The sequence below is a fragment of the Cibotium barometz genome, chromosome 31, assembly GCF_041138505.1.
Source record: "Cibotium barometz isolate CiBa-2024 chromosome 31, ASM4113850v1, whole genome shotgun sequence".
NCBI lineage: Eukaryota > Viridiplantae > Streptophyta > Polypodiopsida > Cyatheales > Cibotiaceae > Cibotium > Cibotium barometz.
Window position 1 is genome coordinate 33036285 of NC_141076.1, and position 72089 is coordinate 33108373.

Here is a 72089-nt window from a genome sequence, read left to right on the forward strand (position 1 = left end):
AGGAAAGTAGTATTCCGATTGGAATGGAAATCCTCAAGTTATTCAAAAGAAATGGGTTCGAAAGGATTTACTAGCTGCACAAGGTTATTATCAAGGCAATACAGCAGTATGGGATACCCAAGCTCCACCCAAGACCTAATACTGCATGTACCTTCAGAAAGAACTAGAAAGAACCACCAGCAGGACCGATTCCCAGTTAAATCAAGAGATAAAAAGGACAAAAGTGGGTTTGGAAGCAACAGCCTGTTCAACCAAGTGAATAGAAAAGTGCGACATTTTCAATTATCGTCACCAAGGAAAAAAGGTTAAACAAAGTTGTGGAGGAAGGAAAGGAAAACGTGCATTCACATGCACAAGAAACAAACCAGGTTCCACAGGATTCAGTGGATGCACTTTTCAATTACATAGAGGGAAAAATTAGAAGCTCCCACTCTGAATTGAAGCAGTTAAGACAACAGATTCCCACAAGCTCCAAAGTACCACCTTGGCTTCTATGGAAATAAACTAGAGAAGATTGCAAGAGGTATCCATTCCCTAGTAAATGGGTACGAGGTAAACAAGCATCACTTTCATGCCATGAAACATGTTCATTTGTTTCATGTGTATTCATTTCTTCTCTAAATGTATAAATTGTGGCTTTGTGTGTGAGCATATAGGCAACTATAAGGTATCAAAAACTTGCATGAATTAAGGATCATATAATTTCGCGTCATGAACTAGTTTAGGAAGTTTCACATCATGAAACGAATAAAGATGGTTCACGTCGTGAACTAGTTTAGGAAGTTTCACATCATGAAACGAACAAAGATGGTTCACGTCATGCACAGTCTTAGTACTTCACGCCATGAAACATTTCAAAATGGTTCTTGTCGTGAACCGCCCTACTATTTCATGACATGAAACGGCCATAAACTAAGGACGAATCGTGCATTGACACATGGTTTGCTCATTAAGGTTAGTTGCCAGGACCAGCGGCTACATCATAAAAGCGTCTTCTTTCTTTTTTTGTGCATTTTCTTTCGTTGTTCTTGCTCGCGTGTTCTACGTTCTTCATTTACGCTCATGACAACAGTCTTGCATTCAAACTCATCGCCATTGACATTGCTTGTGATCCTTGCTCCTAGGTAGGAGCTTTCCCCGATTGTTTCTTTTCTTGTTCTTTTCCTTTCTTTTCTCATCATGTATAAAATATGTCTTCATATGAACATCATGATGTCTATAGTTTTCGTATCAACATCATGTTATCTTCACATGAACTTGTATATAGTCTGTTTAGAAACTGTGTGGGTATCTTCACCCTTAGTTCCTTATAATGGTGAGGGTTCCCCTAAACCCGTGAAATGGCAATATGCTATTTCACGAAATTCCATTGCATCACCCTTTGATGTTTAGGACTACCACTGCATTAATCACACCTTAAGACATGTTACACACTCACTAAAAACATCATAAATAAAACTCTGACATTCATGGTTTCATTACTTGAACTTTCACAGGTTAACACTTGAACTTGAACTTTCACATGTTAACACTTTCACGAGTTAACACCCAAACTTGAACTTTCATGTGTTAACACTTTCACGGGTTAACACTTTCACGTGTTAAATTTTCACATCTTAAGCCTCATACCTGCACTTTCACGGCTCAAGACTTTCACGTGGTAACACTGTTTGCCGACCAACACTCATCTATCTGCTACTACTCACGCCACTAACATACTTCTCATCAAACTCACACACACACATACACACAACACCCACCAAAAAAAAAAGAGAGAGAAAAAAAAGAGGAAGACCATGAGAGCTCCTACCAGTCATTATGATGACTGATGATCTTTCCAATGTTACAGATGGCTTCCTTCATTACACCCAAAGCAGAAGTTGAGGAGACTCCAGCTGTGACTCAAACTAGCACCACAGGATCACCCGTGGATTGGAACAAGAGAGGACCTCATGGCACCAAGCGCAGTTACCTTGGGCTATATGCACAAAATTTCCAAGGGTTAGTGATTAGCAAAGAGTTCAAACTGAACATGGGAAGATCACACTCTAGTACCACAACCCTAAATGCTTACACATACTGGAGGATACAGAAGTCAAATGGAAGCTAGAGAGAGTAGGACTTGGAAGAATGTCTGAATGCCTCCCCTGCACAATCAACATAGACTTATGTGCAGAGTACCTTAAATCTTATGATAAAGCCACCAAGAGGAGATGGGTCACAAAGGTAGATGGCACAATAGAATAGGTCCTCCTCTCCGAAGAGTTGATACGTGAGGCTCTGCAGCTACTGCCACCGATAAAAATACACATTCACAATATTAAAAAGATGTCCATGGAAGCAATGCTCAAAAGGAATTCTTACAACTCAAATGGGATAGAATATGAGAATATACATGATGAATTCACTGAGAAAACATGCCAAGCAATGTCTATGATTATGTAGGTCAAGCCAATCGATAGATATAACAGGGTTCCTCACAACCGAATAGCCAAAGTGCATGAAGAAAAAGAAGAAGAACAGGCTTGGTATATCCATAGAGAGATGGAGAACTACTTAAAGTCACACCAATCAAAGGTGTGCAACTCCTACTTGCTAACCCAAGTACTTAGTTATGCAACTGACCTTTCAATTCTTGTTGAAAAAATGTCGAAAGAACAAGTCCAACAAGCTGCAGTGCTACTCGAGCCACAAAGCATCACTCCTGAAGAGTTGCAAGAAGGCCGAGCATTATTAAAGGAGACAAAGGAGATCATGCAGGAGATGAAGAAGGGGCAACGCAAAAAGAAAGATAGAAATATGAGGGGGATATTACTAGCAGTTGCTGAGGAATCCCAACGTTTGGAGACAGAATTCATAGGACATTGCATCATATCAACATGTGCTGAAGCAATAAGAGGCAAGGGGAGTAAGCGTGTTTGAGATACCAGCTAGTACTGCTTTAGAATTGCCTCTACAAACACCCCCTCCAAGCCCAGCACACATGGCATTCAAAAACCTCTCCCCACTCTGTGATTCTGTTCTCTCCACCGATCCACAAACTTCCACAGAGGTTGGTGCAGGAAAGGTTCCAGTAGAAGCGGTGCCACAAGACGCCGTGGATAAAGAGGCCGCATCCGTACAACCGGAGGCTCTAGAGGAAGGTCAAGAAGCTAAGAAAAAGAAGCGTGTTGACAAACTTGAGAGCTCAAGCACGAGATAAATACTAGACGGTGAAGGCCCCATCACTACGGATTCATTTTTGCATAACATCGATGCCGACCGCTTCCTACAGGAAACAATGGAAGGTCTTGATAGCTTGCTACAATTGCTATTTCAAAGATTAGAAGGGCTAGCCTCTACAAGCGCTTCCCTTTGGGAGCAAGAAGATTGAGTTTGGCAATGTGTTGGGACATCATAGCATAGCGGAGACTACACTCCAACCCACACACTTTGTCAATCCGTGAATGCAACCCGGTTAGCGCATAGAGGCTATCCCGAATGGGAGAAGATTAGTTAACCACACACTAATGACTTCTAATCCTACTCAATCCTTCTTCAACAATCAAGCAATCAATCGTTGATTCCTTCTCAATCTAACATAATCAACGCATCAAGATTAGGCTACACTTAAGCACAAAAATGCAACTTATGCAAAGAATCTAACATGCAAAGAGCTATCACACAAGCCTCAACTACACATCATTTCATGCACAAGCTTCATCACATGCACTCTACAATTCACAAATCAGATTTTAGCATCAAAACATCATTACAAAATCTAGATTAGCAAGTGTGTAGACCGCAACCTCAAATCATTGAATACTTAGAGAATAGAGAGTACAAGATTGAAGCAAGAATGGAGATGGAGAGCCTTGGGAGAGCACATGAGAAGGAGCTATGGAGCAAGCTCTCTCTATGAGCCTCTCAACCAAATGACCAAAGAGTCCCTTTAGCTCTCAAATGAGCCACTTTTTATACAAAAACTCTAAAACTCCCAAAAGTTCCCATGTGGGATTATTGTCAAGCCCTCTCCCACATTCATCTACAACTTGGAACTCTTTACAAGAGCCCTAAGTGTCTTTTTTGTTGCATCCATGCATTGATCTTCATTCGTCATGCAACACTCCCCCCTTCCTATTTTGCGCACGTCCTCGAGCGCGGTAGGAGCACGAGCTGCAAAAAAAATAATGGACACAAGTAAAGCCTTTATTGAAAAAAAGAAAAGAAAAGAAGAAAAGAAAAAACATCAATGACAATTCCACATGTGAGCATACAAGTGAAAGGCTGATTAGAGTTTTAAAGAGTACTAAAATAGGTGAGTAAAGACTAGTCAAATTGAGACTAAGTGGTAGATAGTGCTATGCAAAGGCAAGTGTGCTTGCACACCACAGGTTATGACCGCAGTCTCAATGTCCTACAAGTATTTAAGTTATTCCTAAGTGGCAAACCTACTCCTAAATATGAGCAAAGGTGATTGGAACTCTTTTTTTTTTTTGATGTGTGTGTAGAAGGTGATAAAGATTAAGGTTCCATCCCAATGAGACCCAAGCAATGGCCAAGAGACCTCCGCCAAGAGAATCTAAAAGTCGCTAAGTATCTCAAGGGCGACAGACCCTTTTTCTTTCTTTTATGACATAAGGAGTACCCCATGAAGATGAGGGCATCGGTCTCGAGGGCCCATAGTGTACCCCAGAGTCCTACCAACATCTATCAAGGCGATAGATTCCTTGAAGGTCTTTTTCTGAAGTTTTTAGACGTCATGTCTCAATTCACTTTGTATATATATATTTTTAGGGTATATTTTCATAAATTTTTTATTAATCCTAGCACCTAGCTCATATCTAAGAGGTAGCTACCACTAGGGATAACTAATATACCTTGAAAGCATAAGAACTTGGCATACTCTAGTGGTATATATCCTACACTGTCTTTAGATAGAAATATCTTTTACTAAGTCCTCTAAGAATCTAGAATTCACTCACCATATTTTAACAACTAATCAAAAATGTAAACCAGCTAACATTGTGTGAACATGCAAACCATATATCCAAAAGATAAAAGCACATAAAGAACAAAAGATTAAGATTTGAATACACCTATTGTAGTGCCCGTTGATGTTGTTCGTTTGCATTGATGCATTGCTGATTTTGTGCAGATTGCTCCTCCTCGGTCTTTGTAGGCGTAGCATGTCTCCCCCCTTCCTAATTTGTGTGTACGGTAGGTGGACTATTGGGGCGTGTTTGATGCTCTTGTTTAGCGGAGATCTCTGCAAAATTTTTATTAACAAACAAGGAAAGAAAAGAAAGGAATAAAATTTGCTATTGGTGCAATCACCGAATATAGCCGAGGGGGAAAAACCCAGTGGGAGAAAAGTGCCCTTGCTTGTCGATCTTATTGTGGAGTCGCTGAGCTTACCCTTGCGCTGGTGGTGGATCCGTGTCCACTTCTGCTGGAAAGATGGTGTCAATTTCCTCAGGATGCAGGGACAACCCTTCACAAAAACCGGCCTCTGGAGAAGGTGGTAGAGGAAGGAGTGCTTCCTCACTAAAATATGGCATTGGTTCTATGGGAAGGTTAAGCAGACAATTTCGATTTTGGAACTGCGCAATATAGGTACTCATATTGATCCAGCATTGACATGTTGAGGCTTGGGGAAGGAGGGCTTGCAAGATCGGTGGTTGCAAGTCATTTAAGCTTGTATCCCTCCATTGTTGTGCTTGAACCTCCTCAGGTAATCTACGTTGATTTGGTCCTCTCTCTGGTATTCTCACATTAAGAAGATTATGGCATTGGGGTGTAATTCCCACAATTTGCTTCATTAAGCCCGTGCCATATCGTCTAAAGTAAGAGCGGCATATCCAACAAATATGTGAAGCTTCTCCTAATATGAGTCGTGCACACTCTTGACAATGTGGAAATGGGTGATGCTGTTGATAGAATAACGTGACAAAGTGATGCCCACAACAATTTTCACCTAAGGGAGAGTAGAAGTACCTAGAATGAGTTTGAAACGGAGGAGCACTATAACCCCCGCGATGATCAGGTCGAGTACTATCAGGGTCAATGCATGGTGGACATGTATCTCGCCAAATATCCATCTGGAGTTATCTGGACGTAGAACAATGAAATTTAGAACACTCATATCCATCATTACAATTCCAATCAAAAACAAGATTATCTCAAAAAGAACACATCTTCTAAAGGCATAAGGAACTACATTATTCAAACATTGATCTACCAAAGAGCTTCAATTGTAGTGTTAATGCCTTATCTTTGGTTTTAGGTATATCCTTTTTAAGAGGTGGGAATTTTAGCAATTGTCTTGGAATTTGAGCAAGATAAGAGGATTTAGGTATTGAAATGCTAGAATCTATGCTCAAATGAGACTCATTTGGACTTGTCTTAGGTACACAAGTTGATGGTGGAATGGTGTAACAAGGAGAAATTGGGACAACCGGTGTTTCAATACATGTTTTAGGAAGATCAACACAAGTAGATTTGTAGGTGCTATCACAGCCACCTATCCTATCTTGAAGAGTTTGTGTTGATTTCTTTTGCACCCACTGATATGGAAAATCAAGGGTGGCTTTTGGAATCTTTCTGAAACACTCTTTTACCCCTAGCAAACCATGGCATTTTGGAAGCCAAATTGCTGTTGCACCCTCATAATAGCCTTGTGCTTTAAGAATATGTTTTGGGACCCATCGAGTAACAATCCGAGGTTTAGGCTTGGAAATGATGTGCTTTTTAGGAGGCTTCGTAACTGGACTAGATGGTACAAGTTTGTACGCATCTTTGGGTAGCCAAATTGATAATTCCTTCTTGCCTGGCCTTCTTTGAGCAGCAACTAGAGTAGTTGGAACATGCCAGCCATGGCCCTCACTTGAGTACTCATCAATTATCCACATCATTTGTTTTGGAGCTTCAAGAGCAGATTTTGAGAGTGGGTTGTGTAAGGTAGAAACATTACCCTTTTGACACGATAAAGCTCGTGGAGTAGCAGATCCCAAGATGCAATCAAAATCAATTTGCAACTTGTATTGTCTATTCTTCCAATCTAATGAGCAATTGGTAGCACTTAACCACGATCTACCGAGAACAGCCTCTACTACTGCCTTGGACTTACTTGCCACATAAAAGGGCACTGACATCTGGTGATCTTGAATGGACATCATAATGACACATTTTCCCTCTATAGGGTTATCTTCCCCTGAGAAGCTTCGTAGGTCCACAGGAATGTGTACAAGTGTGGGTTGACCCAAGGCTATCCATGTGTCAAACGAGAGAACATTATAATCTGCACCAGAGTCAATTAAGGCAGAGACAAAGTAGGTAGTCTCATGAAGATGAAGGCACACTTGAATATTGAATGGATCGACATATGGTTCATCAGTAGCCAACTGTATGGCCAACATAGAAGCTTTGTGACGCTCCTTGGCTTTTGCAACTCTAGCTTTAGCCTCCTCTTGAGCCTGACGTTTAAGTAGGTCAAGTGCTTCTTTCCGTGTTTGTGCAGCATGCATCTGTTGAAGCATGGCTTCAGTTAATGGTTCATTGTATTTCTTGAGACGACTTCCATTAATGAAGTTAGGCATTTGCTCACCTTCTAGTGTCTCTAAACGCACTGCACCACTTGGAGTAAGCTCATTAATCACAAACGGTCCTAGGCCACGTTTCTTGAGCTTTCTCTTATGCTTCTTAAGTGTGTACAAGAGCACCAGGTCTCCTTTTTTGAATCGTCCAGTTGTTACATTTCTATCATACCATTGCTTCTGTCTCCTCTTCTCGGCATACATCCCCATTACAGCCAATAAGCGGGTCTCATCAAGCTTTTCCAATTCATCAATGCGTTGTGAAAGCTCATGACCAGTCCAATCCAGTTGTTTAGCTACTCGTAGAGTAGGTACAAGAAATTCAATGGGAAGAATTGCGTCTAGCCCAAAAGCAAGCTCAAATGGGGTTGTGCCCACAGATGTTTTATAGGCTGTCCTATATGCCCAAAGAACTGAGTGCAACTTTTGCTCCCAATCAGTCCTATGTCCCTCAACAATCTTTGTGAGTGCTGTGCAGAGAATCTTGTTAGTACTCTCAGCTTGTCCATTGGTCTGGGGATGATAGGGTGCAGAACGCTTGTGAATTACCATAAATTCTTGAAGAAAAAATTCTATGACCTCATTTACAAAGTGCACACCTTGATCACTAACGATCTCAATAGGTAAGCCATAGCGTGTAAACACGTACTCATACAAGAACTTGGCTGTGGTTCTGGCATCATTTTTGACTGTAGCCTTTGCCTCTACCCATTTGGTCAAATAGTCCGTTGCGACTATAATATATTCAGCATGCGTGTGACGAGCTGGAGGTTTAATGGGACCGACAAAATCAATACCCCATTTTGCAAAAGCACGTGTGCTTAACATAGGCCGCAATGGCATATTGTCCTTTGTGATGGGAGGTTTGGTCCTTTGACAATCGTCACAACGTTTTACATATTCTTCGGCATCCATTTGTAAGGTCGGCCACCAAAGCCCAGACCACCTAATCAACTTAGCTGTGGTATTGCCCGAAAGTGTCCACCCCCAACACCTGCATGTGCATGAGTTAAGATTTTCAAGTAGTCAGCTTCACATACACACATGCGTAAGTTGCCATCCTTGCCCCTCTTGTAGAGTTGGCCCTCTATCAGCATATAGTTTGCCGCTTCAACTTTAATAGCATGCTTTCGATGTTTAGGAATTTTTTGATCCGTATGACCATGCTGAAGATAGTCCACAATATACTTACTCCAACTTGGTGTAGTTGAAATTTGGAATAATGTGACATTATGAATTGGCTGTTGAATTTGACATGAAGCACAGTTACGAACAAATGTTTCAGCATCCGCATGCATGGTAGGCCACCATTTCCCATCTTGAGATATACATCGCACACAAGTAGCAGCTGATGCATGGATTCCACCGATACCCGCATGTGCCCATTCCAAGATCTCCTCATATTGGTCAGGGTTAGGTATAAGCCTCAACACTCCATCATTACCCTGACGATATAATCTCCCTGAGATTAACTTGAATGGTCGCCATAGGTCCACATTAGGACCCGCTAGTTATATCTGTCCACTTGTCAAAATTTCTAAAATGGATTTAGACCATCTAGGAGCTGTCTCTACAAGGAAAAGTGTTGAATCTAACATATCATCATCCACACCCACAGGAGCTTCGCCAGAGGTGATTCGAGACAAATGATCTACGCTAAGATGAGTTGTTCCTTTTCGAACTGCCACTTCAAAATCAAACTCAAGAAGGATGATAAACCACCTCACAATCCTTCCAGTTGCATAAGGCTTATTTACCAAATATAGCAATGCTTGATGGTCCACAAAAAATATGAATTTGTTTGCCAAAAGGTAATGGCGAAACTTTTTCACTGCATATATCATGGACAATCCTTCTCTTTCTGTTGTGGTGTAATTCTTCTTAGCATTGTTCAACTGTCGACTAGCATATGAGATTGGGAAATCCTTATTATGTTCTCCCGATTGAGCCAAAATACATCCAATTGCAAAGTTTGAAGCATCAATATGGACATGAAAGATTTGGTTCCAATCTGGTGCCCGTAAGATGGGTGCAGTCACTAATGCTTGCTTCAACTTTTCAAAGGCTTCCTCACACTCATCAGTCCAATTAAAATTTACAAGAAGAGCATATAATGGTCTGGCTAGGACAGCGTACATGTAGATGAATCTACGGTAATAGCCACAATGTCCCATGAATGTTTGTACCCCTTTAGGGTTGATAGGCCGAGGTAATGAGACAATGACATCAATTTTATCCATATCTGTTGAAATCCCATTGCGAGAAAGAATATGGCCCAAAATTTTCCCTTGTCTTACCATGAATTTGCACTTGTCAGGATTCAAGCATATACGATAAAGTTGACACTTTTGAAACACAAGTTTGAGGTGTTCTATATGATCATCACGCTCTTGTGAGTGAACACATAAATCATTCATGAAGATCTCAAGAAATTGCCTAAGGTACTCCTTGAATACATGACTCATTAACCGCTGAAAGGTTGCTGGTGCATTTGTTAGACCAAATGGCATAACACGATAGGCAAAGATGCCATCTTCAGTAGCAAAGGCTGTCTTGTGTTGATCCTTTGGATCAATTGACACTTGATTGTAACCTGAGAATCCATCCAAGAAACTATATGCCTTTTTCCCTGCAACTCGTTCCAGAACATGATCCGTGATTGGAAGTGGGTAATGATCACGCACAGTAGCTGCATTTACCTTCTTGAGGTTTACACATACTCGAAGTTTTCCATTTTTCTTGGGCACCACTACAAAAGGGGAGACCCATTCAGTGTGTTCAATCTCATAGATAAATTCTGCCTCTAAGAGCTTGTCTATTTCTTCCTTTATCTTCCGTGCGAAATTTTCATTGTAAGTATAAGGATGTTGCTTGGAGGGCTTTGCATCCTCTCGCAATGGAATTGTATGCTGACATATGCTTGGATCAACTCCTTTGAGGTCTTTATAACTCCAAGCAAAAACATCACGATACTCCTTTATTGTTTGAATTAATAACTTCTCCTCATCTAAGGACAAGTATGTGGCAATCCACACATAGCGAGGCTCTTCTCCTGGCTTAGCAATATCAATCTTTTTTGCATCTTCTGGACCATCGTATGAAACCCCTGGCATGCTTGGTTTTTGTCGCATGGGCTGTTGAAGAACAATCTTCCGATCTTGAAGAGTGTACTGTGTGAAATTGGGAGGAACATTGAGACCTTGTTCTTGTCCACTTGAGTCTTCACTCATTGAAGACCATGCGGTTTTGAGCTCTTCTTTGCCATCTTACATCGGATTTTTTTGTTCAACCGTTGTCTTTGCACTTCCGACACTCTCTTTTGAATCGGTTTTAGACTTGAGTTTTGGTTTTTGTTTCTTCGTTTTTTTACGATTTTTGCTAACAGTTGTTAGCTTTTCTCCTACTTGGAATCCATCTAATCGTTTTACTTGGTCTTTGATACTATCTTGTGCTTGGACATAGTATAGATATGTGTTCTTTCCTGAGGTGGTGGTCGAGAGTTTTCACTCTTAGACTCCTCCTTTTCTTTTTGTAGTCTCTCACGTCGTTCCCTCTCATCTTGTTTACGGATTCTTTTATGGCTCTTACAGCATTTACGTTTGGGTCGGCTTTGAGGGATCTCTACTTGAACCTCCCTTCCTCTCAAGAGTAAGCGTGCCTTTCCTAACTCATCCTCAGTGATTATCACATTATTATCAAAATCCGAGTCCCATCCATCTTCCTTATCAGCATCATTAGCAGATTCGAGTGTTAAATCCTCTATTGAGACTTCCTCGACATGCAGTGCTGTTGTGGATGCATTCCTATAGTACAAATCATCTAGAAGGTCACGTGGTTGTACCATTCGTATAGGTATAATGTCATATCCATCTGAGTCACAGAATTGAATTGGCTTAGGTAAAGCAGCACAGGTCGATAATGTTGCAAGGACATGACTCCATTCTAGTGGATCAATTAAATGCTCAGGGAAGGGTTGTGGAATGTATGCTTCATCCGATACACTTCGATTACCCTTAAGTCTCTCAGTGTTGAAATCCCTACATGAGGCTCCACACATCCATAGATCTTCTCGCCCGTCTGACAATGTAACTCTTGAGCCCTCAGATGAAGCAGAATCAAACTCATCTATTGGAGACCTTGTTACATCACGATATGAGTGATTCCTTAGGTTGACCCTTGTGATGACAGAATCATGTCGGAGGTACAAATAATTGTATCCCCAATCTTGAATCATTTGAAATTGTCACATGAATGGTCTACCCAATATCACTTCATAGTTTGGATGTTTTCCAAAATCCACTACTGCAAAGGTGTGCTCATATTCAATCCCACATGTGGTGACCAATATGTTCTCAAGCAGCCCAAGGGGATGTTCTAAGCTTCCATCTGCTAGCTGCAAGCGCATCCTGGTACTCCTAATAGCTGGTTTGCCCCACTTTTCCCAAATGGACCTTGTCACAATGCCCACTCCTGCACCACTATCAAGTATTGCAGTTGAAGCTACTTTTCGCACTTCTAATGGGAGGGTAGCATTTCCCTGATCGTCCTCACAAAATTTTCCTACTTTGTAGGAACTGGCATAACATGCTTTGTCTCGGGGTGTATAATACACTCATGGTGACCCTTTTGTAGCAATACCTGCTCTGACAAACATGTGGCAATATCATTCCACAACTCAGGTCGAATTTTTATCAAGTCAACAAGCAAAGGTAAGGTACAAGCTACTGGGCTGACAAAATAGCTTGCACGATACTCATATCCTTCTCCTTTGTCAACCTTTTATACATGGAGGGTATCCTCAAGGTTTGAGAACAGTTCTCATATTCTCCAAGATATGATGGTAAGGTTTTCATTGTATGCTTACTTCTAGGAGAAACAATTGTTTGAACTTCCTCCTGGATGCTCGAGCGTCCAAAGTTGTTTTCCATGCCCCTGGTAAAATCCACCTCAGAGAATGGAGGCGAACTAATAGAGGACATGTTCTCATTAACTTTCTCATGAACTGCGGCCCACATCTCATTTGCCATGTCCTCATTAGCATCAATAACTTCATCATTGCATGGGAAGACAAGGCTAGGTGTGGTGGCAGAATTTCTTCTTTCAATGAGGTGTCAATTGGTGCAGACCTCTCGCTATGAGCTTGTGAAATGAGCTCACTTTTCATTTCCCGACTTGATGATACTTCCGGTATGGTTTCTAATGTTGGCTTAAGAGAGGTTGGGCCCCGAGGAATAGGTGGTGGTGGTCCCTCAAGTATTGACTGAGCTTCCCTAATGAGTTGCTGATGTACAGCTAGATTGATCTTCTCCTCATGAGGGTTTGGGTATTCTTGAAGCTTCTTGGGTAGCTCAGATAAAGCTGCAATGCGACTTCTATGAGCATCAATGATGGCATCTAGAGTCTCATTCACTTTATCCACAAAAACAGAACCCCCAGAACTATCCTCGGTCGTACTAGTCTCATCTTGTTTAGCACTAGGCCCAGGTTGAGTTTGATGTTCCTCATGCACTTCTTGGGATGTAAAAGTTTGATCCCTCATGTTTTGCTTAGAGGCATCTTGAGAACTAGTGGATGCACTTTTAGTTCGCTTGTTTCGGTTCTTTTTCCTCCTAGTGGTCTTTTTTCTATTGGACTGTAGGGTCTTGTCCACTAGATTTGTCTTTGCATCCCTAGTTCGACGTGTCTCATCAGTTTTATTTCAGGTTTTGCTTTAATCTCCATAGGAGACCTTGTTTGTGTCATAGTATCCTTGTGCTTGAAGTTGGGTTTTGGGAACCCACTGTTGATGCATTGTTGACGTATTGGATACTTTTGTTGCTGTTTATGTGGTTTTGTCGTATGGTGGTGAGGTTGTGATGTGGATGCCTTTTCGGTTATGACCTCTGGTTTCTCTAGCATTGGTGGCTCCATATCACCTGTCTTTGCCAGTTTTCCCTTGTTTAAAGGGCTCCATAATGGCACAGTAATGGTATCCTTGCCATCATTCAGTTGTGCTACTCTTCCTTCCCATTGGATATGACAATTACTAGTGTAGATCTAGGATCGCCCAAGGATCATCTCTTCTTCCATGGATCCTGCAAGCATGACAAACACCTTCTCCACCAAGGATTATTTCTTATAGAAATATTAATGTTTAAAATCTTACAACTTTTGTAGTTGATAAATGCACACTTCAGACTTGTGCATTTGTGGCTTCCAGGTTTCATAAGAGATCAAGTTATGACTTGATCCCGTATTATCAATCAATGCAATGCTCTTTGCATGACTCTCTTTAGTAGAGACTTTGACACTAAGACGTGCTGGCTCAATGTCCAGGTCACAACCTCATCAAGAAGTGTTGAGTGAATCCATATTCACATGCAATATTCTTTCCTGGAGGAGTCTGTTAGACCTTGGCTTCCTTTGCCTTGGCTTCTTCTTGAGCTTGTTTGATTTTTTCTTTGGCCAGCTCTTTCTTTCATTTCAGTAAATGCTCTTGTGTGAGCATCTCCTAGGTTAGTGGTCCGTAATATTTTTTGAGTTTGCTCCCATTGATATATACTTCCATCTACACTCCCATGGTTTCAACTCGGACCAACCCTTGAGGTGTGATTTTGGACACTCTAAAAGGTCCTAACCCCATGTATTTCAGTTTCTTTTTCTTGGTGCTTTCGACACCATACATGAGGACGAGGTCCCTCATTTCCAGTTCCTTTTATTTCAGGTTATGGTCAAACCAACGCTTTCTCCGATTTCTCTACCATAAGACCATGTGATGTAATTAGCCAGGTTTCATCAAGTTTCTCTAAGTCGACCAATCTATTCTAATGCATTTTCAGTAAGTCTTTCATGTACTGCAATTCGCAGGCTTGGGAACTAAGTACTCCATAGGCATTACCGCATCAATGCCATAAGCTATACGAAAGGGAGTATACCCCGTGGCCACCTTTTACAATGTACGATGCGCCCATAGAGCTACAATCAGTTTATGTTCCCAATCCTTGCTACTGGCCTCTAATGTTTTAGTCAAGATAGCACACAGAATCTTATTTGTGCTCTCTAATTGACCACTTGCTTCTTGTGGATAATAAGGTGATGACTTTTGATGGACTACAAGGAATCTAGCAAGTAAGTGTTCGGTCACCTCATTAATGAAATGTGAACCCTGGTCACACTGACTATTTCAAGTGGGCAGCTAAATCTTGAAATGATATGTTCGTATAAGAATTTAGCCATGGTGCGTGCATCATCTTGCTTAGAGGCTCTTGCCTCCACCCATTTTGTGAAATAGTCTGTGGCTACGATCACATATCTTGCTTCTGAGACGGATGTACTGCTAGACTGATAGGTCCAACAAAATCAATCCCCACTTCTCAAAAGGTTATCTTACAATCACCGGCATGAGCGAAATCTTGTCTCTTAGTTATGGAATAGCAAATCTTTAACATTCCTCGCATCTTTTCACAAACTCTATGGCATCCCCAAATAACGTAGGCCACCATAGTCCTGCTTGAAGAACCTTGAAAGCTGTAACTTCTCTAGCAAAGTGTCCTCCAGCTATTCCTGAGTGTGCTTCCTCTAGTATTGTGTGACAAATTCATCTTCTCACATACATCTTCTAATAAGGAGATCATCCTTGCCTAGCTTATATAATTCTCTAGCAATCAATTGATAAGGTGTAGCTAGCTTAATAAGCTATCATATTTTGTCCTTGTTCAAGGGCTGTTCTAGCAAAAAACTATGAGCTAGATAGTCAGATATTTCCTCATTCCACTCAGGCCCCGTGTCTAGTTTGAACGAACAAGCATCTGGAAGGTCATCATCCACACCAATTGCAGGTTCTCCATTCGGAATTCTAGACATATGGTCGGCCAACACATATTGTGTCCCTTTTCTTACTGTGATCGTAAAGTCAAAGTCCAAGAGTGAAAGTAACCAGTGAGTGATTCTTCCTATGGTGCAAGGCTTGTTCACCAAATATAATAGGGCTTGATGGTCCACAAAAAGAATACAAATTTGTTAGCTAGTAAGTAATGTCGATATTTTTTTACAGCATAAACCATGGCCAATCCTTCACACTCCGTGGTAGTGTAATTTATCTTTGCATCGTTTAATTGATGGCTGGCAAAGCAAACTGGGTAATCCAATTTGAATTCCCCAGGTTGTGCCAATACACAACCTATTGCGAAGTTTGATGCATCGATATGTACGTGGAACATAAAATCCTAGTTGAGTGGTCTCAGGATAGGTGCACTAGCTAGTGCTTTCTTCAACTTATCATATGCTTCTTGGCATTCCTCAGTCCATTCAAAGACAATGAGCAGTCTATACAATGGTCTAGCGATTTCAGCATAGAATATGATGAAGCGACAATAATACCCAACATGGCCCATAAACCTTTGTACACCTTTGTAGTTGGTGGGTGTGGCAGTAATTCCAAGATCAACTTTACCTTGCTTTCGTCCATGGAAATACCATTTTAAGATACAATATGCCCTAAGATTACACCATGCTTGACCTAGAATTGACATTTCAAAGGGTTTAAGGATATACGATACAATCGACATCACTCAAACACCTTTCTCAAATAAGCCAAATATTCAGACCATCATGAGTGTACACACAAGTCATCAATGAATACCTCCAACCAATTCTGTAGTAGTCTTTAAAGGCTATGCACATCAATCGTTGGAAGGTTGTTGGGACATTGGTGAGGCCAAAAGGCATAACCTTATAAGCATATGTTCCCCACATTGTGTTGAAGGCTATTTTGTGCTGGTCTTCTGGTGCTATGGACACTTGATTATAGCCTAAAAATTTATCTAAGAACTGTAAGATTCTTCACCAGCTACCCATTCCAATACATGTTTGGTATATGGCAGTGGTGGGTAATGGTCCTTCCTAGTGGCTGCATTGACCTTTTTGAGATCAATGCAAACCCTCAATTTCCCATTCTTTTTTGACACTATCATGATTGGTTGAGAGCCAATTGGGGTGCTCACTTTTGTAGATGAAATCTACAACAATGAGTTTGTCAATTTCCTCCTTTACAATCTCACTGCATATTTTGGATTCATCTAGTACGGCTTTTGCCTGGATGGTCTAGATCCTTCCATGATCAAAATCGTGCGTTGTACACTTCTGGCGGTACACCCTTCATCTCTGTGTATTTCTAGGCAAAGCAATCATTGCATTCCTTGAGGTCCTGTGTGAGCAATATAGACATGTTTGGGTTCCTCCCCTGGATCTGCAATATAAATTTTCTTAACTTTGGTTAGACCGTCGTACGACGTGGATAGACCATCTTCCTTTACTCTTTTAGCCATCAATTGGACCACTTTTCGTTTGTCACAATAGTGTAACTTTTGAAATGGTCTAGTACTGAGAGTAGATCTGGTTTATCTTCATCCCCTTTTTTTTAATGAGCCATTGCTTTTCTAGCCTCGTACGCTTAGCTTCTGCCGGAGCCTTGTTCCATTTTCATCACCCTGCTTTTATAAGTTTGGGCATTTCTAGCTCTTGTGGTATAATTTTCTCCTCCTGTTTATCTTCCAGGGATATCTTACTCAACTCTTCGCCCCAATTCTTAGAAAACTCCTTGTGCACCTAGTGGCTTCGAGGATATCTCAGCCCCCACTGGGCATCTGTGGGTTTACTTCTTTGGAGCAGGGCATTTTGTCAAGTGATATACCTCTTCTACTTTTGCCATCTTCTGAGGTGTTGGGCACTGGTGTAGCCTTGTGAAACAGTCCCTTCTGTGCTGCTGGAGGCTTCATCCTCCATATCTTCTTCCTTTGGGTTGCACATTTAACATGCACAACGAGGTAGTAGAAACATTTCCTAATTCAACATATTAGATTCCTCTGGGCTCTGCAACACATCTATAGTGGCAAGCACATGCATCCAATTTTCACTGAAATTTGGAGGTGGAAGCGATGCATACATTGCAGCCTCTTCCTCTTCTCTTGAACTCTCAACCATTAGTTGGCAGACTTGTAAGGACATAGTTTGCTCAGTGGTGGTGGCCGAATCATTGCCAAGCAATTGCCCTTCCATTGGATGTACCTTCCATGTTTGTAGATCAATTTTTAGGATTGCGAGTCTTTTCGAACATACACGTGGTCTAATGCCCAGTCATGCACCAATTTGGATTCCCTCATGAAAGGTCTGCCCAAGATGATGCCATATGAATCCGATTGGCGTACAAAGTCCATCACAACAAATGTATGATAGTAGCGAAACAAAAAGAGCTTAAGTCTTAAGTTTTTCAACAATAGCCCCATAAGGTCTTGAAGATGTTTCGTCTGCCATTTTGACAATTAGATCTGCTCTTTCCAAATTTGATTTACCCCAGTTTTCCCAACATCATTTCATAATGATGCTGACCCCCTCTCCTCCATCCAAGATAGCCAATTCTTGGTACCCGTTAATGATGGATTAGGATTGTAGCATTTGTGTCATCACTCTCATAATATCGACCCAATTGGTTGACTGGTATTTTGACAAATTTGGGGGTTCTCACCTCTGCATGGTTTAGGTCTTTCTCTGCTAGAGGGTGGCTAGGTCTCCTCTACAGTGGATATTGGGTTTAATCTTCCCTCTACCCAATCCTTTATGTTTACCTATAATGCCGGTGTATTGCATTACAATGGTCCTAACGGAATTTGGACAGTGTGGGCAATACGGCTGCGAGACTGTCGTTGGTGTTTCTTATCATTGAGAAGTTTTTCAAATCCTTGGGAAAAAAACACTTCTAACTGTTTGTGAGCACCTTTGTGAATGTTTTAACCATACTTTGCGGTGATCTTTGTGAAACTTTAGTGTGAGAGATCCATTGTACAAGTCCTCATACTTTGTGAAACATCAACTTTGTGTTCATCTTTATGAAACATTAGTGTGAGAGCTCGATTGTAAAAGTCCTCATTTATAAAGGACTTTCTCTCTTACTTTACTTTGTGAAGCATCAACTTTGTGAGACTTTATGTATGTGTGTGTGTGTGTGTGTGTGTGTGTGTGTGATACTACTTCCTCAAACATTCTTGCCATGAGGTCACTGTGAGTCCCTCCCTCAGACTCTTCTAGAATTGGAGTAGGCAACTCCAATTTCTACTCCTTTATCAGCTTATGTCTGGGATACATTGTATCCCTGACCCTGTTAGGCCTTAATTTGGCTTTGTGAATGCTTTGGCACTCCTCCACCAAGGCTTTAGCTTCGTCAAGCTTACTTATCTCTTCTTCAGCATGTTCAGATATTCACCAAACCCCCTAGGGGTTGCTAGTCTCTCTTTTTGTGTTTCTTGAGTGTTCTCATTTGGTTTCGGCGCTTAGTCGCTTTCTTCCTTTGATTGGGTGGATTTTGTGTCAATGGTATCTTCTTCGGATCCATCCTGGATTGTGACCATGGTGCCACCTTTACCCACTTTTTTGACTCTTCTCCTTCTCTCCCAGTTTTAGAGGTTGTGACACTTGCTAGTTTTTTCCCTTTATCCCCTTGTTTAGCTTGTGCCCGTGTCAGGACATTCACCAATGACGTGACGTTCCCACGGGTTACACACTTGTGGTTCTAATAGTGGCTAGATTAGAAGTGGAAGTAGAACAACTAGTGCGATATGGACAGTCTTTGATCACATGATCAACCCCACACTTAACACAAGTAAGTGTTGGCATGTCATTAGGATGTGTTGCCATTGGTTGAGCTTGGTGCGCATGAACCACATTCTTGTTAGGAAAATCTGCTATTCGATGAGATCCACCACACGCAAAACACTATAGAGGCCCCCTTCTCGTAGTTGAGTTTATGTCTTTACCTTTCCATTGTACCATGGTTTGGAAAATTGGTACTGGCGTGTTATTTTGTAAGACATAAAACTATGGTGCAATCTCCGCGTCCTCCTCAGAGTAATCATTATTGATTTCTATCTCACGCATGACTTCACCCTCGTCCAAGGGCTCCTCAATCAACACCTGATTGATTTTAGCCTGTGGTGGTACTGGTTTATTTTGCAAAGGGAGCACCATACCAGATCCCTCTAGGGGTAGAGATGAGCATGCCTTGATGCTCCTCTTCCATCCTTGATGCTTCTCTTCCATCCTTGACTTTTAATTTGTCTAGTATGGCATTACATAGTCATGTTTCCAACTTGCTTACTCCGGGATCCTGTGTCCTGGTGACTTGAGACTCGCGATGTTGTTGCTACTGACGCTGCCTTGGCATCCTCAGGTTGTGGTAATTCATGCATGTTATCTTCATATTCTATTGCCAGCTTACAACATGCATCTAAAGTAGCCGGTCATGCTAATACTAGATAATCATGCATTTTATGATCTCGGACTCCTCTTCGGAAGCAAGGCAATAGCTTATCAGTTAGCCTCTTCGGTAGCTTACATCTTAAATTCAAGTGCTTGAGTCGCGATACATAGTCTTGCATGGACTCATTTTCCTTTTGCTTAACATTGTGAAGCTGAGCCACAGGACTCCATCTGTCACCACTTTCAAGCAAAGCTTGGTACAAACACATTCTTAAGCCTAGTGAAGTTGACTTTATCCTCTGGACTTAGGTTTTGATACCTTGATACCATTGATGAGCCTTTCCTTCTAGGGTCAGCGAGAAGGCATGGATCATGGTCACATCGCTCACTGGCCCACAGGTTTTGCAAGTTAACTCAAAGATCTCAATATGTTGGATCCGGTCTCCATCCCCTAAGAACTTATGTACAAGTTTGGAAATGATATGTGACTTTCGGGATGGTCTAGTTTCTAGAGCAGTGCCTAGCTCCCTAACCATTCCTTGGCCCATTTTCGCGGCCATATTCAGCAGATCAGCCCTTGTTACCACATTAAGATCTACATTTAGATCCACAATTGGCCTTTGAGGAGCTACTCCCCACCTACCTAGACCTATTCCTCTTCCTGCATTTTTTCTTCCAGGCAGTTCAAGTCCATGGTTAGGACCGACCAACTCATCATGGCCTAGCTCATTAGCGGCCTATTGGATTAAGAACTCCATGCCCTACAAGAATGTGGGATCATTGATTATTTGTTTATGTCATCCCTTGTATAAAGGCAATCCTCACCCTCTCTAGATTCCTTAGGTAAGTGGTCTCCTTCATTTTGCGTATTAAAGCCTTCCTCCGCCCTTGGCTCTTCATTGATGGGTTCTAGATTTGGGATTGCTCCTTCAGTCATACCCATCCCCATACTATCATTGGCGTTTCTAGACATTTTTGGTTCTTTACCACGTGATTTGAAAGGGATTTACATTCTCCCTTTCCTTCTGTTTCACCCTTATTCTTTGAGTATCGAGCTCTTGTTTCTTAAAGCTCAATAATCGCAATTGTCGCTTTGTCTCAACCCTCTTCAAAAGTCGATTTCTATTTCCTCTGATGTAGGGAAGAATACTTGACCTATCTTGGCTGCACTTTCTCTATCTCTCCTAACCCTGGGAGTTCCACTGATCCTAACAGCGTTAGCCTGGAACTAGAAGGTTGGGTTGGTTATTCTGAGATGTAGGGAAGAATACTTGACCTATCCTGGTCGCACTTTCTTTATCTCTCCTAACCCTGGGAGTTCCACTGATCCTAACAACGTTAGTCAGCCTAGAACCATAAGGTTGGGTTGGTAATTTTAGTCTTGTACCTTGTCCGGTTGTGCTGGTGGACGGGCCTGTACCTACAGATTGCGTTTGGTATTTTGTGCTGGGTTGGAGACCAAAACATCCCCTGGCTATATCAAAGATACCACTGGATCTTGAAGGGGAAAATGGTTTTTCTTCCTCTACAAAACCAGAGAGTCGTAGCCCTTCTTCCATGGACTCTTCACTACTTGTATCAACAGTGGTTAGATTCCTTGAGCTGAAACACTCATTAAGTGCTCGCCAAGTGGCCTAAACCAACACTCCTTTGATAGGAAGATCATGGGTGATTGGATACACTATCATCGGGGTAAGATAATCTCCAATGAGTTTACCAAACCTCAAGTGCATGAGAATGTGATTCAATAGGCTAAATCACTACCCCAATTAGATTTTCATAGGTTTCTCTTGAATCGAGCTTTTGGGTCATGAAACTGCAAACTACAGTTCTCGTCGCGTGAAGCAACAAGATATGGTTCACGTCGTGAAACGTAAATGATTCATGTCGTGAACTCTTTCTGCACTTTCACGTGTTAAATAGACACTCGAAATTTCAAGTCAATGTCACCTTAATCTGAGCTAGTTGGACTCCAATTACACAATTAAGGTCCTCCCCTAACTTTAGTCTGACAACCCTTAGTTTGTGAACTAGATCCGTATCTGACAGTTCATGCCGTGAAACCGCAAAGGACAGTTCATGTCATGAAATGATGAATGGTCCATGCCGTGAAATCGTAAATGGTCCACGCCGTGAAGTCTTCAATGGTTCACGTCGTGAAGTCATCAATGGTTCACGCCGTGAAACATAAATGGTTCAAGTCGTGAATTATCTTACTCTGCTAATTCACAAGATAAGATTCCTTCAGATCCATTGTGTCAGAGGTGTCAGTATATAAGGTGCCTATTTTTGGCAAGGTAATCCTGAATTTTGCGGCACTGATTTTACGGAAGGCGGTTCACGCCGTGAAGTAGCAGGAAATGGTTCACGCCATGAACCGTTTTCTACACTTTCACGTGTTTGCCCCCCGCCATGAACCGTTTTCTGCACTTTCACTTGTTTGGCCCCTACATCGACAAAATGAAGCCTGTAGTGTAATTCACCTATCCAAATGTTCCAAAACGGTTGTGATAGGAGTAAGGAATGTAATGCAAGTTATAAGCACAGCCATTGGCTCCTTATTTTTGTGATTTTTGTGAATTTTTAAAAAAATAGAAAACAAAGTATCATACCTGCTCATTTTCATGGTAGCAAGTTTTGTGATACAAACATCAAAATCAAAAGAAAAAAACAGTGCAGCTTTCTTCTAAGACAACCAAGTACTCACCCACACACCAAAAACATACTATTTCTCACAACTCTTCTCTACCAATCAAACCTTATCTATACATTCTCTTCATCACAATGCACTTTTTGAATGCAAAGGCAATCATGAATCTTGCATAGTAGGAGCTGAACCTCCAAGAGGATGGAAAAAACAATGGTGTTTCCCTGGCAACGGTGCCAAAAATGTTATGGACTACCGCACCTCCCAAGAGAGAACTCTAACCATTCACAATTGGAAGAAGAAATAGACAACAACCATCGTTGGGTACTTACCAATGCTTTGAGCTCACATCCCTTGAGGTCCCCAAGCTCGCTTTTGGAAGCTCCACTCCTCCAAACTCCACCTCCACGTTGTCACCGTAGAGTCGCTCGCACCACAACACAAGGCAATCTCTCTCTCTCTCTCTCTCTCTCTCTCTCTCTCTCTCTCTCTCTCTCTCTCTTCCACACATACATGCATAGAAAGTAAACATGTCCTAAAGTTCTCTCTCTCTCTCTCTCTCTCTCTCTCTCTCTCTCTCTCTCTCTCTCTCTCTTCCACACATACATGCATAGAAAGTAAACATGTCCTAAAGTTCTCTCTCTCTCTCTCTCTCTCTCTCTCTCTCTCTCTCTCTCTCTCTCTCTCTCCTTCATGAGACAAGCAAGAGCTCTCATAGCACAAATGGGGATTGTGTCCTTCAATTATGAGAAAATGCCTTATATACAATTGGCCCTTATTCACACTTGGGCTCCCAAAATTTACTAACTAAGGCCTTGGGTAGCCAATATCTTATAATGTACAACTTTTATAGTGCCTTTACATGACACTTATTAATGTCCTCAAATGGAGGAGCATATTTGTTAATCCAAAATGGGATTAACATCCATCTGTTCGGTCAGATAGTTAGTTCCCTGCATCAGTTGATCAGAAACCACTGGGACACATGGAACAACTCCCTCTGCTCTTCTCTCCCCAGGCACAACTAGCCTTCCTTGATTCTAAACTTCCCTCTATTTTTAAGCCATCCTCTGTAGCTTCCACTCCTTTTCTCTAGCTATCCTCAAAGCCTCTTCAAAGGTTCCAAGTCTCATCAACTCCACCTTCTCTTTCAGATCAACAGAAGGGACTGGATAAACATGTCATTCTTCAATAGAATAGGTAGATACTCTGTTCCTAGGGACATATCCCATCTTACCTCTCCAAAGGTCCTCAAAATGATCCACAAATCTGTCAGACACATCAGACAGATTATGTTTCAACTTCTAGATTTCTTGCCATCATAGAGCATCTAGAGATACCCCTGCTTATAATGATGTACCAAGGCCACTTTGACATCTTCATAAGACTGACCCTGATTTAGCTGAGCTCTCCATGTCTGTAGAGCCACCTTTTGGCATCTCCCTTAAATAACATTGACAATAAGGCTAACTTATCCTCATCTCATTCCTTCCCAAAGATAAATGTTGCCAACTCCATTCCCGCCAAAATTCCTCTGGATCCTCTCCAGCATGCCCATAGAACACCGGATATGAAAGCATGAATGCCATCTATTCTTTTGAAAACTCTCTGACCTGAAACAGACTGCAAGGGTGCTTCAAAGCCCTCCTCAGTGGGGGCACCAAAACAATGATGTGTCCAAGAGAACCTACCTCTATAGCCTATCCAAAGCACATCACCGTGAGGAGAGAACTACTACCAACACCACAACACCAGTAGACAACACCAAACCAAGTCATCAATACACTCAACTGACATCCCTTGATCTGTGGCTAACACAGGCGGACATTTAAGCACTCACACCAAACTCTTAGAACTGATCAGCTGACTCTTTTTGACGTCCTCCCAGGTCAGCTTTGATTTCCAAAAGCTCTAACAATCCATCTAAGAGCCTATCTTGACCTCAACTGACTACTAAATATCCAGAATTACTCTCAACCTACTACAAACAGATCAGATGTTGACAAAATACCTCTAACATCCGTCGACTCTTAGGCTATACTTATCTGATCAAGATATCACCCTAGAAGATCTCTGCTGCCTACAACTGATACATTTGCCTGCAATCTACCTGTCCTCAAAGCCTGAATTTGGTTGAGACAAAGTCAGCTGTTTTGAAATAGTCTTGACTAATCCAGTTGTCTCACTGAAGCAAAATTCTTCACTCACGGGTCCTTTAACCTTCCCTGACTCTCAAGCTGCTCCAATCTCAATGAGATACCACACCAAAGACTCACTTCAGACTCCAACAAACTGTATTCTGACTATTTTGACCAAACTGACCCAACCATCCTAATTGGAGAAGAAATTTTATCCTCTGTGTCCACTGACCCTCTTAAGCCTTCAAAACACTCAAACCCTACGAGGACTCATCTCCCTAAACTTATAACTGACACCTACCTGCTGACGTTCTTCTAACTCAGGAATATATTTTCCTTTAATTCTATTTGATTATGAACCTCTAATGGGCCTTAGCTAATCTAGGCCAACTTCCTTTTGACCTGACACAAACTTTAACTCGCACCTAGACCACTAGAAATGCTCGACCTATTAGACTGAATTCTGATTGTTAACCCAGACCTCACAAATATTAAACAAGACCAGCAGACCAAAACTCAAACAACCTCAGTTGACCTATGCTGATGCACACAGCTGATCAAGCTGCCCTCTTTAAAGCTAGATGACTCAAACACAAACTAACTGACACATATTTGATTCAACACCAGTCGACGCTTGACATACAATTGCTTCTTCTCAATAAACTCCATCAAAACAATATAACTAAAACCAAAACATAAGATTTCATCAATCCAATATAAACAGACTTCCCTGTATACATACAACTGAGCAAATCTCAACACCCTTGAGATTTGGGGATAAAGTAGGAAAAATAGAACACAACGATACTACCAAGGAACCTCTGCACAATTATCCTAGCAAAAACATTGTATTCTTAACTTCACAAAGAACCAGAAACAACCACCATAGTTGCACCCCCAAAAACATACCTCTTTCGCTCCTCATGACTCTATTTCTTCTCTACGCCCCTTTCGACCTTCTTCTCGATTTCTCTTCTCTACTCTCTTCTCGATGTCCATCTCACGCACAATCCAATATTCATTGTCTACTAACTTCTTTTTCCACGCGTCTCCAATTCCAAGCTTCTCTCCACAGCTTCCTAAAACAATTGCTCTTCTTTCGCAATCTGCCCTCTCTACTACATACAGGTGTACTTTCTTCTGTTGGCTAGGGTGGCAACGGCTAATTTCAATTTTTTGGAAAGTGGCCATGCATAAATTTCCTTTCCTAAGGTTTCTAACCATACATCAATGATTTATTTATTTAACTTGGGGTGGGGTGGTGTGGACATATCATTTGGGCATTTTGTTTGGACACAAAAAAACCTATCAACGTTGCATAGCAAAGGAATATACATACTAAAGTATATCAGCACAAAGAGTACTTGCAAGGGAGTCAAAGTACTTCAAATATTTATAGAGGGTTATGCAAACTTACCAGATCAGCAATCTAAAGGTGCGAAATTAGCAGGTTGGATGGGAAAGCAGCAAGTCAACATCAGCTAATCGAAAAGACGTGGAATCAGCAAGACGGAAGCTGATGTGGAATCAACAGGTCTGCTGCTGCTGCTGACATCAAGGAGACAACAGATCCGATGCACAACATGTCTAAAGAGCTGACTAGGAATCAGCAAGATAAAAGTTGACGTGGAATCAGTCAGCCTGATGATGCTGACGTGGAATCAGTAGGCCTGATGATGCTGACGTGGAATCAACAAGTCTGATGATGATGATGTGCACAATAATAACAGATTTGATGACATGGAATCAACAAGTCTGATGATGATGTGCGCAATAATAACAGATTTGATGTTGATGTGGCGACAGTAGCAAATTTAAGGTTGATGCGATGACCGAAGCTAATGTGGTGATAGCAGATCCAAAGCTAATGTAGTGACCAAAGCTGAGCTGACATGGCTACAATAGATCCGAAAGATGACTTAAAGTCCACAAGACAAAAAGTAAACCCAACCAAGGAAGTAAACCCGACCAACTCTACTGAATTCGAAAAGCTGAAGACTGAAAGCTGACTACTAAATGGAAGCTAAGCACTAACTATACTAAATGGAAGCTAAATCCAAAATGTGAAGCGCTAACTACTGAAGATAGAAAGTCGAAGGTAGAAAAACAAACTTCTGAAGGTAGAGCAAAGTGATGAATGTTGAAAGTCGAGAGCCATGCACTGAAGACGGAGAGCAAAGCGCTGAATGCCAAAAATTAAAAGCTAGACACTAAATACGAAAAGCAAACGGCTGAGCTACAGACAAGGCAAAACTGACTAACACAACTAAATGAGCTGACCAAGAAAAATCAACTGATGCAAAGGTCAAATGCTCAAGAAGAATGCTAAGGAGCTGACACGCAAAGCTGACGGACGTAGAAGTCCAATGTCAAAAGAAAGCTGAATGACTGAACAACAGCAGCAGCAAGAGTAGAACCAAACTGAAAAACTTTGATGTAAGCTAAGTGAGAAGCTAGTGCAGGGGGTGAGCCTTGTATGTAGTACAGTAGTATTAACAAAAATGGCACCAATGTACAAAAGAAGGCAAAAAAACCCTAGATCTGAGAACTGAGTGTGAATACAAACTTGATGAATAGCGATGCAAATTAGATACACCAAAAAATACAGTACACGGACGAAAACACTAGAAATCAAGAAAAGATAGCTCCTTACCCGAGATGTACCGTGGTGCAACTTAATGAGCCGACAGTGATTGGCCCGGCAAAGAGCTATTGGCTATGAAGCCAAACTCTAAACCCTAGGTACTATCTTCAAGACAACAAAGCTCTGATACCAATGTTGGATGTGACAAGAGATGCACTGCACATACTCATAGACAAAACAAGCACACGAGCTCAGAGAGCGATAGAGACGATATCAATAGCTGGAATGTACTCAATAGATTATGAGCGACTGGAGTACAAGGTACTAGTAGCAACACACTAAGGGTGTGTTCTCACAAGAAAAAAACCCTGCCAACATAAGGCAAAAAGTGTTCATGATCAGCTTTGTTCACACCTGAACTTCCCGGAGGCAGAAGGCTAGCAAGAATAACTCAACAAGAGGTATGACGAGTTACATGCAACTCAAGCCACCACCAAAGGTAACCATCACTAATGAATAGCTCATCTCATGAGGCACATATTATACAATAGCAAAGAAGCAGCCACCAGCATAGTAGACAAGGGAACCACCTTTACTAGATATCAATGATATAATGAACAAGCTCATTGAAAGAGTGTCCACACACTTGTTGTTTTGCTAGTAAACTCCTATAGGGGTCCCTCCACAAACTCTATCCCTCTTCTTCTTTTTTCTATAACACTCTCCCTTCTTCAACATAACTTTGACAGTGTTAATGACTTAACCCACTAAAGGATATAGCATTAATAAGGTAAAATATGTTGATCCTACAATAATCATGTCTATATTCCATGTGGATTTATACCACGTTGAAAGAGTGTCCACACACTTGTTACTTTTTTGCAAGTAAACTCCTATAGGGGACCCTCCACAAACTCTATGCCTCTTCTTTTTTTCAGTAATACTCTCCCTTGTTCAACATAACTTTAACACTACTGCTAACTTAACCCTAGGGGATATTGCATTAATAAAGTAAAATATGTTGATCCTACAATAATCATGTCTATATTCCTTGTGGATTTATATACCTCGTTGATAATATTGCTATATATTCTTACCCCCGTCATCCCATAGTACTTAACTTGGGATCGTGGTGTTGATGAGTACTTATAAACTCAACCATTTTTATAGAATATAGGGAGGAATTCTTAGACCTCACCATCCCACAACCTCTTCCATTCTCAACACCTGCCACACTTAGAATAATATAGAGGTGTATTGAGTGGTTCACTACACAAGGGTGGTTAGAGACATACAACACACATAAATACCTTGAACTTCATGAAAGCTCCCTCTATCCCCCACATGTTAAGCTATACCAATATAATTATAATCATCTAGAAGATGATATCAACACCCCCCCATTGAAGTTTTTGGTATACAACCACAATGGTAGAAGGACGGATTTCCTCCGCATGGAAGAGTTTGGTAAGTTCTACATTCGATAAATCTCCCCTCATCTAGGTCAAAAGTCCCCTTCTCCTTCACTCGCTTAGCTGGCACTTTCAATCTAACCTCCTACCCATTCTTGCCTTTCCTCCTCCCCCCTCTCTCTATGTCAGACTTAATGCTAGATGGCTCATTAACTGGCACAGTAGCCAGTGGAAGTTCAAATTTTAGCATGTATGATCTAAAAGAATAGCCCCTAAAAAGTCATGCCTTTTGTAGCTTATCCTCCATAAAGCTCTCTGAACCAATTAGTGTGCTGCCAAGATTGGTATAGGGTTAGGCCTCTATCCTAGATGCAAAAGAGAGGAAGAAACCATAGCCCACGTGTTCATAAATTGTGTATGGAACTCCTCTGTATTGGCTTTCCTCAACCACAAAGAAATTCTATTAGGAGAAGCTAATGGTTGCTCAACCAACCTTTGGAATATCATCAAATCATAATTTTTCTGGAATGTATGGAAAAACAAGAATGCCTTTCTGATATGCACTTGGATTTGAAAACTTCTTCATTTTTCCAGATGAAAGGCTTACTGGGCCTAAAGAAGAAGATGTGCTCGACTACCATCTTATCGTTAGAGGGACATAAAATTGTTGATATGCTAGAAGCGGAACCAAAACAAAGTCGGCACAAGGAATCAATTGAAAATGTTGCTGCCTCATTGATTACCAAAGAAAATATTGTTGTCTCATTGATTACCAAAGAAAAAGAAGCCATTGTTAATCTAAGCACCCAAGATGAGGAGCTGTCACAGAATACATATGTCAACTAACCAAGGCTATAGAAGTCATAGATAAAGAATGAAGCCCTTCAATTTTCAGTATTTAGTATTGAAGTTAGGCTTCCTCGGGGAAAAAGATGTATGTATCTTTTTCATCTTCTTATATAATTCCAGTCTTTTCAAAATATATATATACATCTTTTACCTAAAACTATCTTTTACCTGAAACTATCTTTGTGAGAAAAAGAGGAGAGTCCTTTTATTCAATCAAACATTTTTACTAAACTATCTTTAAATTAAACATGCTCACCTAGATACGGAAAGGGAAGAGGAGAGAAGGTGATAAGGAAAGGAGAGAGGAGAGTAGGCAAGTGAAGTCTATGCTTCAAGCATGCAGGCTCAATCATGTTAAGTCTACGCTTCTCTTCTTTATTGTTTACACAAGCAGGTAGCTTAAACTAAAATTTATAGCATTCATTTCTTTGATGGCTCTGCTTTTTGCTTAAACTAAAACTCATGCGATGCTTGGTTTTGCCATCATTGAAATGCAACCATTTTTTTTTAAAAGCCCCTAGCCCACCAAACAACAGGCTATATTAAAATGGCTCTACTTAAATTAAAAGGGATTTTTCTCAAACTAAAATGGCTATGCATCTGCTTAAACTAAAATTTAGGTTATGCTTCTGCTTGGTTTTACAATTGGTGAAATGAAGAAAAAAATGAAGCAACTAGTCCTCCCAATGATATCATGGCCTATTGGTGGGGCTAGATGCCCATTTTTAAAATAGGGCTAAGATGCCCCATTTTAAAAAAAATTTATGGATAATATTTTGCTGCTAAGGTAGCCTTGATGTTGGTGGGGATCTTGATGTGGTCCTATTCTTTACCCAAGGCTAGGATTTGCAACCCATAAAATGTTTAAAAATCTAGCCCCACCAACAAGACATGATATTGCAGCCTATTGGTGGAGCTTAATTTTCTTAAAACTTTTGTGGGTAATATATTGCTTGCTTCGTGGAGCTTAATTTTCTTAAAACTTTTGTGGGTAATATATTGCTTGCAAGGTGGTCTTGATGTTGGTGACTTTTATGTTGGTCTTGATGTTGGTGGTGACCTTGATGATAGTCATGTTCTTACCCAATTCTAGGGTTTCATGTTTGTGGTGACCTTGATCTAGTCATGTTCTTGACCCAATTCTAGGGTTGAAATATATTAAAAATGGGGCATTTAGCCCCACCAAAAGGCCATGATATTACAGCATCTTGGTGGGACTAGATGCCCCATGTTTTAAAATGTTTATGGGTAATATATTGTTGCTAGGATAGGCTTGATGTTGGTGATTTTCTAGATGTTAGTGGTGATCTTGATGTCGGTGAAGATGCTGATGTTGATGACGATGATAAATGTATGACCTTGATGTATGTATGCTAGGGTGAGAGGGTTGTTTTAATAAAAAAAGAGCCCAATAAGCTGCAACAATATCGTGGCTAGTTGGAGAGGCTAGCAGTTGGACATTTTTTTCTGATTACATCCCCACATGATTACACAATGATAGTGATGTTGACGATGCCCTTGATTATTTTCTTGACACAAGTCTAGGGTGAGGGATGGCTTTAGAAACCCAACTAGTGTCTCCAAATTGGTCGCGATATCCCAGCCTATTGATGATGATGATTTTTCTTGACACAAGTCTAGGGTGAGGGACGGCTTATAATGCTTTAAAAAAAGCTACGCGTAAATAATAATAAAAACCGTGAAACACCCATTTCACGTTTTCGTGAAACAGGCCCACGCGAAAAAAAAATCCGTGAAACACCTGTTTCACGTCGTGAAATAGGCTCACGCGAAAAAATAAATAAATTTAATTAAGTTCGTGAGATCCATTTTACGGCATAAAAGGTCCCTACACTCAAAAGGGTCCGTGGGGGCAAAAAAAAGCCCTATTTGGAGGCTTATATCTCCTAAACCGTGAGGCCGATGAACACGTTCTAGTGCTCATCAGAAAGCCTGCATCGAGCTCTTCGAAATTGGTCTTGAATATCTGAGGTCAAAATCTTTCGTTTTAGTCTTCGACTAGTAGCCTCAAAATTCAACCCAAAAATCAAGGCAAAAACGAGCCTTGAAGCACTAACAATCACCTATAACTAGCATCTCCAACTGGCCAGGATATCGCGTCCTATTTTGGAGAGGCCGATTTAAGCCCTCATGGTGTGAGAAAGGAGATGAACTTGATGTTGTATGTGTTAATGATAATGTTGATGATTTTTATATTGATGTTGATGTTGGTGATGCCAAGGTCTTAAAGATCTTCATATTGGTGATGCCAAGATCTTGATAGAGTGATGCCAAGATCTTGATGTTGATGTTGGTGATGCCAAGGTCTTAAAGATCTTCATATTGGTGATGCCAAGATCTTGATAGAGTGATGCCAAGATCTTGATGTTGATGTTGGTGATGCCAAGATGTTAATAATCTTGATGATATTGGCAACGTTGGACAAGGGCTTAAAATGATTTTGTCCACCTAGCTTCTCCAATAGGTTGCAATATTACTCATTACATACTAAAATGAAACCTTAGAAAAGCACTCTTATTCTTGAAAATCCCACAAAATATATTTAATGTAAATGCAAAAAGCATTTGGATGCCATATTGATTATGTTTATGATAATGACGATGATGATTATGCTCATGACCTTGATTTTAGCCCTTGATGATGATGCTTATGTTAACGATGATGGTGGTCTTGATGTTAATGATGATGATTGTGTTTGTAAACCCAAAAAAAAAAGGCCCAACTAGCCCGACAAACTATGGGATAGGCATGGCCATTGCTGCTCCCAATCGACTACACTCTTGGCCAATACTTAAAAAGGACATCAAATTGGAGGACAAAAAACACGCCGCACCTTCTAACCTTCATGTAAGGCAAGAAAGTGAGCTAAAAGGCTCTACAAAGGGAGAAAAGACAAGCAATAAGAAGAGAAGAGAGTGGTCAAGCAAATCATAGAGTGGTTTTCAAGTTAACAATCTTTTTTTTTCTTTTTTTCTTTTTTTTTTGGGGGGGGGGGGGGGGTGGTTTAAATTGTGAGGCTGCTTAACACAATTTGAATTGGATAAGGTTTAAGGTTTGCAAAATTCATGAACAGACGGTTCCTTTAACTCGCATCCATGAGATTATGGATATGCTCATAAATGTGAGCTTAAGAGGGTCATGAGGCTAGTGGGCACAATAGACTCATGGTGGCAACTTTAAGGCTCTTACATAAGAAGATAATTACAATGAGGGGATAACTTAATTGGCTGGCTTGCTAAGGCCCAATTACCACCCTAGTAAAGGCCTAATCAAAGGCCTCTCAAGTGGTGATTACTGCTTCAAGTAGGCATTAAATTATATACTGATCCCCACTTGAAACATGAACCTCATTTTGCATCAGCGACAAAGAAAGGGATTTCAATACCTACACTAATACACTTCCTGAAGTACCAAGCCAGCTAAAACTCTGCAAGCAAATGAATCCATTGAACGATAGTGAAGATGCCATGGTGCCCATAAAATTGGATATCCTGCAGTAGTGCATGCACTCAAAGAGACCATTCACATGGAGAGGGCAGCCTCACATATACCCCACCCATTCACCTGACAACAAGGTCACTTGGTGCATGTGCACACGCACGAAAGGATGGTGGTGTGCCTGCAGTGGGAGTGGGTAAGACAAGGAACTACCCAACTCACGAGTAGTGAGTAGCAGCTCTGAAACATCAATACTGAAAGATCCTTGCACTGTGCCATACACAATACCCACATTGATGGAATGTATAAAAATCTTTCTAAAGGCAAAATTCTTTTATAACTTCTACAAATCTTTTGTTTCAGGTGTTCACAGCTTTACTATCACCGCCAATAGTATGTTCACTCATCCTGGTACATAACTGCCCTTCGTTCTCATGGGAGTCTGAAGTGCCCAATAATTAAATAATGAATATTCCTCGAGGGGAGAAACATATATATATGTATTCCCATCTATTCAGAATAATGAGGAGATAAATATATAAGCAATAGCTCATTGGACTCAAAATGCTGAGATATGTGAGCATAATGTGAATCTGGTAATCGTGTCACCGATGAAAAAACTTCCATATTTCCTTCGCATTAAATGAGCTATCTGTAAAATCTGCAACAAGGTGGGCTCCCAAGACACCTGTAAAACCCATAATCCCAAAAATTAGGCTACCATAAACTTCTAAATTGGAGACCACATGAGACTCAAAAAACCCATCAGAGAGTTTTTCTTTAAAGTGTAGAATACCATCGTCATCTGCTATACACTTGAACTGCCGTGTTCCTCCGCCAGAGCCATAGTAATGCTTTTTACCAGCCAAATACACCACCCCATAGCGAGGTCGAAGACACTGCATGAAAGCCAAGTTCAGTGTCCCCAGCTAAGAAGACAACAAAACAAAGAATATAAAGTGAGATGCAGCACTCCAACTTTACCTTCATGATCAGGTTATACAATTTGGGTAGAGACAGAAGAGCATAAACAGTCTCTGACATCAGAATGATATCATATCCACCCTCTAGACCACCAGATACATTCCCCCTCTCACAAGCACGGCTTCCTGACAACGGCCTCTTGATCTTGGTCATACTATGGCTTGATCTATGAAGGCTTTGATTACTGTCAACGTGCCTGGTACTACCAGAAACTCCATTAACCTCTGAGACTCTCGGATTAAAATGTCCATTGTCATCATTATCACACGCTAGATCAGCTTCATCTGGCCTTACTAAGGACAATATACTGTCCATATCTGTCCAGTCTCCTGCATAATAATGAAGTTCTGGTTTCAACTGTTGACTTGTCTTAGCAGTGGCTTGTCCAGCATCACTGAGACGAGCTTGCCGAGACTGAGCATGATCTAGATTGGCAGTCACGTTGGGAATCGTGAGACTTCTTAAGACCTCCACATTGAGATCTTGGAAGTGAACCACTGATGCTCCCTGCAACATTAAAACTCTATAACGATGGTAGATGAATTCAAAGAGTCATAGAACTTGATTATGAAGCAACATGTGCATTAATTAAATCTAAAACTAACCTTGAGACAAGCAAAGATGCCTGGCAGACCATGGCCGCACCCAAGCTGTTCAAGACAACACCAACAAAGCCTCAGCCATCTCCAATGTTTTGAATGACTTCAAGAACATTGTATAGAATGAAAGATTGCATGCTGAAATACGGACCTCGAGTACTCGTTTTCCTCGGAACGACAGCTGCCCGTCCTGAATTTCCCGACGCAACGTGTTGATGAGCTCAACAGCACATTTGGACAATTTCAAACTCCCTGTTCATAACAGCACAAAATTATAGATTAAGTATATCCCACAGCTGAGATACAAAATAAGCAATGAATCTCTCTCTCTCTCTCTCTCTCACACACACACACGTGCGCGCGCGCACGCACACTCACACTCACACACACACATCACAAGCTTGTATTCTTTGCTGAAGAAGTTGCAGAACAACTCCCTACATAATTGAACCAGTGCCATAATATATTATTTGCACAACTGCTGTCATTTGACCACACACCCACCATTTACACACAGAAGCGGGAAGATGGCAAGGTGGATCTCAGTCAGAGAGGAGATGCACACAATGGGGAAATTGAGCAACACACCCCGTTGGAATGCCCAGATTATACCACTATCTGTACATGTTTTCCTTGCATATTTGAGAGATGCTATGACATCCATACCTTCCTAGCACAGAAATCTCCTTGACCAGCTTGTACTGCAGGAGACACACTCTATAGGCTCTGATCGCTGTGAGGAATGCAGATCGTTAAGAAGATTTTTGAACATATAGCACCTCACTATGCTGGTCGACCAGCATAAAATGCTGTCGGCCTGTTCACAACCTGCCATGTCATCACCTGCCACATGGCACCTGCGGCGTGCGCTGGCCAATATTTGCTTAACTGCTGTCATTTGACCACACACCCACCATTTACACACAGAAACGGGATGATGGCAAGGTGGATCTCAGTCAGAGAGGAGATGCACACAATGGGGAAATTGAGCAACACACCCCGTTGGAATGCCCAACTTATACCACTATCTGTACTTGTTTTCCATGCATACCCAAGAGATGCTATGACATCCATACCTTCCTCTCACAGAAATCTCCTTGACCAGCTTGTACTGCAGGAGAGACACTCTGTAGGCTCTGATCGCTGTGAAGAATGTAGATGATTAAGACGATTTTTGAACATACCAGCATGAAATGCTGTCGGCCTGTTCACAACCTGCCATGTCATCACCTGCCACATGGCACCTACGCTGGCCAATCTCCTGTGCTTGTTGCCCGACTCCTACAGGCCAGCCATGCGCACCTAGGGTGAGGTGTATTACATTCTCCCCCACTTGCATTGGGGCTGCCCTCAATTGTACAATGTCTATATAAAGTGCCCTTTCATAAAAGGAAAAGATCCAAGCAAAAATACCCCAAGATCTTGAACACTACGAGACCACTTTGCGTCCGGTGCGAAGATCCGGCACTTTCCATGTGTCCAAACGTTCATTATTAATAATCACTACAGGCCCAAGTATCCTCTGGTAGCTCACGGAAAGCACACTCAAGAGAAAGGCCTGGCAAAACTCCACTATCCACACTCCAGCCACTAACGCATCGACTCGGATCACAATGCTTGCTTGCACCAACTCTAATGCACCAGGAAGAACGAAAAGAGAACCAAGAACAAGGCTCCATAGAGGACCTGCACCAAATCTGTATCCGTCAATACTGCTTGGCACTTGTATGTCTAGATCATCTCTCTCTGGAACACTCCCTCCAAGTAATAAATCCGTTGATACACCGAACCAAAAACTTTAATTGTTGTGGATACAATCTCCAAAAACTATGTACTGTGAAGACACTCCCACTAGCATATCCTCCCAATGTAAGGACAAATCTAGTGACATGTCCTCCTATGGTGCCTCCATGACACCAGGCACTAAAGAAACTCCACCCACTGCAAACGGCAGGTGAGAATAGTCCTCCTGTAGTACTAGCCTTGAAATAGAAAGCACCCCCACAATGAGGCCAAAGATTCTCCACCTAGTGGAGATGGCAACTATGAAAACTCTCCCTCAGAGACCTAGCTGGAAACTTCCTCTATTTGAGCATGTGGCATGATGCAATGAAGCACCATGGGTGTGTGCTCAAGCCTCAACCCCAGAAATGAAAAAAATTGAGACATGCACACACATTTCCTTCACACTCATCCTCCGGTTCTGAAGAAGCTGCCTCCTCAACATGAACCGTGTCTGAAAAATCACAAGGCTGATGTGCATGAACATCAGCCTGCAAGGACAGTTTCAAAACACTAACTTGCTCCGACCGCCGGACGGTCCTTTAAAGCATGAGTAGAAACTTCCAAAGAAGTGCTACAAGTAGTCAATTATCTACTCACCCTGCTTCTCTGCTTCTGGGCAAAGCGCTCCCATTGCCGCTTTAGCTCACCATAAAAGTCAATCACACGGGATGGGGGACGGCCATAAGTAGGGAACAGGACAGGGGAGGGAACGGCACTCAAAAAATACTTTTTTGTTAAGTTTTTCTACTCTACACTTATTCTACTTTGGAAGTACATCAAAATGAGCACAAATTTACACTAAAATGGTAAGCTTTTGAGTCATATTAACACGCCGATCAAAGAGTGAAGGCATTGACGGTTGATTGTATTAATAATTAAGTAGATACAAAATGAGGCATGACTCAACTAAGCCTTAAGGAGGCAAAATACATGGAAGGACTCAAATGAGTGTGACAAAAAATGTTAAAGCCTAGAGGCTAGTGGCTAGAGCTAAGTAATAAGCCCATGAATCATGATCCATGAATGATCATCCACGTGAAGCGCTCGCCTCATGGTCATGGGTAGCTTGTGCCAAATGAGCATCAAGCTCATCCTCACTGGAATGCTGCTGCTGCACCTTATCCTCTTGTTGCTCGCCTTGTTGACTCATCTCCCACTGGGTGAAGGGATCTGCCTTCTTGGTCACGCTCTTGCAAAGCATTCGCAAGTTCGCGCTGACGAAGACAAGGTCATTGGCACGCTCTACCCCGAGTCGGTTCCTCTTCCTAGAGGCAACGTGGCTGTAGGTGCTCCAAAGTTGCTTCAAGCAAGAGGAGCTGATGGCCTGGCTAAGTATGCGGATGGCCAGCTGCTATAGCTCCGGTCCATTCGAACCAAAGTCCTCCCACCATAGTGCAGCACCAACTTTGGAGCGGTCGATCTGTGCATCATGACAACCATAGGAGCCATGAAATGACCTGTACATGGAAAGCTAGTCCCTGATCTTGTGCCTAACCGATGCATCAGGCACAAGACGGTCCAAGATGATCCTCCATCTAGCGCTCACCTCCCAGTCGCTCTCCTACTTGTTGCCTTGGAATTTTGGGTCCACCACATAAGCTGTTGCATGCAATGGAGAGTAGTAGGAATTCCACCTTCCTAGACACAAGGGCACCCTTTATGGGCACCCACACTTGGGCCATGGTTGGGAGAGGTGGGTGCATGGTCACCTAACCACCCTCCCTTGGAAGCCTTCAAACTGGCTGCCCCCCATGCAAAGGGTGAGTCGGCCAGCTGTACGTGGCTCGGCCACCTTTGCCCAGGCGTCCTACTCTTCCCCTGAAACGGCTGCGCACAGGGCCTCTCTTCTCTTGCCCGCAAGCGACTGCAACCAGGCGACCCTGTCATATATTGCCCGCAGGCAGCTGCGCACAGGTCACCCTTATCTTGCCCGCAGGCGGCTGCGCACAGGTCGCTCTTCTCTTGTCTGCAGGCGGCTGCGCACAGGTCGCTCTTCTCTTGCCCGTAGGTGGCTGCAACCAGGTGTCACTTTTCCCTTGTCCCTATGCAACTGCACTCAAGTGCCTCTAATTCTTGTTCTCCCACTAGCGAGCTACAGGCGACACTCTCACTTGCGGGCGGGCAACAACAGTAGTAATAGAGCCTTTTCCTCTCATGTGTGGGTGCCTAGTTCTACTAGAGGCCATACTCATTGTTTTACAAGATACATTGATTGAGATTCAAGCAAAGGTCTTTGGTGTAAATCTTTCGAGGGATATTCACTCCTGCTAACACCCGTTCGGTGCCGGGTAGTCCAAGCTTTTGGAGAACCACGGTCCGTGGGTGCCGAGATCAGGAGAGCCAGGCATTTGTACGGGAGCGCCTGTTTGTGCGTGGTCCTGGAACACCAGTGGGGCGCTCTCTGCGGATTCCAGTGAAGGCACGGGACCGTAGAGACTAGACTTCATCAAGTGGGTCGCTCTACTACGAACGTCTACTTCAAGTTTTTTGTTTGGTAACTGTTTTTTCATTTCAGTTGTACATGGACATCATCTGGTTCATTGAACCCATGGAACATTGTATCACTTAAATACTCCCAATAATATATCATATATTGAGGGGGGGGGGGGGGGGGGGGGGGGGGTAGGCCCGTTCCGGCCCCAGTGCTGGTGTCCATTGATCATCATTTCATTTCAGTTTTTCAATTGTTATTGAGTTGTCCATTCATATTGTGATATTTAAGTTGTGCTATTACGCGTGTGGGTGTCCAACGGAATCTACCCCCACTTGACGGGATCGGTTTCAGCCACTCATGGTGTCCTTGCTGCTGCTTCGACCGCCTCGTAGACGGCAAGCTTGTCAAGAAGTTCCGTCTCTTTTCGGGCGTGACATTCGTGCAAAACCACACCTCATGCCCACTCTCATGCAAGAGGTGGGCTCGCAATTTGTCGGCGCCACCCGTTCGCCGGTATTGGCAAAGCTTGCATGCCCATGGCCGAGAACCGCCTCCATGAGCAGATGGGGTGTAGTTAACCTCCTCCCACCATGTCCATCCCATTGTCCTTCTACGGGAAGCCCCGGCACGTGAGGAGGATGCCATGGTTGAAGATGGCTTGAGCCTTGAGCCGAGAGAGAGAGAGAGAGAGAGAGAGAGAGAGAGAGGCTTGACCTTGAGGGAGAGAGACTAGAGACTAGACTCTAGAGTGCTTGTGTGAGCCTAGAGGCTTGGAAGTTGGAAGACTCAAGAGGCTTGAGGGAGAGGTGAGAGAGAGAGAGAGAGAGAGAGAGTCTAGATAGTAGAGAGTAGAGCCTTGTGTGAGGCTTGGAACTTGGAAGTTAGAAGAAGCTTGAGGGAGAGAGACTAGAGAGAGTAGATACACTCATAGAGTGTGGCTTGCCGCTTGAAGCTTGAAGCTTGAGGCTTGAGCAATGAGCAAACTTGCAAAGTGCCAAAGACTCAAGACTCAAGAGACTAGAGGGAGAGAGAGTTGCTTGAAGGTGCTTGTGTGTGTGTGTGCTTGTAGCCTTGTAGCCTCGTTCTTATATAGATATTAGATAGGCAAGAGAGAGAGGCAAGGGCCAAGCCTCAAAGGCCAAGGCAAGAGAGAGGCAAGGGCCAAGGCCCAAGCCTCAAAGGCCAAGGCTTCCCCAAACGACCACCCAAACAACCAGAAATGGCCAAAAACAGCCAGAAAACGGGCAAAAAAATGACCGTTGCAAGGCGCAACGGCTCCCTGCCATCCCCCCACAGTTCCGTCTCCCACAACGTTCCCTAGCCAACAGCCGTCCCCATCCCTTGTGAGGGACGCCTCCAAGGGGACGTCCGACCATCCCCTTCCGTCCTTGTTTCTCGCGCGTCCCTAGACGATGTCCCAAGCTACCGTCCCTTCCGTCCCCTGTGACTATGGTAAAAGTCCACAGAAACAAACTACTTCAAGACCGGTCCTAGCAAGAAACGGAGTGATGCCTAAGTAGCCTTCTATAAGGTCTCCAAGGACCAAGCCCGAGGATCATCTGACCTAGATCCGAAACTCTGCTTAGCTGGGACATGGGGACCTGGAGGGTTCACACGTGAGCTAAGGGTGCTAGCTGGATGAGGTCTACATTAGCTAGGAGCTTATTGTTAATAGCCTAAGGCTAATAATGGCAAAAAGCTTATAAGTAAAGCAAGAAAGCTTACAAATAAACCAAGGGCCAATAATAGCCAAGTTATTGCTATAGAAGCGACCTTGAGGACACTTATGAATTATTGAAGTATCCACGCGATAGACATGAGGGCTACCAGGGGCGTGCAAGACCTCAAGGCCATGGAGCTTTAAGGTGGGTGGTTAGGCCTAGTGGTATGGGATGCTAGGTTGGGGCCATTGGTATCGACCAAGCTCGTGGCAATGAGATATCAAGTTTGGGGGTGGTTCGAGGCACTAAACCTACAGTTGGGTGGTAAGTCGCTGGCCACAATCAATCGCGGTCATGCGTAGGTCATATGATCCTTGGGCTTGGTCCTTGGAGTCAAAAGGCTTCAAAAGCTTCAATAGAACCCGACAAATCGATAGTCCCCAAGAGTCAAGCCGATGAAGGCAAGGAGGAACTATCCCGAGAATCCGATGAAGAGACTCCGCAAAGGAGACCATCGGTGATGTGAACGTCATCTCTCCTACCGTGCATGTATAGAATGACAACCGCCGAACCGAGAGCAAAGCTCATCCAATACATCCTTGCCTGCATCCAAAACCCTGCTTCAAAAAGTCTCGCCACTTCATCTTGGAATAGTCATGCCCCTACTGGAAAAGGGCTCGACGTGTACGTTCCACTCTATCTAAACAGGAGTGACACATCTGCCAAAAAACCCTTCTATTTCTTCATGGACGCCTTCATGCTAAGATGCAAATCAATGATCTATGAATCCATGGCCCAAAACCAAGGATAGAAAATGATGGCGAAGGTTGCAACCCTTCGCACTGAGGAAGGGTGGGTGGAATGAAGGGGACACCAAAACACCAGAATGAACCCAGATAGTGATTTTTTTCCAAACTTGGACTTGTCCACACTTTGGGGCTCTACCATATCCAAGCATGCTTGTCAACACATACGATTGCTAGAAAATAAAAAATTTGCAGGTTCACTAGGCTCTGATACCAACTGTAGAGCACTTGTGCACTCTTAAAACTTAGGGAGTCTACCATATCCAAGCAATAAACACACACGAGTGCCAGAAAAGAAAAAATTTACAGATTCACTAGGCTCTAATACCAATTGTAGAGCACTTGTGCCTATGTGCTAAGGTTTTCGGAGATAGGAAAGAGTAGGAAAGAGTGTGGCTGAATCACACATAGACCAAACACAAGAGTCCTACACTATTGATATGTATTATGTACAAGAAAGAAGTGTTACAACTTTACTTCAAGTACAAAAGATGACTGAGAATGAAGACGTCACTTCTCAACCCACATTGCCTAAGATCTCCTTGTCTAGCCTGAACTGCAAGAGATGCTTTGTGGGCTCTGATCGCTGATAAGCAATGCAAACGATTATGATGATTTTCCAAAATGCTTATATGTAGCACCTCCCTGTGCTGATCGGCCAGCATAAAAATGCTCTGGGCCTATTCATGACCTGCCACATCATCACCTGCCATCTGGCACCTGCGTTGGCCAGTCTCCCACACCTACTGCCCAACTCCTACCGGCCAGCCATGTGTACCTAGGATGAAGTGTGTCACAATACACAACCCCCCCCCCTCCCCCCCTCCTCTCTAGAGAAGACAGGCTCGCAATCCTCAAGCAATGAAAACCTTGAAAGCCACAACAATAGCAAAGGAGCTCATGCAAACACAGCTTGAGTAGAAGCGGGAGAGCCTAGTATGACAGTTGTCAAAACTTGGCATTGGCAAGATCCCAACCTTATCCTCACGTTTTTACCTATTCATTTTTTTGCCGTTTTGAAAATGTTTTGGGACTGCCATTTCCATTCCATTGCGATGTCTAGACAGCTATGCAAAAGTCATCGTCCAGAACTTTCATGTCCCTAAATCAATACACTCTCAGTCTTTTGACTGATATATCTCTGGACCGCAAAACTAAACAAGCTCATTCGTAGCTTGTTATTGCTTTACTTTTATCCTTAATCATTGTTAAGCAGCCTTCAAGGTCCAATGGGTCATATCTTCTCTCTCTCTCTCTCTCTCTCTCTCTCTCTCTCTCTCTCTCTCTCACACACACACACACACAAAAAAACAAAAAAACACACATTCATGCGCACCTTCAAATTTTCCAGCAGCATTCTCGACATGGCTGACATCCGCAAAATTTGCTTGAGCCTACATATCCCATTTGAAATGGTTCAAAAAATAATTAAGTCACCATTCAAAATTACCTTGTAATCAACACCATAAGTATACCATGTATTACCTTTAATAAAGTGAGGCCTCCTTGTAAATTAATTGTATCTGCTACAAATGACTTAGACTTCACAACCTGTCCAAGAAATACACAATACTATCTTTTTAAAAATATTTTTGTAATCGTGCCCCTTCTTGAAATTCAAGCCCATTATGCATTGATATACCAACAGACATAACCACAAGAATTATGACGCAAAGAACACACCATAACATCCATAGGCATGACCACAAATACAAACATACACCAAATAAGTCGCAGAGTTAAGAACCAAAGAGCGTATCATATACAAACATACGCCAATACAAACAGCTAAGATTCACCAACAAAAAGGGCATGGCATTTTAACGTATGCCAATAAAAACAGCTTCAAGGTGTGTTGCAAGTAGATGGTCACCGATAAACAATGCTTCACAAACACAGCCATAACGCGCATTGCTATGGCCATAGTTTTCATGTAAGTACAAAACAATAAACAGCAGGCATAGATGGGCACACGATTAGGTATGTCATTCATGAACATTCACCCTATAGAAACATACACAACCATAGACATAGGCGGAGGCCACACACAACTAGGCATGTCCTTCAAGAGACATTCGTCTAACGAGAACATACACAACCCATTGACATAGCTATGGATTGCATAACATATGCCCATCCATCTATGTACATGGTTAAAGAATTTAGAGGAATAACCAATACAGTGATAGCCACGGAAACAACAAACAGTTATCAATGGGCATAAGAAATTAGATATGCAGGGAAACTCAAAACACATGATTGCAAGGGTGCATGTGAACTCACATCTGAAGGAAGAACCTCGACGGGAGCGGGAGGAGGATAGAGTGCATCCTTGTTTCGAATCTCTTGGTAGAGCGCTTCGCTCTTCTCCAAGGCGTGCATAATGCGATACGGTGCCAATCCGGAGAGCCAGGCAAGCAGCGAGGGTGCCCTCATTTGTGTCCAGAGGTAATAGAAGCCACTAATCAAGAAGCAAAACACACACACACACACACACACACAGAGTTAGAGTTTGCCCTTGTACAAAAACATTGGTTTCCCATACAAGCATCAGGAGCATTGCCAAAGGAAAGGGGAGGTTGGGTTTTGTAATAAAGCATTTAAAAGGCCAAAAAAAGGGGTTACCAGATGACATATAAAAAAGTATTACATTGAATCATAACAAGAAATGAATACATGCTCAGAAAGCTATTATTTTTAAAATTAAAAAAAAATCCTCAATCCGTAAAACCTTTGTTACAAATTTTAATTTCCGGAATTTTAGGACTTTTTCTTTCTTCAAAAATGGAAGTTAATTAAGACCAAGGAAAGGGGCACTAATAATAAATGACAAATAAAAAAGAAATCATACCCGCCAATCCTCGAGCTTTGCTTGATTGCGTCTTATGTAACCTCGAGCCTTGATTTTCTGCTTTCTACTGTAACCTCGAGCTGGGCCTTTTTGTTTCAATGTTTATAACGGAGCCTGTCGGCTTCGAATGTGGAAATCCAGCAGAAAGAATGAAATCGACATGATCGATGGAAGAGCAACTCCTGGACTGGTTCGATCGGACGGTGGAGAATTTGTCAAGAGACAAAAAAAGGAAGCTAAGAGTGAGGTGGTCTTGGCTATGGCGGAATGCGAGCTCGGGGGTATGAAGAGAGCACACACAGAGACCCAAACGCAGAGTAAAACAATATATAAGGACGAGGAGGAGGAGGAGGAGGAGGAGGAGAAGATGAAAGAATGAAATCGAGTGCTGGCTTTTCCACACGCTTTCTCCGAACACTTGTCTTTGTCGCCACGCTTTTTTTCTTGCTGTTTCTCGCTTTTGTATCAACCGTCGATCTAGCCCGTGATCCAACGGCCTGCATCCGGCCATCACATATATAATAATTAACGAATATTTTTAATCCCATTTTTAGCCCACCTTAGATCTAGTTCCCACGGCCAACACACTCTCACACTCTCTCTCTTCTTCTCTCTCTCCCCCCCTCTCCCAGTGTTAGATATAGACAGTCTTTAGTGTATTTTTCACAGCTCAATTTGGAAAAAACCGGTCGAAATTTGTGTTGTCCTTCAAATACAGTAACGATTTTGAGAATTATAGTTATAAAATCCGTTGATCTGTAGATTTCTGAAACATAAAAATCTCTCCTTGTTCAAACTGGTTAAGAAAAATATACTCTCCTAACATTCACACACACGCACACACTTTGCCCCACAGCCTCCTTTCAAAGATAGAAGCTTTTGTTGAATCTTCGTGGATTTTTAACAACGTGTTCCATAAGTCTACACCCACCTTTGAAACTTTCTCCAATTCACAATTTCACAAACTACCTACATCACATGTCCCTCCTCAAGGCTTTCAATGAGTGCAAGCCCCTCCCCACATTGACCAATCTCACTTGTTGACCAACTTTCATACAACTCATGCCCTACCCTTGAACCTTTCATCACCTCCGTTATCTCCTCAAGAAAACTTTTCCTCCTCCTCCTCTCACTTTTCTTAGCTCCTCCAATGTCGCATCAACCACCACACAACATTGTCCCATTGATAACAATATGAAGACAATCAATGGTTGAAGACAAAAGGGAAGCATATTTTTCCACCGGCAGTACACCCTCCTCAAGGAATCACCCACTTCTTCTACCTAGGATCATCTCTCATCTTTTCATGTACTAAAAGAAACATTTTCCCTTCCGTACATGAATCATTAAAGCAAACCAAGTAAGAAGAGGATAATAAGCACACTGCTTTCCCTAACATGTACATGTATTATGTGTATACAAAGTGTATTAGTATAAGAAAGCATATGTTCAATACCTTTTAAGGTGAAGGAGTCTTGATACAGCATGCAACTTTGATTCACATATTATTACTATTTGAGATAAAAGAATTTAGGTCTTCCTTATGTTTATTTTCCATCATGTTGAAACTTTATATTCACATTGACAATGCATGCACATTTCCATGTATTGTCAATCATGATAAGAAGTAAAGGATTTTTCACTTTACGTATTGGGACAAGAAAGAATGCTTAAACTACATTACATGCATTTAGTGGCATTTATGCAACAATTCGTTCCATGTAGTCCTCTAAAGCAAGCCAAATGAAAATTATGAGGATATGCCTCTTTGGTTTACTAAGCCCAGTTTACTAAGCCCACACATATTCGCACATGTATGCATGCTCATGCACACTCACACTCACACTCATGTGTGTGTACATGCAAATGTGCATGCCCACATGTGCATGCCCACAAACCCACACACCCACAACTACACATGAATGTTAATGCCACTATTTTGGCATGTTAAATACCTAAGCCCACATATCCACGTATTTACCTGTAACTTGCCATGTACACGCGCTCATGCACACTCACACTCACACTCATGTGTGCGTGTACATGCATGCAAACCCACACATACGCATGCACACATCCATACACCCACATCTACACATGAATGTGCATGCGCATGTGTACACACACACACACACACACAAAACATAAAACGATCAATTTGAAAAGCTGTATGCAACTGGTTTTGACTTGTAGACCTTGTGTATCTTTCATGAATTTTTGATTATCATAAAAAACTATAAAAGAAATGATATAATGGTGCTTAGTCTATGCAATTCATTTTACATTATGTACATCTTTGACTTATAGAAAATATCATAAGTTGAAGGCTCTATTAAAAGTTTAATTTCTTTTGAGACTTTAGTGATTCAGAAGTATTTCATGTAGTTAAGTGAGCATATCATGGCATTAACACTAGCACGGGGAGCATGCTAGTGATTTCTAAAAATGTGTTCCCTTTGTCAAACCATTTAGTGCATTCAAACACTTTTCCATGTGCATCTCTCTCTCTCTCTCTCTCTCTCTCTCTCTCTCTCTCTCTCTCTCTCTCTCTCTCTCTCTCTCTCATTCGTGTTTGTGCCTTGTAAATTTACATTTTTTCTTTGTTATCGACAACTTGATTGGATAGTAGTATATGCACACTTAAAATAGAATGCACAATTCAAATAATATAGCTTGATGTAATTGGTTCAATCAATATTCAAGAATCTAGATTTTTGATTCATAGCAAGTTTGACGATTGAACTTCTAATTTCTCGTGATCAACTTAATTGCACATTGTAAGTTTCATGCTTCAAAGAGTAAGAAAACATGAAGAAAAGTGGAGCATAAATTTTGAGAGGAGTTCCTTCTTTCAACTCATTAAAATAGTTTGATATTTGTAATGTGTGGCTTGAACCTCAAAAATTGCTTTGCATAAAATGAGCAATGTGGGGATGGGGTAAGGTCCCTAAAGTTTGTTGATAACCTATTATTTATTAAATTATAAGTATATGAGCATGATATCCTTGTAAGAATGTAAATCCACATAGAAGTCTAAGGGCCGCATTATGAGGGTACCATAACTCTTTTGTGGGAAATATATATATATATATATATATATATATATATATATATATATATATATATATATATATCCCCTCACACACACACACACATGGTTCATAAGGCATAAGAGGACATAAGAAATTAGAAGTTAGATTCGAAATTAGAATCTAGGAATTGTGTGCGTGTGCGTGTGCGTGTGCGTGTGCATGTGCATGTGCATTAATGTGCGTGTGCGTGTGTGTGCGTGTGCATGTGCGTGTGCGTGCGTGCATGTAGACTAAACAAAACCCTAATAGAGTATTGATAGAGATCACTAATACAATTTATTTTTCCACTTTATAAAACAATGAAGGATTATACGAAATCATGTTAATCATACCAGTTAACATTACAAGCACTTTTTAAAACTTTATCTTTTGTATATGTGTGCTATATATGTGTTTATATCTGCGTAATGTGTTTCATTGCAATGATTTTGGGATTAGTCAAGTTTACAAGCATATATGTAATGCCAATTATTGAGATCTTTGTATATACGTAACCTAGGTTAAGTTTCTTTATTTTTGGGCACCTTCTATGGGTTGTTTGTCATTGTGAATAGAAGGATTAATATACGAGTCATGAGAAAAAAGACAATCCCATTATCATAATTAAATCTACTGTGTGCTCTTGTGCTAGTATACAAGATATTTTGAGTCATGAGAAAAAAGACAATCCCATTATCACAATTAAATCTAATGTGTGCTCTTATGTTAGTATCTTGCATCTGAGTGGATTGTTGTGTGTTGGTTCTTTGTTGTTGCTTGCGTGCTCTCTCTCTCTCTCTCTCTCTCTCTCTCTCTCTCTCTCTCTCTCACCAAGACCATTCAAATATTTGCCATTTAGATTTAGTACTTTGTTTAAGGGTTTCCATCAGCTTTTTTATCTTGGTAGTTTGTAAGTATTGTGATTTCTCAACATTACAGTTGCAGCCAAATGTGTTGAGATCTCCTATTACATTGCTTCTTGGGCTATATCCTTAGTACTTTCATTTGCTAGGTAGCTTTACAATATTGCTAATTTGAGGAACCTATGCATATCTGATTATTATAAGATTTGGTAGGAATGTTTATCTTGTCATGGAGTATGTACACCCTAAATCTCATGTGAATCCAACATTTAGAGCATCTATGCTATTTTTAGCACATGCCCAAATTAAGCAAGTTTTTGGGATTAAATGCTTTAATAGTTATTTTTATACTTAATCACTAGCCAAATCAATGTGTGTGAGTTGGGATGTATTTCTCCTATTTTTGGACTATTTTTGGTATTTTTTAAAAATTATCACGAAACCCTTTTTGTACTTCTTGAAGAAATAATTAAAAACTCACAAAATACATCAAAAATTAAAACAAAGACTTGAATCAATTTAATATCAAAGAGCATAGCATAACATAAGACAAGAGAAACAAAATAACATCACCATCAAGACAAGATTGGGTGCAATCTCCCCCCCCCAATGCATGTAGCTCCACTTCCACGACATGAGTATTTAGAGAATTTTATTCATAAAAAAAAGCCCAAGGAGCTAATAATAGATGTGCGTACAATTTGGGCTTTCTTTCCCCACTTTTGGGTATTGCTTTACATATTATTAACCATATGAAAGTTCCCAAGGTTTATACATATCAAAACCTTTTCCCAAATATAAATGCAAATGGGCTTTTACACATGAAATAACTTTGTGTACACTTACACATACAATAACCTTGTGCACATTCGCACATTCTATTAAGCTTATTCCTGCACATATTAAATCAATCATATTTTTATACGATTATATTAAATCATAAAAAATATGATAAAATATATACTTGTAATAGTCCTCCCATTTTTGAGGAAGCAATTGTCCTCAGTTGTGTAGAAGAAAATACTACAACAACAACATTATGCTCGTAGCTATTGATATCATAACTTGCAAGGTAAACTCAGAGGTCTGAACATGGCTCAGAGGCTGATTAGGCATGGCTTAGAGGTCCTGATGGACCTGGAATACCACAATAAAACTCGGGTGATACCTAAATTGGTGATCCTCGCACTCATCATCAAATCACAAATCATATACACAAAATGCCATAAAATTCTAATACATGGTTAACAAAATGATCTTCATCTTCACGCCACCGTTCAATCCACCATCCATACGACACCTCAATTGGTACCCTCGTATAGTGCAATGCCTCATTCGGTACCCTCGCACATCTCATGCCATACGACATCTCAATCGATACCCTCGTATGGTGTGGGTAGCTATACTCATAGACGTAATCCACATTAGTTAAATAATTAATTGAGCACATCAATTAATCCCAACATCGTCATGAGATATAGGCAACCATAAAATCAAAATACACGTACCAAAACAAGTACACACGGCCAATAGGCACAGCACACACGGGCGTCCCCAATAATATAATTCTCGATACACAAGAGTTAATTCTCATATCATTCCCTCTTGCTCGGGTTGTGTAAATCCATGAGAGGATGACTTCATGATTGGTGTGGAAGACTCGATCAACACATAGTGTATATGCAATCAACCAAATGAATGTATGTGAGACGAATCTAAGTGTCCCATACCACATAGGCGCGTTGCACATACACACAGGATGGTAAAAGATAGAAGACATAAATGTGTCTGGAGTAAGTATATGAAACCAATCTGATGTCCCATACCACCAAATTAATGCCATACATCACTTCAGAATAGAAGTTTGAGGCGGAGTGGCCAGTTCCCTCTAAAACTTAAATTTCGACATAAATTTTCTCTATCTTAAAAATTTATTTAAGTTACTGAATTTCAACTAATCTTAATGTTGAATCTATGGTTTATTAATTAGGTTTTAGGTTGTAAAAATATTATAGAAGGCTTTTGAAAAAGTTTTACAAAAGGAAGTGAATATATACATACCTCCATCGTTGTGGTGTAATTGAAATAATCTATCAAAAACAATATTAATACTTGAAAGAGATGTGAATCATTATTGCTTCTATGGATAGGGTATATGAAGTTATCAAATAGAATTTCATGAGAAACTTAACAACATGAGAATAAAAGATAAATTGATTAGAGGTATAAGGGTAGAAAATACTAACCTTGAGTTGAAAAGCTATTTGAGAGGGTGTGAGATTGTAAATAAACAATGAATAGAATTAATTGTAAATAAACAAGTCTAGATGATGTAAATATTAAGTTGCATTTGAAGTTGAAGTAAACAATGGATAGAATTAATTGTAAATAAACAAGTCTAGATGATGTAAAGATTAAGTTGCATTTGAAGTTGAAATAAACTTGAATAATAAATATGAAACTTAGCAATCATAAGAAGGTTATATGTTACATATATTCGATTGCAGTGATGTTCTACATTGAGAAAAATGAGAAAGCAATGCGAATGGAAATAATTATTCTTCCAAATTTAACTAGGGTTATATTAAATTATGACCTTATAAGAAATAAAACTTATAGTAATATGGTTTGAAGTTTTATGCATAAATATTTAATCATGATCACTTTTGTATAAGGATAGAAATGAGAAGCTTACTTGGAAAGTGTTCCAATCACTTTCTGAAAGATAAAGCATATATAGAAATGAGAAGTGTTCCAATCACTTTTGTATAAGGATAGAAATGAGAAGCTTACTTGGAAAGTGTTCCAATCACTTTCTGAAAGATAAAGCATATATAGAAATATTAGAAGAATTATTAACTAAGTTATGGAGGATAGCAACTTACTTGCAATGTCAGATAGCTTTGCTATAAAATACATCATTAATAAAGGGACACAAATATCACAAGCATATGTAATGTTTCAATTTGCTGATGATTAAAATTATGAAAATTGGAGAAACTTACTTAGGTCAGACTGCAAAATATTAGTTAGAAGAAAACAAATCAACAAACAAAATTTTTTATTTTATGCAAGCAATCAAATTACATAAGGCAAGTACTTAACTGGTAAATCATTGGGGATTTTGCATATATTAATCTGCATATTAGTTTCAATTTATAATATAATATCAATATATGAAATTTAGAAAGTGTAGTTATAACTTAGCTTTCACCCGTAATTTGTAAGAAGTCGGAAGCTCGTATATCGAAGAATAAGTAGTGTCATTAGGAAGCCTTGATTTAATATGTAAAAATTAAGTCTTAACAAAAGTATAAGACATTGTTGATTTTATAGATTTTTTATGTTGAGCCTTGGATAATACTTTGAAGATCTTGAGTTCGCTCAAGTTTGCATTTCCTTGTAATCCGTGGTGTTGAATCCGCTTGAAGCTTGTGCTTGAGCGGTATGGCCCTCTTTGTACATATATTTTTAAGTTAAAAACTTTTAAGCTTTTTATAATAATTTAAGCTTAGTCAAGGCTTGTTTAAGCTTTTATAAAAGTGCCCCAAATAAAGGGCTCCCTCTCTCTTAAAACACCCAAAAATTAAAGCTTCTTTTTTTCTTTTTCTTTTTTTAAATAGCTTGCATTAAAGTTTTATGTAAGGTTTAAATTAAGCTCTATAAGCTTTAAGTAAGCTCTATTCTCTTCTCTCTCTATAAAAGGCTTTAATTTTTTTAAATACCTAAGCTAAAGAAGGATTAAACCAAAGCTTTATTACAAAGCTTAATTTTTAAGCTTTTTAATCTAAAGCTCCTTTAAAAAAAACAAGGTTTTCTTCTCGGCCAGATGGTGCCAACGGCCAGCCCATAGGGCATTTAAAAAAGTATATGTATATATATATAAGTCTATAATTTTGGATATATTCTATGCTCTAATTAAAGCCTTAAAAGCTTAAGCTTAGCGGCCAACATACAGGGACCCTATATACATATATAAACTTTAAAAAGCTTAGTTTTTAAGCTTGGTAATAAAGTTGATTGGGCAACGAAAAGGAGAAGGGACATGAGGCCCTATGTATATATATATAAATAATTTGTCATTAAGCTTTAATTAAAACTTATCTTAAGGCGCCTCTCCATGCTGAAAACTTGCGTAGCGCGCAAAGGAGAAGAAAAAGAAAGAAAAATCCGCCATTGCCATCGAGACTGTCCATAGTGGAAGAGAGAGAAGGGAAAAAAATTTCTAGATGTTGCGCTGCCCACCACTATCGAAGGAGAGGAGAGAAAATTTTGAAGGAGAATATATATATATATATATATATATATATATATATATATATATATATATATATATATATATAAGACTTTAACTCTCTTGAAATTGGCGCAGCACATTTTTGAAGAAGGGGAAAAGGAAAATTATGAACCCTCCATTATACAAATTGAGCATATGATAGATTTAGCAATTTTGAAATCAGAGATTTGACCTCCTGAATTTCTTGATTAAATCCATACAGATGGATTACGAAGAGGATTAGTGAGATTAAAGGTGGTTTTGTGGTTTTTCTCAAGCCCACTAATGGTTTTCCACCTTGCTTTACCCTTTGGGCAAAAGATTGATGGAGATTTGTTGTCCAATGGTTAAAAGCAAGTCTTCTTTCAACCATACATAACCATAAACATGTTCTTCTTCAAATTAAATTGAAAAATTACCAATATCACATTTGCCTTGTCTATTTCACCTCTTTGTCCACAAGTCTTTGATGACCAGTTTCAAGAAGATTGAATTAATCCAAAGCTCTGATGCCAATGTCATTGGGACCCTTTTGAAGAAATAATTAAAACCTCACAAAATACATCAAAAATTAAAACAAAGACTTGAATTAATTTAATATCAAAGAGCATAGCATAACATAAGACAAGAGAAATAGAATAACATCAACATCAAGATAAGATTGGGTGCAATCTCCCCCCCATGCGTGTAGCTCCACTTCCATGACATGAGTATTCAGAGAATTATATTCATAAAAAAGTAGCCCAAGGAGCTAATAACAGATGTGCGTACAATTTGGGCTTGCTTTCCCCACTTTTGGGTATTGCTTTACATATTATTAACCATATGAAAGTTCCTAAGGTTTATACATATTAAAACCTTTGCCCAAATATAAATGCTAATGGGATTTTACACATGAAATAACTTTGTGCACACTTGCACATACAATAACCTTGTGCACATTCACACGTTCCATTAAGCCAATTCCTGCACACATTAAATCTAGCATATTTTTCTATGATTATTAATTCATCAAAAATATGATAAAATATAAACCTGTAAAAAAATACATTTTTATGCATTAAAATTTATATGATACTCAAAAGGGGTTATATTATTTTTATAATCCCTCTCAAAGACATTTTTCAGCAAGAGAAAAACATTTTTCATCCCCGGATTGAATCTCCCTTTGCCCTCTGGCATCTGTCGTACACCAATAGAGCCCCACATCCGAACAGGCTTGTGTTTGTCTACACTTATTATTCCGTTGCTTTTTCATTAAAAAAAACATCCACAAAAGACCCCAAAAGAGAAAAACAATTTTCTCTAGAGCTTCTCGGATCTTCTTTGTTGCATATTCTAAAAGCAAACATAGGCTTCAAACAGCTTTTTACGGGTACGCCTCAAAGCTAAAAATTACTACTTTTCTATGTTTTTTTGGGTGATTTTTTCAGTTTTTCTTGCCATAAATACATAAGATGGTGAGATGAATTCCTTTTTACAATTTCATGCATAATTTAAGCCATATTTCATGAAATTTCATGTTTTTCTACAAGTCTACACTATTTTTGGATTGGGATTAAGTATAATTAATCATGATTAAGGTGTTTAATCTCAAAAAAAGGTAAATATGATTTCTTGTACACCCTATCTTTAAATATTTTTAATCTTTTTACCTTATTTTAATTAAAAATTTATCTGAAATGTTGGTAGATTTTACTGAAATTTTTTAGAATTTCGTCACCCCCGCAAATATGCTTAATTTTAAAATCTCATTATCAAACAATCATAATTCAATAAGATTTCATAGGCTGGTTTAGCTATCCACTATGGACATGTATGCCAACCTGATGTCCATAGACAGTTATTTTTTGAAAAAGCAAAGCTATTGACTTCTTATTTTTTGACCCAACTTGCCTGCATAAGACCCGATGGACCCCAAACTTGGTTCATTAGTGCCCCTTGACTTGCCAAAAAACAAGCTTGCAAATGCTCGGCCTATTTCACATGACCTAGATCGAGATATTTTAAAAAGTGTCGTTTTGCAAACGCTATGCATAACCCGGCAAGCAAGGCATTTGGCCATGGTAAATGCATTTATATGACCATTTCCATTACCCTATTACACCTACCAAAGGGCCTAGACTTTGAATGCATGCAACATAGGACTTCCCTTTTATGAGCCAATCCTCAGACGTTTTAAATTTTTGACTCCAAAGTGAAGGTAAAGGGCTATCAGAACTTGCCACGGAAGTGGGTTCATATTTTTAATTAGAACCTTGACCAAATCCGAAGTAGAAATAGGGAAAGTTATAGAATACACACACGCTTATCTTTTCACGACACTATATGAATCAACATGGTCTAACAATAGCCTCAGAGTGCAAATAAAATGTCAATGAAAACTCACACGAGGGCGCAACCAAATTAAAAAGGAAAGCCAAAAACAATGGTCAGAAGTCCCAAACGAGCTCAATATAGATACTGATGGGTGGAAAATCACACACAATTACTCAAAAGTGTGGCTTAGAGATGCCAGAAAACATAGGGAAAGAATTGAGGTGCAGGGAATGAAATATGGGCCAAAAGAGGAATCGTGGGTCTTTGTTTACCATGCACTGGCTTGTTTTTCCATCTTCCAAGAGCCATAAGTAATAGATAGGTTGCAAGATTTTGGATTAGGAAAAATGGTAGCCTTAGTGAGCTTTAATTACGACCCTCTCACAATCCTTGGATACATCCACACTTTTGACCCAGATTTAAATAAAGGAATGTTAGAGCTTGGTGATGTTACAATAAAAGTAGAACTCTCCAGCAAGCTAGTGGTAGAGGCGTTTGGACTGCTAACTAACTTGAAGCATGCCAAGTACATGGTGGAGGGAATTCATGTCAAAATCAAAAAAGTGAGTAATGCAAGGATTCCGTTTGAAGACATTTTGGATGAAGGCTTGCGGAAAGCTAGAAAGGCCTTAAATTTGCTCACTCAAGTGAAATACTTAGATAGATATATCAAGATGTCACCTAGGCACTTCTACTTGCTCGTTCATGGAGTGAAAAAATATTGGGCTTGTGTCTTGCACATATCTCTCTCATATCTTGCACAAAGAACAGTGGTCGTTGACCCTTATTTAATACATCAACTGATCACCTATGGATCCAAGAAGTTGCTGACACTCGAAAAGAGGTAAGTCCCAATCCTATAATTGATCCTAAAATTCAAAACCATTAAAAACAACAAAGGCTCAAGGATGACGTAAGGAGCCAGACTACAAGTAGCACTATATCGTCTCTTGTCTCTAACCTCAAAGGAAGCACATAGCTAGAGTTATTGAAGCTCAAGGCTACACATGTAAAGGTAGTGAAGCAACTACAACTTATTTCACATAAACCAAACTCGATGATGAATAATACTGGCAATGTTCCATTGGAAGAGATTATGGTCAACATACAAAAGGGCATGAGAATCTAAGGCAGGCATAAGCAGACAAATGTAGAACCATCCAATAGGCCAACCAAAAAGAAGCAAAGGATTGAAGAAAAAGAATATCTCAAAGTGAATCAGGGTAAGGAACAGGTCATGTCAGTCTTTAAAGCGAAGGAACTTGAATAGTCTCATGAAAAAAAAGTGACATCTTTATTTAGATTTCTGAGTTCTTGGTACACCAAACTGGAGCTTTCTATGAACAGAAAGCCGCCGGACAAGAAGGAAGTTCTTCAGCAATGGGAAAAAATTCAGAGGCTTGAAGCCAGGTTAAAAGGACATGAGCAACAAGAGGAACTTATCACTGCACTTTTATCTAAGGTAGAAGAAGAAAGAACATTGGGAGAAAAATTGATAATCATATATTAAAATGCAGAGGTAGGTCGAGAAATCTAGGCTGAAAGAAAAGGAATATGCTAAAACGCTAGATGAGCTAAAGGAGGAGCAAGCCCAACTAGAGCTAGATTGCAAAAACGTAAAACAGGAACTGAAAGACAGAAATAAGTAGGTAAGAATTCCTGAAGCCTAGTGCAACAAAGCTAGAAACCAACTCCACGATGCCAAACAGACATTTGAAAAACAGCTTCAGGATTACCAAGAAGAGCATAAGAAAAATATAGCTATGAATTGAATCACAAGTATGAGGAATCTTAGGAGGAGTATCAAAGCTTGAAAAACAAGGCCATAGAATTTGAAACTACAGTGCAAAAACAATCAGAAACTGTTGTGTTCATCCTAGTCACATAAGAACAGGAAGATGTAGGTATACTTTCTCTTTATGTACATCTATAGCTCCTCTCGTACAGTAACATTCTTCACACTCCCAACTTGGAACCTCTTTCATAGCACTATAACTCACTAGCACCTGATTTTTTGGTTTTTTTTAATTTTACTTCTTTTTTAATAACCAATGAATTAAATAAATAATACTCCCACACCAGGGTTCTAAACAAGTCCTGTCTCATACCATCTACAATAGGTATGGCATTGCTAATATAAAGATGATGCTACCTGTAACATATGACTCTCACAATCTCGACAAGGAATGAAAGGGTAAAATTAAGAAAAAACAAATCGATAAATGATATCCCATTACATTTTCCACCTCTATATGCAAAACAGTGATGAGAATGTGTACGAAAAGAGAGAATAGAAAAATATACCTTTGATGATGTACTCCTATGCTACCCTCATCCAAAATTGGTATGCCCATGTCACTCTATGTGAAATCCATTAAACTAGACTTGTCCCCACATCATCTTCCCAATAACAAATAATATAATAAGTAAAACAACCTACCTATACCCCAAATACCCATTACCTTGTTATCTCCATTTCTATGCCACATAATGATGGTTTACTCGCGTAAACCATAGCTCGAAATGGTTAATTCTCTTCTTGTACATTAACTCGAAATGGTTCTCTCGTATACTCAAAGAACTGTTATCAAACACTTCTAAAACATTAAAAGATCCTAGCCATCTAATCCTTAATTTATTAGGGAGTTAATCATAGACTAGCACAAGATTTCCTTTCTTAAACTCTCTTATTTTGATATTGCGATCATGCCACACTTTTGCATAGCTTCTAAACTCTAGAGAGGTACCAATAGTTCCTCATCTAATTTCACTAACTCCATCAATCGGTCATTCAAGGATGTATGCTTCCCCCCTAACCGCATTGCTAATGCTACACTCAATGTTGTACTTTTTTGTTTAATAGGAAATATAGCTTCTGTTTCATACACCAAATTAAAAGATGTACTACCCCTAATCGCATTGCTAATGCTACACTCTTTCTACTACCCCTATTCACTCTTTAACATTAATTAATTAACGACGCTCTGATGAGCCCCGTTAATTAATTAATATACTAAGGTTAAAACCTTAGCAAACTTCCTAGCACCCCGTGGAGGAGGATAGCTGAGAGAGGCGCTAGTCGTGGAGGAGGATAGCTGAGAGAGAGAGAGAGAGAGAGAGAGAGAGAGAGAGAGAGAGAGAGAGAGAGAGAGAGAGAGAGAGAGAGAGAGAGAGAGAGAGAGAGAGAGAGAGAGAGAGAGAGAGAGAGAGAGAGAGGGGCACGCGACCTGCCCCCAGCACTCCTCCTATCCCCGCATCTTGCTGAGCCTCCTCCTCGTCTGTGTGGAAGGGGAGAGAGAGAGAGAGAGAGAGAGAGAGAGTTGAAAAATGTGTGAGAGCCTACTCCTCGTCTCCAAGAAGGCACCCTCATCGAAAACCTCTGTGCGCGCTAAGGTTTTATAATTTTAATATTCCTAAGGTTCTGTTCCCTCACTCATAAGGTTATCTCCATTCAAAACTAATTAATTAATGTGATTTGAAAATTTTGGTCCCATATTAGCTCTAAAGGACATCCAAAACGAGTAATTGTGTTTTCATACAAAATTTTTTGCTACATCAAGTGCTCTATCCATCTTCAAAGGTTTTTCCTCTACACATTTTGTCACATTAATCCGTACACACTAAGATATATTGATCAGACCAATATCACAAACGAGGATCTATTAGCCCTACAAAATCAATTGTCCATTTCTCAAAAGGCTTTAAAGCTAGAATTGGCATTAAAAATGTAGCAAACCATTTAGATGGCCTATTGGTATTTATCACATTTACGATAATAAAAATGAAATTACATTCTTTAAATAATGTTGGCCACCAATAACTAGCCAGAAGAACTTTATGAGTTATAAGGATTGATGTGGTGTCTACTATATGGCTCATTATATAAAGCTTTTAATATAATAGGAACCTCGTCTTCTCACACACAACGATGATAAATTCCTTTCCGGGAAAAGTACTTATAAAGATATCCACCCAATAAACTAAAAGACCTCGATTGCAATAAAATATATTTTTCCCCTTCTATCTGATGTAGGTGGATATTGATATGTGCTTAAGAAATTAGTGATGTCCGCGTACCATGGAACTCATGTTTCCATTAAGAATAATTGAGCATCAGGAAGATCATCTTCTACACCAATTTCTTGATCATCTGTCAATAATATAGATAAATGATTCTCCAAGACATGCAATTTTCTTGCTTTAGTAACCACTTGAAAATCAAACTCTTAGAATAAGAGCATCCATCTGATAACACGTCTAGCTAACTCTGGCTTGTGTTCAAGAGGTACTTTAGAGCCGCATTGATTTACATAATTTTTTTTTTCCCAAAAGGTAGTGACGGAACTTCTCAACTAAGAATACCATTGAAAGGAAGTCCTTTTTTGTTGTTGTATAGTTATGTTCTACATCACTTAGATTTGGGTGGTCCAACATAATATTATTAGATTGATATAACACCGCACCAACTGCCATCATCGAGGCATCTGTATGGATGTGAAATTCCTTGGACCAATTCGAAGATATTGAGATTGGAGCTTCCACTAAATCTCTGCTTAAGAAGCTCAAAAGCATCTTGACATACTCATATCTAGATAAAAGGATTATCCTTTTGTAACGACAACATAGTCAAAGGCAAAGCAACGATCGTGAAGTTTGTATAAAACAGTGATAATGGTTCACATTACCTAAAAACCCATGTAATTTTGAGGTAATTTCTTAAGATTTTCAAGAGGTGGTAATTTACTAATATTCTTGAACTTTATCTCATTCATAGAAATACCGTTCTTGGATACTATATAACCTAAGAGAGTGCCACTTTCCATGTCAAAAACACACTTCTTTGAATTCAAGGATATACTCACCCTAATATTCCTATTAAATACTTGTTCATACTTATTAAGCATATCCTAAAAAGTACCAAAAATGTAGAAATCATCTAGGAAGACCTCCATCCATTGCCTTAAAAAGCCTTGAAGAATGCTGCTATTATTACACATTGAAATGTAGGCGGAGCATTACACAAACCAAAAGGCATGACCTTATACTACGCAAATGTCTCCCACTCAGTGGGTTGATATTCATGATGGACTAATACTTGTTTATATCCACTGAAACCATCCGTGAAATAATAAAGCTCATGGCTTGGTACATTATCTAGAACCTGATCAGTGAGAACGACAAAGGAAAGTGGTCTTTCTTCATCTTATTATTCAATTGTCGATAGTCTACACAAATATAATTTTTTTCTTCTTCTTAGGAACTATCATAATTGGTGATACCCACTCACTATTAGATACTAGATAGATGAACCCCACATTTAGTAACTTAGTAATTTCTGTCTTAACAAGCTCTATATAAACTGGGTTTGTCGACGATATTGTCACTGATAGATGGGATGTGCATTTGGCTCTAGGTCATTATAGTGTTGGCATAACTTCGGCTTAATCTCCTTTAAGTCTTTATAAGTCCATGAAAATGCAGCTATGTGTTTAACTAAGGCACTTTAGAGACTCTCCAAATGATATCCCACTTTAACTAACTTCGGCTTAATCTCCTTTAAGTCTTTTATAAGTCCATGTAAACACAGCTAGGTGTTTAACTCTATGACACTTTAGACTCCCTTTGTCTCTCTATTGCTCTCTCTCCCTCTCCCTTCCTCTCCCCCCCTCTCTCTCTATCTTTCTCTCTCTATCATTCTCTCCATATCTCTCCCTCTCACCTTCTCTCACTCTCTATCATTCTCTCCATATCTCTCCCTCTCACCTTCTCTCACTCTCTAACCATGGATTTTCTTCTTCTCTCTTCTTCTCCATTTTCCCTCTCTCTCTCTCTCTCTCTCTCTCTCTCAAACACAAATTTATTTGCACGCAAATACTCAAAAAGTCAACTTTAAGGAGAGAAGAACTATTGAAGGAAAAAATCAAACAATACCATAATTGTTGAAATAACTTCATGTACACAAGTAAGTACCCATTCTTTCCTCTTTTAACCTTGCTCTTGCACCATGATTTGCAGGTTTAAGTTTTTACGATCGTGATTCAAGAGGCATGATCGATGATGTGGCACCACATGAACCGCTCTTTTGAGACAGACCATCTACACTCGCGGCATCCCTTACGGAGTGTAGCTCACATCCAAGCATCCGGTTGGGGAACGCAGCAACTCCCATGAAGCTTCGGAAACAAAAGGCCTACAAGGCTGTATGCTCTTGGTGGATCGTGATCATCTGACATGGCAATCACAACCATGCACCACGATTGGTGGTGCTCTGGCACCGTGATTTTTTAAATAATTTTTAATTTTTAATTTTTTACGTGATTGGTGATGTGGCAATCACCTCCTGATCAATGATGTGGTATCATGATTATTTTTTAAACGTGATTAGTGATATAACAATAACCATGTTGTTATTGGTGATGTGGCAATCACGTCGTGATTGTCGATGGACATAGCATCGTGTTTTTTTACGTGATTGGTGATGTGGTAATCATGCCTTGTGATCGGTGATGTGGCAAACACATCAGGATTGGTGACCTGGCATCATGATTTTTTTGAAATATTTTTTTTTTTCGATGCCCACTCCCCTCTTACACACCCCTCTAATTTTTTTCACGAGTTAAGAGGGGAGTGGGCATAAAGCAAGAAAAGTACCCACTCCCTTTTTTTTGAATTTTTTTTTTGGATGCCCTCTCCATTTTACACCTCATTCAATGCATATGATAACTTGTAATCTTTTCTTGGTTTATGCCCACTCCCCTCTTACACACCTCTTACGCATCTCAAACACATGTATTGAATACATGACAACTAAGCTCCAATTAACATTAATGAGTTGTGTAAAAATTAGCTTAAGTACTAATCAAAGATTAACATCTCAAACACATGTATTGAATGCATGACAACTAAGCTCCAATTAACATTAATGAGTTGTGTAAAAATTAGCTTAAGTACGAATCAAAGATTAACACTTATGCTAACTTTTTCCTCTTTGTGGCTCAATTTTTGGGCTCTAATTAATCCTTAATCCTGAATTAATCCATGCAGTGTTGTATATCATTAGATTACTAATGAAAATAATAAACTATTTGCATAGTTTATTATGTTATTAACTTAATAATTAAAAATTAATTAAGGATTAATTTATGCTCATTTTTTTAAGTGTAATGAGACAAAAGAGAGCAAAATTTCACCAAATGACAAAGAAAATGATGTAATTGGGTGTTTTGATGCATCTACACGCTCTCAAAACACTCAAAAACTTTAATTTATATGATCAAAATGGACACAAAATTACATTTTTTTAATTATTTGACTCTTGAAATTTATTAATCACCCCCTTAATGGAAAAAGCCAGTCCATTAAGCATAATTAGTGAATTTCAAGAATTTTTCCATGGTTTTTTAAAATTGTTTTGATGATTAAGCTTCTTACATAGTTACTAACAATCTAATTCACTTAAATATAACAAAAAAACATAACATTTAAGCAAAAATTCAGCAAAAAAGCTCTATGTTTAAGCATGAAAGAAAACAAAAATGCAATTCTAAACTCTCCCTAGATACCAAACCTATTTTCACCTACATGCATGCTCTACTAACACCATTAATCACTCCAAACACCATGAAAACAACAAATCAAGCAATAAATTAGACTAAAACACTCTCTTTAAAATTTGTTTTGGAACATTGGATGAAGTCATTTGGTTAGCACACATCAAAGCATGATCACCTAGGAGGACTAAATTCAATTGATAATAGTATCAAGGAATCAAGATGCTCCATTCAATGAAGATCAGGAAGAGGAGAGAGCTACAACTTCTCCCATAGTATCTAGAGGTTTTTTGAACATTGCTAAAGTGCTATTTGGAAACCCACACTAGGTGCAGAGTAAGAGGCTCAATCCGTTGAGAATCTTTACAAAATAACCTTATAAGAAGAGAGGCTACCCAAAATGTGAAAAAAGGTCAAATAACCTCAATAAGAAGAGATGCTACCCAAAAAACACACCCTTATAAGAATCTTTACAAAGAGAACCTTGTGACATAAAACAAGCAAATAATGTGCACTCCTAGATAAAGGATAGACACTGAATGTGCCTCTAAGAGCAGGAAAATCTTCTTTTCCACTCTAGAGTAGTTGGATGTGAAACAGAATCCATACTAAATTACCAAAAACAAGAGTTTGATGTGTGGAGGGATATAGCTAAACAAAGAACATTTGAGAGAGTGGAATCCCTTGATATGAGATTACAAGCACGAGTTAGAGAAGACCTTGGGGGTGTAAGCCCAGGCTATTGCTCAAGCCAAAGGAAATGCCACCATTGGAACCTATTCAAACTCCAAGAAGGGATGGGAAATGGCTACCCTTGTTAATAAAGATTCATACATGATGGCATGTAACATATACATGATGTACCCTTACCTCCACTAGTCTTACCACCATAACCATCCCCACCAAAGATTACCTTGAGATTAAAGAACCACTAGAGAAAAGTGAATTTAATCATGATTCTTAACTTAATAATGACTATTATTATGAGGAGCTTGTTGCGTCCAATGGCTTAGTGTGGTGATAGAACACTCAGTCTAGCCACCTTCCATGTCGTGAGCACCACTTTGGTACTGCACGTGTGAAGGTGGCAAGCTGTAACCACCAGAATAGCCGTTATCAAGATCAACAAGATTAAGCTTAAAAGGATGGTGCAAGGTGAGCAACAGGGGCACTAGCTGTAGGTTGCAGAAGTTGCATGATGCAATTAGCTCATAACTAGTGGACAGCCAATGATGTGAAACTTACTATAGTCATAGTTCTTAGGAGGTCTTAGCCTTGTGTCGAGCAATAGTGAACTTGTACTGATTCTAGAAGTAGTACATTAAACAAGAGCAATGTTTCCATTCACTTTATTTCTATGTGTCTTTGTTTTAAAATAATAAACATGATGTGCAAGTGAAAGAGAGTGAGTGAGTTATGTAGCAGTGTGAGAATGAAGTGAGAGTGCATGAGGTTCTAAAGCTAAGCGGTTCTGAGAGTCCCCCATGACCACTCAAGAGTTAGTGTTCGACGGCTAGATGTCTCCCATGGCATTGCCTAGTTGGTCTGATATCGTCTCTGAAATAGAAGAAAGATCTTGTTTTACCCTGTTTTGGCCTAGAGAGAGAAAATGTCTAGATAGAGGTAATCCAAAATTGAGATATCTTTGGATATAAAAATCCTCCTAGTGTCTAAAATGGTTTCCCGTGAAACAGAAATTCAAAAAGAACTTTCCAATGTGCATTTGGAAATAATTAAAAATGATATAAGGGACCTTAGCCTAAGGGTCTAGATTTTCATAAATTTCTTGATTATGGTCCAATTAAGGTTCCTATGGACCAATAGGATTAATCCAAGTGTTGGGATGAGATAAATCCAAAGAATAAAAGAAAATACCCAAAAATGAGTAAATGCTCACATAAGATGAAGAGTTGACTGAGTACAAGGTTTATTAGTTAAAAACTATGAGATATTACTAAAAAAATGAGATATTTTAGAATAATGATACATTTTTGACACCTTGGTAAGGAGGGGGGAGACTTTGAGGTAGGTGCCTATTTCATACATGTGGATGAGTTTTTAATTCAAAAAAATTATGATATTTTTATCTCTCCTCTCTCTTGGATATCAAACCAAATAAAAAAGGGAGCCAAACTGATCCAAATCTTGTCCGAATTCAGCCAAATTGAAGCTGAAAAATTCTAGAACTTAGTTGGACTTAGTTAGTGGCCTCCCTCACCTATAAATAGACCCTCATTCTTTTTTATTCTCATCTTTGAGCTATACCATGCCAGTATTACATTAAAATAATGATATTTTCTATTATCCTTTAAAAATCCTCTACTTTTGGAGAGAGTGGAGCTTCTCTCTCTCTTCAACCATGGAGCTTTCCTTTCAACACACTAACCAATTGATTGGTTGGGGGCTTCTTCTAAGATAGAGAAGCAAGTAAAATCAAGAGGTAAGATATAATTTCATGGTTTTTCTCTACTATTCTCAATGTTTTCACTTCTCAAACCCCTCTCAAGCTTGAGAAGTTTCTAATTAAGTGTTTATAATGCAAATCAAGCTTTTCTTAAGAGTTATAATGAATAATTAAGAAAAGTTTATCTTTATGCTTAATTTAGGATGTTTTTATGTATATATCTCTCTCTCCAAAAGAATGGTCATTCCTATGACCAATTCTCTATTCAAATGATGCTTCTCATTGATAAATTCTTAATTCAAAAATCAAACTCTATGCTAGTTAAGCTAGAGGTTAAAGAAATGGCTTTTTAATGCTTATATGTTAATAAAATTATGATTTAATTTCATAAATTAGAATTAGGTCTAATGATAGTTATTCTATCATAATCATACTACAAAGTCTTATTCTTTTTAAAAATATTAAAAATTATCAGTAATAGCAACAGAGCTATGGTAAAGTTTTTAAGAAATTAATACATCATTTTTATGAATAATGTGAAAAGAGGACTTCCTACCATATTCTAGGATGGGACATCCTATGCTAAAAGAATGATTTTCATCAAATTCATGGGAAATTAATTTTTAGGTTTATGCATAAATAAGTAATTAAGAAAAGAGGTAATTTTGGTATTTCTATTTTTATGCAAAAAGAGGAATTCCCATGATAATGGAGATCCATGTGATTAAATGGAAAAAGAGAAATTTTGGTATATTACAATAATGAATATTTTTTATTTAAAGAGAAATTTTAGATAATTTTATTTTATGCATGAGAAATTTTTAAATGATAAAAGAGAAATTCCTATGACATTTGGAATTCAATCATTTAAATGGTGAAAGTAGAATTCTTGATATATTTGAAATAATGGATATTTTTATTAAAGAAAAGAGGAATTTTAGATAAATTTATTTTATGATAAAAGAGGAATTCCCATGACAATTGGAATTCAATCAATTAAATGCAAAAAGAGAAATTTTCATGATATTTGAGATCCAAGAAATTAAATAGAAAAAGAGAAATTTTTAGCATAATTCAAATTATGAGTATTTATCAAAAGTGAAATTTTGAGTATTATTGGAAAATATGGGTAGAATTGATTTTTGTAAATCCCATTAATCTTTTACTCAAAAAGAAGAATATTGAATATAATTCACTTGAGAAGATTGAGAAAGAATATGAAAATATCCGTTGAGAAAAAGAACCTTTACCTAGGCCAAGCAATTGGCAGAAATATTAGAAAAGTCCCATCGGTATCAAAAATAGAAAATGTTACTAAATGTGAAATGGATGTGGATGTAAATGAAGAGATGAGAATGAGATGTGAGGATATGTGAAAGGATGTGATATAAATGGATGTGAAAGTGAATAAAGAGATGAGAATGAGATGTGAGAATATGTGAAAGGATGTGATATAAATGGATGTGGATGTGAATGAAGAGATGAGAATGAGATGTGAGGATATGTGAAAGGATGTGATGGGATGTAAAAAGATGGGGATATGGATGTGATAAGATGTGGTGTGATGTAAATGGATGTGGATGTGGATGTGATAAGATGTGATGTAATGTAAATGGATGTGGATGTGGATGTGATAGGATGTGATGTGATGTAAATGGATGTGGATGTGGATGTGATAAGATGTGATGTGATGTAAATGGATGTGGATGTGGATGTGATGTGATGTAAATGGATGTGGATGTGGATGTGATAAGATGTGATGTGATGTAAATGGATGTGGATGTGGATGTGATAAGATGTGATGTGATGTAAATGGATGTGGACGGGGATGTGGATGAGATGTGATATAATGTAAAGGGATGTGGATGTGAATGTGAATGTGATGAGATGTGGATGAAATGTGATGTGATATGAATATATGTGGATGTGAATGTGAATAAATGGATGGATGTGGATGGACGTGCATGTGAATGACCAGATGGATGTGGATGAATGAGATGGAATGTGTATGGATGTGATGAGATATAGATGGATGTGGATGTGAATGGAATGAATGAGATATGATGTGGATAGATGTGGATGTGATATCATGTGGATAGAATGTATGTGATGGCATGGGGATACAATGAATGTGATAGATGTGAATGGATGAGATGTGATGTGAATCGGGATAGATGTGAATCGGGAGATAAATGTGAATGGATGAGATGTGATATGAATGGATGTGATGTGATGTGAATCGGGATAGATGTGATATGGATGGATGAGATGTGATATGAATGGATGTGATGTGATGTGATGTGATGTGATGTGGATTAGGGTAGATGTGAATGGATGAGATGAGATGTGAATGGATGTGATGTGATGTGATGAGACGTAATATGATGTGATTGGATAAGAATGGATGTGATGTGATGAGATGTAATATGATGTGATTGGATAAGAATGGATGTGATGAGATGTAATATGATGTGGTTGGATAAGAATGGATGTGATGTGATGTGATGAGATGTAATATGATGTGATTGGATAAGAATGGATGAAGGACAATGGGAATACATATGATTGGATGTGGATTAAGCAAAGTGAATTGATTTAGAAGAATGTGGAATAACGGGAAATAATGTGGAACGATGTGAAAATATGAGAGTTCATTAGAAATTGTATTTATGACCTATTTTTAAATGACTGTTTTATGTCAAGAATGCTGGGGAAGCATTTTGACCATCTTGTGAATGAGGTTGTGAAGACCTAAGTGATAAAGTTGCAACAGCTGACAGTCATCGGGAGGACGTCGCGTAGCAAGGTCGGCCAAGGTCTTGACACCAGCCTCGGTTTGATTTCAATGGTGAGCTTCCGGTATGTACGATAAATGAGGGACCAAGGAAGCGGCCTATGAGTGAAGCGCTAAGTGACCTGCGAAGGATCCTAGAGAGTGCTGACCATATGGTTCCCGGGCTCTGGGTCGCCGAAGATACCCACGCGTGTGCCGAGGAAGAAAAAATGGAACAAGGTGTTAGAGTTGTTTTCTGAACTCGAGCATGGATCTGGTTGATTGACCTTGCTGGTCCTCAACAAATGAATCCATGGCTCTTTTATATGGATCTGTTGGTTGATCTTGCTAATCATCATCAACAGAGAGTCCATCTGGATTTTCTTATGTGATTATATTATCGGGTACTATGAGCTAGGAACTATTGAAAAGGCCCCTGAACCCATTTCATTCAACATAAGAGTGGTAGATAATGGATTGGTGGTTCCTAAAGGAATTGTCAAAAATGTTCAAATGAAAATCAAACAAGTAGACTTCAAGGTCAACTTAGTGGTAATAACCACTAAAAACCATGCCAGGTCTTACCAGGTGTTATGGGAAGGCCCTGGTTGAATTGAGACACGACAAAGTGAAGCAGGACTCGGGTAGAACCAAAATCTCTATCAGAAAGGGGAAGCGAAAAGTCCATGTTGACCTTTTCGATGTAAGGGGATCGGTAACACCTGCCCAAAGGCCAGTTCATGCATAAACATTCAATATGTTAGAAGGCTTTGATGACGATGAAGAGGAGATAATACTCCGTGAACATCCCAACCTGGTTCCCTTGTACATGTTACATGTAGATGAAGTGATGGGGCACTATGTGGAAGCAAAAGATGGAAAAGCGGAAGAAGCAACCAAAGAAATAAAGAAAAAAGAATCAAATTCCACAAAACCAGAGGGCTCAAGAGAACAAAACTGAGCAAAACCATGTAGGAGAAAGCCTCGGAATGGGTTGAATGGGCCTGGAATCTGGAGCAAGAGAAAGAAATGCAAGAGATCCGTGATTGGCTGCAGAAGCAAAAAGAGAACCAAAAGGGAAATGCCGTAAAAGCCCAGAGAAACTACAAGAGGTGAATCTAGGAAATGAAAAAGAAGAAAAGGCGGTGAAGATTAGTCTGGAACTAGAAGAAGAATTTAAGCAAGAGTTGGTGTCCTTACTGAAAGAATACCAAGATGTCTTTGCTTGGTCGTATATGAGAACATGGAGGGCCCTAAATTCTTCCAGCAAGCACAACATCAATTTAAGAGAAGGAGCCCTACTAATCAGAGAGAGCAGAGGTACAGAATGAACCCTAACTACGCTAAACAAGTCAAAGAAAAAATTGACAGATTGCTAAGAGTAGGTTTCATTGTGCCAGTAGAGAAAGCTACTTGGATATCCCCAATTGTGGTAGTGCCCAAAAGGACCATGAAGATCAAAATCTGTGTGGACTACCGTAAGAGCTGAATGCCGCAAACGACCTTGGATCCCTTTCCACTTCCGTTTACGGACTCTTTGCTGGATGAGGTAGCTGGGAAGAAAATGTACTCATTTTTGGATGGATTCAGTGGGTACAACCAAGTAAAAATGGTGCCAAAAGACAGAGAAAACAACCTTCATCTCATTGAAAGGGGTGTCTTCGTGGTGGGCTATCATGATGTTCGGCTTGAAAAATGCACCGACTACTTTTTAGAGAATGGTGCAAGAGATTTTCTATGATTACTTGAAAAACTTCATGTAAGCATTTGTAGATGACTTTAATGTGTTTGGTGAAAAGGCAAAGCACATCTATCATCTGAGGCTATGTCTGCAAAGATGCAAAGATACAAGGCTTAAGCTAAATCCAGCCAAGTGTGCATTTGTAGTAAGATCAGGAACACTGTTAGGACACATAGTGTCAGCCCAAGGATTGGCCATAGATCCTACTAAAGCATAAGACATATCCAAAATGTCTGGTCCGGAGAACATCAAGCAACTAGAGAGGTTCCTTGGTAAGGTTAAGTGGCATGCTATATTTTTGAAATATCTAGCACAAGTGGCTAACCCATTGTATGCACTTACCAAGAAAGATGCAAAGTATGAATGGGATCCAAAGTGTCAAAAAGCATTCCAATGGCTAAAGAGAATGGTGTCAACTGCACAAGTGGGGTAACCACCCCAGACTGGAATGAAATATTCCATGTTTATGTGGTAGTGGGTAGTGCACTGATGCAGGAGAAGCAAGAGGGGTATATTCAACCCATTCATTATACTACAAAAGCCCTCACAAAGCCAGAAAGGAACTACAAGTTCCGACACTACCTCTTGGGAAACAAATTTATTTTCCACGTGGACCATCAAGCCCTCATTTATCTGGTGAACAAAGCCTTTCTGGTGGGGAAAATGGCAAGGTGAATGCTTCTACTCCAAGATTTTGAGTTCACCATCCAACACACGCCAGGAAAAGAGAATGCGATGATGGACTTTCTATCCAGACTAGATATCGGAGAACCTGCTCTATATGGAGTGGATGGCCAACTCCCGGATACCAACCTATTCACAGTAGCATCTGCAAAAGCAGGTGAGAATTGGTATTATGATATGATGCAGTTTCTAGAGGATGGAACATTCCTGAAAGGTTACATTGCTGACAGAAAGAAAAGGATTGCCTTAAGGAGAAGAAACTTCCAAATGATTGTCGACGAGCAGCTCTACAAAAGAGGCATAGACCAGATCTTATGAAGGTGTGTCCCGGACCATAAGTAGCAAGCGGTATTAAGGGAAGCACATTGTGGCATTACCGGAAGACACATAGGCGGATAAATCACAGCCTAAAAATTTTTGCAAGGAGGCCTATGGTGGCCAACGATCATGAGAGGGATGCCAACAGCGAAGCAAAGCAATGTGAAACGGATGGATCAACCTGGTGATTCTAATAGATTTCCCATCTCGCCCACACTTTTGCTGTTTCCATTCATGAAGTGGGGATTGGATTTTGTTGGACCAGTCAAGCCACCCACGAAAGGCAACATGTGTGAATACATCATTGTGGGACTGATTATTTCACCAAATTGCCGGAAGCTAAAGCTGTGAAGAGAAATTCCGTAGAAGAGGTGGTGAAGTTCCTCTTCAAGGATATTTTTCCATCAGGGAAGATTTTTACAACTGAGCAAGTGGCAACAAGGCATGTGTGACCACTTTAACATAGGGCTAAACACAAACAACATTTCTCCCAACATGTCTACATGCCCTTTCCAAATCTTCTGCTCCAGTAAACAAGTCTAGGATAACATCCCATGGTTTTGTTATAGAATCCAATATATGTTCGCATGTCTGTCGAGCACATTGCAAGCTTCCTACACATACAAACAACAAAAAATATGCCTCAAATATCTATACGTTGGCACTTATGAATGGGGTCCATTTTAGAAATTTCTCTTACCTCTCCATGGCTTCCCATTTTTGTCTCATGACCATTTACATTCTGTGTAGTCATTAAAAAAACTTGTGGAGCATCATAGTGCAGTGCAGCGCCTTCTCTCATGAAAGCCATCATCACAAGTATCCATGTTTGTAATAATAAGCAATCTCAAAACAAATGAAAATCACTACACATACCAACCATACATTGCATGTATTCTTAGATGTTGTCAACCATAATGAAAATTAAACTTGCATGTATTCTTAGATGTTGTCAACCATAATGACAATTAAACTTGCATGTGCGCTACATATCGTTCCAGCCTCGGTCCTGCACATCTCTCTCACATTTTTGTGCTAATCTATCTTCAATTTTTTGCACTGAGCTATCTGAGCTTTTGTGTTTGCATAGATTGCTCTACTATATCAGTATTCTTCTCTTAGTGTCTTCACCATCTGTGAGTTAGAAGATAACCCATATCACTTAATGCAATTGTATTCAAGCAAGACCACTTCTCTCTCTATCATGTATGTTTTTGACAAGGAGTTATGGAATAGATATCTAGTGATTATATCAAGTGAGGGTGAGCAGTCTGCTCCAAACATCAAAAACAATTTCGTGGATCTCATGGAAGATGCTCCATCAGGGTCTGTAGTGGTGGTGGATCTCATGACCGCGTCGAAGAACCTTCATGACCCTCATTGTGGTGGTGCACCAAGCTTTTATGGAATGCACAAGTGGACAGGTCGGTAGTGTATATAGTTCATGTGGTTCTATAATACAAGCATGGAGCACACATGGTCCATATGCTTAACAATCACAAATGCACCTATGTGGCCTCCAAATGTTTGGCCAATTTAGAAGGACACAAACCTTCCAAGCAGTGAGATGCAAGCTCTAGAAGGAGCTGGATTTGTTCTACAGAAGAGAACACAACCAGAAGCACAACCCTGAGGTACAGGACAATCGTGTTACAAATAGCAACCAAGAGGATAGAACACAACCAGACGCACAACCCTGAGGTACAGGACAATAGTGTTACAAATAGCAACCAAGAAGATAGAAAATGCTCTCACTTTGTCAGCTTCAATCATTGTAGAAAGGCTCGTGAAGAAAATGGAACATGAGGTGTTTGTAGTAGAGATTGATTCTTCAAGGATGCAAGGTGAAAGGTATGATGTCACAATTGCAAAGCTACCATGCTATACACATCTAGATTTTCAGATGATAGCAGGTGGCGGACATGCGTTTGTTGCATGTAAGCACATGTATTTTGTCTATTTGTGTGTACTTGGGCTCGATGCAAATAATAATATATTTATACACCAGCAAATCTCAAAAAGAAAGATCTGGCTAGGATTTTGAGTGCCCGAAGGTCAATGCCAATGTAAGCATGGTGT

At 39.8% G+C, this 72089-nt stretch overlaps 2 protein-coding genes across 2 annotated transcripts in view; both read right to left on the reverse strand.

Annotated features, from left to right (window-relative positions):
- Window positions 1-33205: 33205 nt before the first annotated feature.
- On the reverse strand, window positions 33206-44414 carry LOC147620758 (uncharacterized). The gene is made up of 9 exons (XM_086825029.1): window positions 44012-44414; window positions 43444-43621; window positions 42646-42711; window positions 42497-42554; window positions 34626-34726; window positions 34481-34525; window positions 33876-34382; window positions 33688-33790; window positions 33206-33579 (listed from the first exon to the last, which is right to left on the reverse strand). The coding sequence occupies exons 2-9, from the start codon at window positions 43594-43596 to the stop codon at window positions 33497-33499; spliced, it is 1116 nt and encodes a 371-aa protein (XP_086681155.1). The 5' UTR covers window positions 43597-43621; window positions 44012-44414; the 3' UTR covers window positions 33206-33496.
- A 26064-nt stretch (window positions 44415-70478) lies between these two features.
- Window positions 70479-72089, reverse strand: part of LOC147620759 (uncharacterized) — a 19843-nt gene continuing 18232 nt past the window's right edge. Inside the window, exons 3-4 of the mRNA XM_086825350.1 lie at window positions 71563-71706; window positions 70479-70624 (exon numbers count right to left, since the gene is read on the reverse strand). Coding sequence (XP_086681476.1) covers window positions 70479-70624; window positions 71563-71706 — 290 coding nt within the window. The remainder of the gene's footprint in view (window positions 70625-71562; window positions 71707-72089) is intronic.

Excerpts from the sequence above, each read along its gene's own strand:
- LOC147620758 (XM_086825029.1), bottom strand. The coding sequence starts at position 43,596 with ATGAGGGCACCCTCGCTGCTTGCCTGGCTCTCCGGATTGGCACCGTAT. Across the intron at positions 33,791-33,875 it reads TGTATAACCTGATCATGAAG|TGTCTTCGACCTCGCTATGG; the intron begins GTAAAGTTGGAG and ends GCTTTCATGCAG. Across the intron at positions 33,580-33,687 it reads GTGTATAGCAGATGACGATG|GTGTCTTGGGAGCCCACCTT; the intron begins GTATTCTACACT and ends TGGGTTTTACAG.